General features: G+C 35.9%; 1 pseudogene; it reads left to right on the forward strand.

Moving 5' to 3' along the window:
* Nucleotides 1-41,148: 41,148 nt before the first annotated feature.
* Nucleotides 41,149-48,480, forward strand: LOC132371279 (nucleolar complex protein 2 homolog; annotated as a pseudogene).
* The last annotated feature ends 23,609 nt before the right edge of the window (nucleotides 48,481-72,089 follow it).

Genomic DNA, 72,089 nt, shown 5'->3' on the forward strand with positions numbered 1-72,089 from the left:
TAGATCAATGGTACAGGATAGAAAGCCCAGAGGTAAACCCATGCACAAAAATGTCACCTAATTTATGACGAAGGAGGCAAGAACATACAATAGAGAAAAGACAGCCTCTTCAATAAGTGGTTCTGGGAAAACTGGACAGCTATATATCATTTTTAAATTAGAATGTAAACCATTTTCTTCACTCCTAAAGTGGTTTATAGGCATTTTCACTTAAAAAATTGCCTTCCAAAATGTGTCACTTCCTTTCATATGGTTCATCTAGAAATAATACTACACTTTCCTAACAGTATCCAGAGCTGGTAAGGCTTTGAAAGATTTGTCATATAATACTAAATAAATCTGACATATTGTTGGCAGGCATATGCCCTGTATATAACACTACTCTAAGTAACCAAATATGACATAAGGTGATACTTAATTGCATATGCTCCTTTTCTGAGATAAGAAAAATATTGCCAATGAAGGTGACTATGTTGTGTCTGTGCTATATATTTAATAAGAGACTAAACATCAGTGATGACTGAGGAAGAAAATTAGACATTAAAAATGACAGATTTCTAGGGTTAATAACATAGTTATTTGTTTTTGTTCCTTGGAAATAGTAAATCCTAACATATCACTTCACATTTCATTGTTTTTTGGTCAATACAGTTCACAATTTTAAAACCTAAATATTAGTTAATCAATAAAAGCTGCATTAAAAATGAACCTCAAAATGCATAACTCAGCATCTAATGTGTCAGCATGTTGTTAATTCAAAAGTTTACGGATTTGAGGCAAACTTTCATTTGAAATTGGATGACAGGTGTTTGCTAAGTAAAGTAACACCATTTTTGGTGAGGGTGATTTGAATCTATGCTTGATAGGAATCACCGTGTCCAAGGGTAATTACAGTAAACACAAAAACTGTAAAAGTAAGCAGAAGTTCAAAATGTTGTACTTTAATCAAGTTGTAAACTTATCTGCTAGTTTGTTTCTTTACTCATTCACTCGTTCAGTCATTCATTCATCCTGTATTCCTTCTATAAAAGTAGCATACCTCAGTCAGGCCGAATAATGGAAGACATCCTGGCATAAATATTCTAGTTTTTATAGGATCCTCTGCTATTGAGTCTGTTTGTTAAAGACTCATGGGGTATTCTTCCTTCCATACTTTCACTACATTTTCTTTGATTAGTGGGGTCATTAGTATGACAAGTAATTTATAATATCAGTTATGCTCAAATGCATAACTTAATATCTTTATGGTGGAAATGATATACTTTTCTCCTAAGCTAAAAACTTTGTTAAAATTGCATATAATTACATTAATTTAAACAAAGGCAATAAGAAAAAGTCAGTCTTCTCTGGCATAATATGTCAAATTACTAAGAAGCAAACAAATTTCTTATTGAAATATATAAAATTACTCTTCGTGATTCTTAAATGCATGTTCACCACAAACGTTAATATTTCTGTCAGGAAAGTTACCATGTTTTGCCCTTTGAGCAAAGTACCTCTGACAATAAAGGGGAGTTGCTCAGGCTTCCCTGGTGGCGCAGTGGTTAAGAATCCACTTGCCAATGCAGGGGACATGGGTTAGATCCCTGGTCTGGAAAGATCCCACATGCTGCAGAGCAACTAAGCCCATGCGCCACAACTACTGAGCCTGCGAGCCACAACTACTGAAGCCTGCATGCGTAGAGGCCATGCTCCGCAACAAAGAGAATCCACTGCAATGAGAAGCCCGTGCACCGTAACAAAGAGTAGCCCCCGCTTGCCTCAACTAGAGTATGTCCGTGTGCAGCAATGGAGACCCAATGCAGCCAAAAATTAAATAAATAAATAAATAAATAAATAAAATAAATTTATTAAGAAAGGTGAGTTACTCATTAAAGCTCAAAGTTTTTCAATAGACTGATCAAATTTAATTTAGGTAACATAAATTCTAAGATGATTATAAAATGCTACTTAAGTAAATATTTTACACATCGTAACTAGTTGGTTTAAGAAAAGTCTGAGAATTAAAATTATTGTGAGATTAAGTTCTATTTACATATTTAAACTTAAAATATTAGGCAATTTCTATGGAAAAGTCACATATTAGTAAATATATTTAGAGTTTTTATTTGCAAACTCTGCCTCATGTTTGGACAAGTTAGTATGAGATTGAGCTGCCAATCCCCATTGAGACATCAGGGCCTGAAATCGGAGACATTTTGTATGCCAGTGCTGGACTACTGTGTCATGACTGTGGACATGTTTGTATATTGCCAGCCCATGCTATCTATTCTTGGCACCATTGAATACAATAAATCTTCACCTCAGAGACTCTAAAATGCATTATATAGCTTCTCTTTAAAAAATACTACCACAGCTTCCTATAAAATAGGCCTGCTTGCAAAACCTAAATGATGCTGCAACAGTAGACTTCCTGTCAAATAACGTGTGACCAAGAAAAGAGTAATTGACTTCACTAGCAATGCAGTGAGCTTTAGATGAATTGTATTTGTATATAAACATATGAACCTCCTTCTTATAAACACGTTTTATCAAGTAAAGGTTGTGGAAGAAATGCCTTTATTCTGATAACTTGGAAAGGATTTTTTTAATATTCTAATAGAGTTACCTAATATTTAGAAAGTGAATTTTACTTCATTCTGAACTTTTAAAAATGCCTTCATTTTGGCACCCTATGACTGCATAATTATGTAAAGGTGTTATTGGATCTATTATGCATTCTTACTCCTCTAAAGCTTAGAAATGTCATGAGCATTACTCTGATTAATAAATAGAGGAAAATCCCCTATACTCATTCTGAAGAATACTTTTCTCCTCACTCAATCTTTTTTTTTTTAACTGTTTTTGTTTTAATAAATTTATTTATTTTATTCATTTATTTTTGGCTGTGTTGGTTCTTCATTGCTGTGCCCGGGCGCTCTCTAGTTGCAGTGCACGGGCTTCTCATTGTGGTGGCTTCTGTTGCTGCAGAGCACGAGCTCTAGGCATGCAGCCTTCAGTAGTTGTGGCACGAGGGTTCAGTGATTGTATCTTGCAGGCTCTAGAGTACAGGCTCAGTAGTTGTGGCGCATAGGCTTAGTTGCTCCGCGGCATATGGGGTCTTCCCGGACCAGGGCTCGAACCCGTGTCCCCTTCATTGGCAGGCAGATTCTTAACCATTGCGCCACCAGGGAAGTCCCATCCTCACTCAGTCTTGTAATCCATGTGTGTCACAGCTTCACTAAGAAAGGGCAAGCTTTCATCTGTGTTCCTTCTTCAGTTCTTATCCATTTTTTTTTATAAACATGTGCTATCATTACCATCATCCAGACCTTTTAGGGATAACATGTAACTGGCTTAATAACATATGTATAACTTTTTAAAATATTCTTCGGTATCTACAACCAGTACAGTGTTCTGTTTAAAAGAGGAGCCAGATATAAAATGCATCCTTCAAAAACACAAGCTTCCATCACTAATCATCTGTAATTTTAAATGTAGGTGACATATCATTTACACTTAAGCCTCATTATGATGCTGTTCTTCAGGTGTGAGTGAGGGTTGCTCATCATAGATAAAATTATCTAGTATTGGGGAAATTAGTAATGATGTTTTAAAAATTCTATTTTCTGACAAGTAGACACATGGCAAGTTTTCAGCATATCTTTCTGGTATGACAAGGTGGAATAAAGTTTCTTGAGACATTTTCCCATTATATGGCATCTTGTACCATATATGTAAGTGTTGGAAATGGCTGGAAGTGAATTGAAGAAGTGTTTTCCCCCTTAAGGGCTGAACTATAACCGTCTTGTGACCCACAGACATTTTTAGGTACTCAGAAAAGGCATATATTGAGGCATTGAAACTAATGCATTAGATTACATTAAATCAGCGAGTTCATGGAACTCAGAGTAGGTTATATTTCTTTCCCCCCAAAATGCCAGTTGAACAGTTGATAATACCCTTTAATAGATGTTTGAAGGCCAAATGTTGGATGGTGGTTAGCACTTGCTATGCTCAAGATTTTCTTTTCAAGTCAGAATGATTGACATGGTTTTTGGTTGCGAATGTTGATTTAAGCTTTGAGATTGCCTAGTTATTAAAATAAAGGCTGAGTCTAATACCTTTTAACAGAGGGAAAGACAGTTGCAATGTAACAAGTATTCTTGGCAGCTCAGACACTCATTTTCTTCTGCATTATATTGCCAATAACAACAGTTTAGTCAAATTAAAAAATATTTTAATCACTTTTCTTGGTTCAACTAATTTAGACTTCATTTTTTTATAAAGGTGATTATAAGTGTTAATCTCCCTGATGAATTTGGAGATATTTTGCTACTGAGAATTATCAGTCACAAGTGATAATTTAACTTTAGTGGATTTGATGATACTGAATCCACTGGTGCTTCACTAATAATATTTTAATAAAAGATGGAAGAGTGACCTAAATTAATTACAGAAGAACAGTTCAAAATAGAAAGATATTAGAGTTCTAGGAAGGAAACATATGATATTACAATACAGTAATTGTTAAAGAATTATTAACTGGGAAAATTTTGATGAAACCTCAGCACAAAGATCTTCTACAAAGTTTTTCAGACCCAGTGAAATATATATGTATAATGCAGATGTACATGTGTAGATGAACAAAATGTAGATGTATGAAATGCAGATGTATAGATCTTGCAGATGTATACGAAATTGGTATGTTATTGTCATGGTCAATCACTTTTTACACTTAGGTAGAAGTAGGTAGAAAAAGCAAACATAGGAGTCACTGGGATCAAATTTTGTCCTGCCTTCACCTTTCATATTATTTTCAATTCAAGCAAGTGACTTGCCTATGTTACCCAATGGCCGGTTTCCACATCTACAAATAGGGGATAATAATGCCTACTTTATTATATGAACATTTTAATTCAATATATTTCAGAAGTGTTTTTAAAACTAGGTTATTAAGTTGTCATTATTTTAATTATTACTATTATTATTAAAGTTGTCAATTCTATACTTTATTCAATAATGGAACACAGCTGTTCAGGTATTATTGTTACTCCAAAATGAATTGCTAAAAACCATTCTACTCACGAATTTTAAAGTGACATCTAAACGTTTTATCTTAGCATAGTTGAAATTATGATATTATTTAAGTATTGACAGCAATGGAACATAAATACTATAATAAATTGATATCATCATCATTCATTTAAAAACCCAAAAACAAGTTACTATTTAATAGTAGGAAATTTTATACCATTGATTTTGCTTCCTTGAATTTTTACTCCCGTTCTAATTCTGCAACACTAATTTATCCCAATGTATGATTTTAAACTTGAAGGTTTTCTACTGAACATCTTATCATACTTTTCTATAGATACTTATTTTTAAATTTTAATTTCCTGCAGCCATAAAGCTCTATATATCTTTTAGAGTGGCTTTTTATTGCAGTTATTATTTGTACTTAATTTATTTAAAACAGCAAAATACATTATGAATTCCAATAAACACTATTTTTATAAAGTAAAATTCATTTGAAAAAAAATTTTATGAGATGACTGTGAATTCCTTGCTTGAAACAATTGTGGAAATGTTCCTTTATTTGCCATTCTGGAGATTTTTCCACATCCGGCCAAGCACTGAAGGAAGTTTTGAGATTGCCTTTTTTTAAAAGGATCGTTGTTAAAGGGGGAAGGGAAAGGAGAACCTGCAGGGCAGACAACTTTTCAGGCTGATCAATTTTATAATAGACTACAAATAAAATTTAAGAATATGATATCTGACTTCTTTTAAACTATTAATATTGTTACTTTAATAGCCCTTTTGTTAAAACTTTAGGAGCTGCCAAGGGTACAAATTAGAAAACCATTTTCCTAACACTCCGTTGCTCCCTCAGAACATAAAACCTCTCACACTCTTTATTGATTCTGAATAGTCAATCATCTTTCCAGTCTGTTTTCATCAGTGACTGAAATTGTCTCAACTGTAATTGAAATGGAATAATATAATTCAAGAGAGGTCAGGTGGACCTAAGTAAGTCTAACCTAAGTAGAACCTAGTCAGATCAGCTACAGAGAGAACATTTGTGTGTTTGACTATTCTCTCCAATTCTCTCTAGCTCAGAGAATTTAAAGTCTCTGAAATACAGAGATGGAAAGAGCCACCATTATAATTAACAGAAGATAGTATTTATTGAATAACCTATCACATAGGTGGCTTGGCAAGAGGCTCTAAAAACCCTCAGGTTTTAAATCAATATAGAGTGGTAAGGAACTAGCTTTAAGTCCAAAGAGCAGCCTGAGGTGAAGAAATCTCTGACAACATTGTTGTGAGGGCCTCAGCAATAATTTTATAACATGATAAAGAAAAAACTGAATTTAGAATCACATACCCATTAAAGTATATGTTTAGTTCTGTTTGTTTGTTTGTTTGATTGTATAGCTCAAGCAGAAACATTTTGAGCTCATGTATAGTCACCTTTGCAGAGGAAGCCAGGATGAAGGGAAGAGTTCCTCTGTAACTTAAAAAGTATTTTCAAACCTTTGTCTTCTGTAAGACCTTTGAATCATCCTAATTAAAGGGCTTGTATGCTCCTTCGTGGCTCTTGATTTATATTCATAGATTCTGGGGTAAAACTCAAGGAAATAAGCAATCACCTGGGCCAACGCTCTCATTTGAAAAAGATAAAACAGTAAACCTGCGATAGTAAATGCCATCTCCAAGATCACACAGTTAATGGCTAAACTAAGTTAAGAACTTGACCTCAGTTCAGTGCTTTTTCCCTTTGTCTTAATGCTAGTGTAGTAGTTCTCAAAATGTGGTCTCCAGATGAGCAGCATAAAAATCAACTGGGAACTCGTTAGAAATGCAAATTTTATAGCTCCACCACAGACTGGGTGGATCCAAAACTCTGGGTCTTGTAACCAGCAATCTTTATTTTAAAAAGTCTTCAAGTGATTCTGATGTAATATAACATTTGAGAACCACTGTTTAGAAAATAGAGATCAAAACTTTAAAACAATTCCTAACAGGGATGTCTTAGATGTCCTTGGTTTTGGTACACCGAGGCAATGTTTATGTCCTGTCTCTGGAAGGACATTGGTCACCTTCTTGTGAAAAATTAGAAGTTGTACCATGTAGTGTTAAAACTTTGACTTATAAATATAAGTTTCTATGTCCACCTCTCATGCATTTCAATTTCGATATTATCTTTTTTTCTTTAGCATCTTTATTGGAGTATAATTGCTTTACAATGGTGTGTTAGTTTCTGCTTTATAACAAAGTGAATCAGCTATACATATACATATATCCCCATATCTCCTCCCTCTTGCGTCTCCCTCCCACCCTCCCTATCCCACCCCTCTAGGTGGTCACAAAGCACCCAGCTGACCTCCCTGTGCTATGCGACTGCATCCCACTAGCTATCTATTTTACATTTGGTAGTGTATATATGTCAATGCCAGTCTCTCACTTCGTCCCAGCTTAACCTTCCCCCTCCCCATGTCCTCAAGTCCATTCTCTACATTTGCATGTTTATTCCTGTCCTGTCCCTAGGTTCTTCAGAACCATTTTTTTTTAGATTCCATATATATGTGTTAGCATATGGTATTTGTTTTTCTCTTTCTGACATACTTCACTCGTATGACAGACTCTAGGTCCATCCACCTTACTACAAATAACTCAAGTTCATTTCTTTTTATGTCTAAGTAATATTCCATTGTATATATGTGCCACATATTCTTTATCCATTCATCTGCATTAGGTTGCTTCCATGTCCTGGCTATTGTAAATAGAGCTGCAATGAACATTGTGGTACATGACTCTTTTTGAATTATGGTTTTCTCAGGGTATATGCCCAGTAGTGGGATTGCTGGGTCGTATGGTAGCTCTGTTTTTAGTTTTTTAAAGAACCTCCATACTGTTCTCTATAGTGGCTGTATCAATTTACATTCCCACCAGCAGTGCAAGAGGGTTCCCTTTTCTCCACACCCTCTCCAGCATTTATTGTTTGTAGATGTTTTGATGATGGCCATTCTGACTGGTGTGAGGTGATACCTCACTGTAGTTTTGATTTGCATTTCTCTAATGATTAGTGATGTTGAGCATCCTTTCATGAGTTTGTTGGCAATCTGTATATCTTCTTTGGAGTAATGTCTATTTAGGTCATCTGCCCATTTTTGGATTGGTTGTTTGTTTTTCTGATATTGAGCTGTATGAGCTGCTTGTAAATTTTGGAGATTAATCCTTTGTCAGTTGCTTCATTTGCAAATATTTTCTCCTATTCTGAGGGTTGTCTTTTCAACTTGTTTATGATTTCCTTTGCTGTGCAAAAGATTTTAAGTTTCATTAGGTCCCATTTGTTTATTTTTGTTTTTATTTCCATTTCTCTGGGAGGTGGGTCAAAAAGGATCTTGCTGTGATTTATGCCATAGAGTGTTCTGCCTATGTTTTCCTCTAAGAGTTTTAGTTTCTGGCCTTACATTTAGGTCTTTAATCCATTTTGAGTTTATTTTTGTGTATGGTGTTAGGGAGTGTTCTAATTTCATTCTTTTACATGTAGCTGTCCAGTTTTCCCGGCACCACTTATTGAAGGGGATGTCTTTTCTTCATTGTATATTCTTGCCTCCTTTATCAAAAATAAGGTGACCATATATGCGTGGGTTTATCTCTGGGCTTTCTATCCTGTTCCAATGATCTATATTTCTGTTTTCATGCCAGTACCATACTGTCTTGAATACTGTAGCTTTGTAGTATAGTCTGAAGTCAGGGAGCCTGATTCTTCCAGCTCCTTTTTTCTTTCTCAAGATTGCTTTGGTATTCGGAGTCTTTTGTGTTTCCATACAAACTGTGAAATTTCTTGTTTTAGTTCTGTGAAAAATGCCATTGGTAGTTTGATAGGGATTGCATTGAATCTGTAGATTGCTTTGGGTAGTATAGTCATTTTCACAATGTTGATTCTTACAATCCAAGAACATGGTATATCTCTCCATCTGTTTGTATCATCTTTAATTTTTTCATCGGTGTCTTATAGTTTTCTGAATACAAGTCTTTTGTCTCCTAAGGTAGGTTTATTCCTAGGTATTTTATTCTTTTTGTTGCAATGGTAAATGGGAGTGTTTCCTTAATTTCTCTTTCAGATTTTTCATCATTAGTGTATAGGAATTGAAGAGATTTCTGTGCCTTAATTTTGTATCCTGCTACTTTACCAAATTCATTGATTAGCTCTAGTAGTTTTCTGGTAGCATCTTTAGGATTCTCTATGTATAGTATCATGTCATCTGCAAACAGTGACAGCTTTACTTCTTCTTTTCCAATTTGGATTATTTTATTTCCTTTTCTTCTCTGATTGCTGTGGCTAGAGCTTCCAAAACTATGTTGAATAATAGTGGTGAGAGTGGACAACCTTGTATTGTTCCTGATCTTAGAGGAAATGGTTTCAGTTTTTCACCATTGAGAATTATGTTGGCTGTGGGTTTGTCATATATGGCCTTTATTATGTTGAGGTTAGTTCCCTCTATGCTTACTTCCTGGAGGGTTTTTATCCTAAATGGGTGTTGAATTTGTCAAAAGCTCTTTCTGCAACTATTGAGATGATCATATGGTTTTTCTCCTTCAATTTGTTAATATGGTGTATTACCTTGATTGATTTGTATGTATTGAAGAATCCTTGCATTCCTGGGATAGACCCCTCTTGATCATGGTGTATGATCCTTTTAATGTGCTGTTGGATTGTGTTTGCTAGTATTTTGTTGAGGATTTTTGCATCTGTGTTCATCAGTGATATTAACCTGTAGTTTTCTTTCTTTGTGACATCTTTTTCTGGTTTTGATATCAGGGTGATGGTGGCCTCATAGAATAAGTTTGGGAGTGTTCCTCCCTCTGGTATATTTTGGAAGATTTTGAGAAAGATAGGTGTTAACTCTTCTCTAAATGTTTGATAGAATTCGCCTGTGAAGCCATCTGGTCCTGGGCTTCTGTTTGTTGGAAGATTATTAATCACAGTTTCAATTTCAGTGCTTGTGATTGGTCTGTTCATATTTTCTATTTCTTCCTGGTTCAGTCTCTGAAGGTTGTGCTTCTTAAGAATTTGTCCATTTTTTCCAGGTTGTCCACTTTATTGGCATATAGTTGCTTGTAGTAATCTTTCAAGATCCTTTGTATTTCTGCAGTGTCAGTTGTTACTTCTCCTTTTTCATTTCTAATTCTATGGATTTGAGTCTTCTCCCTTTTTTTCTTGATGAGTCTGGCTAATCGTTTATCAATTTTGTTTATCTTCTCAAAGAGCCAGGTTTTAGTTTTATTGATCCTTGCTATCATTTCCTTCATTTCTTTATTTCTGGTCTGATATTTATGATTTCTTTCCTTCTGCTAACTTTGGGGTTTTTGTGTTCTTCTTTCTCTAATTGCTTTAGGTGTAAGGTTAGGTTGTTTATTTGAGATGTTTCTTGTTCCTTGAGGTAGGATTGTATTGCTATAAACTTCCCTCTTAGAACTGCTTTTGCTGCTTCCCATAGGTTTTGGATACTCATGTTTACATTATCATTTGTTTCTAGGTATTTTTTGATTTCCTCTTTGATTTCTTTTGTGATCACTTGGTAATTTAGTAGTGTATTGTTTAGCCTCCATGTGTTTGTATTTTGTACAGATCTTTTCCTGTAATTGATATCTAGTCTCATAGCGTTGTGGTTGGAAAAGATACTTGATACGATATCAATTTTCTTAAATTTACCAAGGCTTGATTTGTGACGCATGATATGATCTATCCTGGAGAATGTTCCATGAGCACTTGAGAAGAAAGTGTGTTCTGTTGTTATTGGATGGAATGTCCTATAAATATCAAGTAAGTCCATCTTGTTTAATGTGTCATTTAAAGCTTATGTTTCCTTATTTATTTTCATTTTGGATGATATGTCCTTTGGTTAAAGTCCCTTACTATGATTGTGTTACTGTCGATTTCCCCTTTTATGACTGTTAGCATTTGCCTTATGTATTGAGGTGCTCCTATGTTGGGTGCATATTTACAATTGTTATATCTTCTTCTTGGATTGATCCCTAAATCATTATGTAGTGTCCTTCATTGTCTCTTGTAAGAGTCTTTATTTTAAAGGCTATTTTGTCTGATATGAGTATTGCTACTCCAGCTTTCTTTTGATTTCCATTTGCATGGAATATCTTTTTCCATCCCCTCACTTTCAGTCTGTATGTGTCCCTAGGTCCATAGTGGGTCTCTTGTAGACAGCATACATATGGGTCTTGTTTTTGTATCCATTCAGCCAGTCTATGTCTTTTGGTTGGAGCATTTAATCCATTTACATTTAAGGTAGTTACTGATATGTATGTGCCTATCACCATTTTCTTAATCGCTTTGGGTTTGTTATTATACATCTTTTCCTTCTCTTGTGTTTCCTGCCTAGAGAAGTTCCTTTAGCATTTGTTGTAAAGCTGGTTTGGTGGTGCTGAATTCTCTTAGCTGTTGCTTGTCTGTAAAGGTTTTGATTTCTCCATCAGATTTGAATGAGATCCTTACTGGGTAGATTAATATTGGTTGTAGGTTTTTCCCTTTCATCACTTTAAATATGTCCTGCCACTCCCTTCTGGCCTGCAGAGTTTCTGCTGAAAGATCAGCTGTTAACCTTATGGGGATCCTCTTATATGTTATTTGTTGTTTTTCCCTTGCTGCTTTTAGTATTTTTTCTTTGTATTTAATTTTTGATAGTTTGATTAATATGTTTCTTGGTGTGTTTCTCCTTGGATTTATCCTCTATGGGACTCTGTGTGCTTCCTGGACTTGATTGACTATTTCTTTTCCCATATTAGGGAAGTTTTCAACTATAATCTCTTCAAATATTTTCTCAGTCCCTTTCTTTTTCTCTTCTTCTTCTGGGACCCCTATAATTCAAATATTGGTGCCTTTAATGTTGTTCCAGAGCTCTCTGAGACTGTCCTAAATTCTTTTCATTCTTTTTTCTTTATTCTGCTCTTCGGTAGTTATTTCCACTATTTTATCTTCCAGGTCACTTATCCGTTCTTCTGCCTCAGTTTTTCTATTATTGATTCCTTGTAGAGAATTTTTAATTTCATTTATTGTGATGTTCATCCTTGTTTGTTTGCTGTTTAGTTCTTCTAGGTCCTTGTTAAACGTTTCTGGTATTTTCTCCATTCTATTTCCAAGATTTTGGATCATCCTTACTATCATTATTCTGAATTCTTTTTCAGGTAGACTGCCTATTTCCTCTTCATTTGTTTGGTCTGGTGGGGTTTTACCTTGCTCCTTCATCTACTGTATGTCTCTCTGTCTTCTCATTTTGCTTCACTTACTGTGTTTGTGTTCTCCTTTTCACAGACTACTGATTCGTAGTTCCCGTTGTTTTTGGTGTCTGCCCCAGTGGCTAAGGATGGTTCAGTGGGTTGTGTAGGCTTCCTGGTGGAGGGGACTGGTGCCTGTGTTCTCGTGGATGAGGCTGGATCTTGTCCTTCTGGTGGGCAGGACTTCATTCGGTGGTGTGTTTTGGGGTGTCTGTGACCTTATTATGATTTTAGCCAGCCTTGCAGCTAATGAGTGGGGTTGTGTTCCTGTCTTGCTAGTTGTTTGCTGCAGGGTTTCTAGCACCGTAGCTTGCTGGTCGTTGAGTGGAGCTGGGTCTTAGCTTTGAGATGGAGATCTCTGGGAGATTTTTTGCCATTTGATATTATGTGGACCTGGGAGGTCTCTGGTGGACCAGTGTCCTGAGCTCAGCTCTCCCACCTCAGAGGCACAGGCTGGACACCCAGCCGGAGCACCAAGACCCTGTCGGCCACACGGCTCTGAAGAAAAGGGAGAAAAAAAGAAGGAAAGAAAGAAAAAATAAAATAAAATGAAGTTATTAAAATAAAAAATTTAAAAAATTATTAAAAATAAAAAAATTAAAAAGTAATAAAAAAAGAAAGAAGGAAGGAAGAGAGCAACCAAACCCAAAAACAAATCCACCAATGATAACAAGGACTAAAAACTGTACTTAAATTAAAAAAAAAAAATTGAAAAAAAAAAAAAAAAAAGTGACAGGCAGAACCCTAGGACAAATGGTAAAAGCAAAGCTATAGAGATAAAATCACACAAAGTCCACAGCCTGAATTTTGGGATGATTTGTTGTCTATTCAGGTATTCCAGAGATGCAGGGTACATCAAGTTGATTGTGGAGATTTAATCTGCTGCTCCTGAGGCTGCTGGGGGAAATGTCCCTTTCTCTTCTTTGTTCACACAGCTCCTGGGGTTCAGCTTTGGATTTGGCCCCGCCTCTGCATTTAGGTCACCTGAGGGCATCTGTTCTTTGCTCAGGCAGGACAGGGTTAAAGTGCGGCAGAGGGCAGCGTGACTTTGCACCAGCCTGAGGTGCGCGTGCGTTCTCCCGGGGAAGTTGTCCCTAGATCACGGGACCCTGGCAGTGGCGAGCTGCAAGGCTCCCGGGAAGGGAGGTGTGGATAGTGAATTGTGCTTGCACACAGGCTTCTTGGTGGCTGCAGCAGCACCCTTAGCATTTCATGCCTGTCTCTGCGGTCCGCGCTGATAGCCGCAGCTCACACCGGTCTCTGGAGCTCGTTTAGGTGGTGCTCTGAATCTTCTCTCCTTGCGCACCCCGAAACAATGGTCTCTTGCCTCTTAGGCAGGTACAGACTTTTTCCCGGACTCTCTCACGGCTAGCTGTGACGCACTAGCCCCCTTCAGGCTGTGTTCACGCAGCCATCCCCAGTCCTCTCCCTGGGATCTGACCTCTGAAGCCCGAGCCTCAGCTCCCAGCCCCGACCCGCCCCGGCGGGTGAGCAGACAAGCCTCTCAGGCTGGTGAGTGCTGGTCAGCACTGATCCTCTGTGCGGGAATCTCTCCGCTTTGCCCTCTGCACCCCTGTTGCTGCGCTCTCCTCCGTGGCTCTGAAGCTGCCCCCCTCCGCCACCCCTCGTCTCCGCCAATGAGGGGACTTCCTAGTGTGTGGAAACTTTGCCTCCTTCACAGTTCCATCCCAGAGGGGGAGATCTCATCCCTATTCTTCTGTCTGTGTTTTTTTCTTTTTTCTTTTGCCCTACCCAGGTACATGGGGAGTTTCTTGCCTTTTGGGAAGTCTCAGGTCTTCTGCCAGCGTTCTGTAGGTGTTCTGTAGGAGCTGTTCCACATGTAGATGTATTTCTGATGTATCTGCGGGGAGGAAGGTGATCTCCGCGTCTTACTCCTCTGCCATCTTGAAGGTCTTCCCCTTCTATATTATCTTGTTTAAAAAGATTATAAACTTTGCATTTTAACAATGATTTTTATAAAGGTCTATATGAAGAAGAAATAATGGCAACAAACAATAGCCAGAAGGCAAGGAAGACTGTACCTCAACTCTTAACACATAAATGTAACAGGTTATTTTTTATATGTGATGGAAGCAGGGATTACCTCTACTACCAGTCCTTCACGAAGGGACAGCCTTATGCTCACAAGTGAGAAATATTTCAAAAAGCTATTTGAAGGGAAAAATCTGATAACGTGTATGTTTCAATACATCAAATTTACATTTTTTAAAGTTAAATGTATTTTGAAAAGAAGACAGTTATAGTAATTGTTCAAAAAAAAGGAGGTGACAATGATATTGAAGTTCTATGAAGGGATCCTGATTTTGGAATTAATTTTTTGTTTTTTAGAATTTGTGACATCAAGTAAGTTTGCTTATGGAGAGACTGATTTCCTCACCAATATCCAAGGGATATGTGTACAATATTGAGAGAATAGAAGGAAATATTTTAAGGTATTGGACAAGTGCTCATATAAAGTGCAATAATCTTTGATGCTCAGCTACTATAACTATAATCATATTTATAATCAAATAGAAATTTTAAATTCTTGTTTTCAAATCTTTACTTAATTTACTGAATTATTCCTGTCACTCAAAACACTTTGTTATACCATCATTTCATAAAATAAACATAAAATTAGTGTACAGTACAAATGGATTCTTCATACATTAAAAAATGATATTTTTAAACTGTTAACATGTGACATTTTAATGTTTTCTTTATAGCCCCAGATTTTTAAGCATGAAATGTGTTGTAATTGAATGAGTAAATTATCTAAAAATGCCTTTAAGAATTATCATTTTTTTCCTAATAATGAACACATCCATATACCTTTCTCATCCCTATTTATTTTTACTATTCAATAAATTTAAGGATACATAAAGAAAAAATGAATACAGGCTCTTTAGCCATCTTTCCCATATGCTTCCGGTATACAGTTTGGAAGGCAAAAGAGTGGTTGGTAGCTAAATTACTGAATATATTTCCTTGCAGTAAAAAGAAAAGTGCCTTTGTAGAAATGCTGTGGAATTTTCCTATTAAACATGGTGGAATAATTTCTTACCATCTGTAGCATTCATTTAAAATATGTAAACAGTGGTATATTTGCCATCTGTTTAAAAGACTTTTTATGATACTTTTGAATCTGTCATTCAAGAATATCACCATTTTTATCATCTAAGGTTGATGCTTAAAACTAGGATCAATGACATTTTTGGTAGCCAGACTTGCATGCTGTGGAAGTGAAGCAGCAAAGGGCTATAAAAAAGGCCAGTAACAGCCATAATAGTTCTGTTAACATCAATAAAACCGTACAGAATAGCTATTTAAAAGCATTTAATATCTTGCTGAAGGTGAAGAGAAGAATATCTGCAGAATGAGTCCTGCATATCCGCTTACTCCAGGTAGCTATTAAACAGGTAAATTACCATCCAAGACCTTCCCACATCCTTGGAAACAAGTTGAAAAATGATACTGCCCATAGAAGTTTTCACCAGGTTTTCTACCCAACCTAAGTTTCCAAGATAATTAGTTTCTCTACATATTTGAGGAAGCAAAATATGGACTAATTGAAAGTTTACTGAATAGATAAAGTCAAAGTATATAGATATAGACATTTATCTTCAAGAAAATGCCAGTGGATCCATTAGGATTTCCTGTGCTGAGGTGACATAAACACTCGGATACTCATAGACTAAGTTTCCAAGGATAAGTTAATAGTTAGTTCTCATGGAATTAAGAGACCTACCAAGTTATGAGGCTTGGAATATTTAGACAAGAGCAAAACAAAATCACTCCCTTATGATAGGACATTATTTAAAAAGAAAAGTTATTTTAAGATGAGTTTTCTTCAAATTATAAAAATCTCAGTAATTCTTGGGTAATGGTTCACCACTTACTATTATTGCCCTGGCACAGGGTAGTGAGGCAAAGACAGATTAAGGTCAGTAGAATTAAGAACAGAACAGAGAGGAGAGAAGGTCATATCCTTACTGAACTTCACTGAATTGTAAATAAAGCTTCAACCTATGTTGACTGATCTTCAAATTAATGTCTAAAAAGTATTTTTTTTTCCCAGTTTTGGACTTTAGACATCTTTATAAAATTCTCTGTTAAAGATGAACTTTAGAGATTCTTGTTATATATGCTGGACTTTTCCTGAAGTTAAGGATTGGGGTTTCCTAAAGCATTTACTATTTCATGATGGTTGGGTATCAAAATAATACAGAATGACTTTAAAATGCAATTCACTACTGTTAGAAATCAGATTCAAGAATGGTCTGTATACAAACACAGAGAAAAAATATAAATTAAAAAAAATACTTATTAAGACTGTCTATAAAATAAAATGTTTATGTGATATTGTGGCTGTGTATTGTCAACTGAAAGAAAAATGCACAGCGTAAGAGCTGTGAGTTGAGTTTTATTCAGGGTCTTACTGAGGACTATAGCTTGGGAAACAGCCTTTCAGTAAAGTAGCTCTGAGAGAACTGCTTCCAAGAAGTTGGGGGAGAAGCCAGTATATATACAATTTTGCCGAGGGAATACATGCAGTCAAGCATACATCTCTGTAAAAGGTTATTGCTAGTTACAAGGAACAGCGATCTCAGTTAATGATTTTAGTGCTTTTATATGTATAGGAAGATTCAAGAATCTGGGTTCATTAAAGTTCTTTCTGAGATTTATCTATCTTAGAGGCCTGTTTTTCCAAAGCACAGAGTGCCTCATGCTGTTTTTCTTCCTGAATTCCTTTCAGGTTGTCCTGTTGGTCAGCAACTGCAGTGGCTATGATTCAATCCTTGTAGAACCAGATGGTGAGCAACATTCTTTGTTTTACAGTATTATTTGTGTTACTAAAAATATATATATTTAAATAGCCATTTATATCTCCTCTTATGGACATGGGTTTTGTTGTCATTGTAATTTCCCCAAACCCAGTTAGACAGTATGTTTTCCAACAAGATATCACTAAAGTAAATTTGTCATCCCAGGGGAGAATGTGGTTGGGAAAGATTAGCTCTCATAATATACTGATAAATTTATTTGAATGTAGTAGTTTATTTGGGAGAAGACACAAGGTAGATTTTCAGGCAATATCATTTTATTCCTAAAATATCAAGAAAAACATGATATAATAATGTAGTATGAAGGACTACAGTAAAATATCTTGACATAAGATAAATGCACAAAAATCAATCATTTTCCTGTATAATAGACAGTAGAAATTATAAGAAAAATGTGAATTCATTCACAATGACAACGAAATATAATTTAAAAAAAATAAAGCAACTAGGAATCAGAGTAACAAGAAAAGATGAAAACTTTACCCAGAAACAAAAAGCCTGAATAAAAGGAAAGACATATCATAGATTTGGATGAGTGATAAACTATAATAGATTAAGTACACTTTAAAGTCTCTTTGGGAAAAAACAGGAAAGGTGATTCTAAAACTATTTGGAAGAACACTCATCATAGCTCAGGCATTATTGAATATGATGAATGCAATATTGTGACTTATAAGAAATACATTCAGATGACCAAAATATATTTCTCATATGTATTTCATCTTCATCCACAGTTCCTGGCTTACACCTCTCAAAACCCTTGGAATTTCCTAAGTGTTGACAGTCACAAATGTGTCTCTTGTTATGTTAATGAAGTGACTTTTGGACCCCACCTAAAGATGGGGCTGGTTGCCAGGAGAACCAACCATGAAATTAGAGTGGAACATTCAGTCCCACCCCCTGACCTCCAGGGAGGGGAAGGTGATGGAGGTTGAATCAAATGCCAATGGCCAGTAATTAACTGATCATGACTATATAATGAAGCTTCTATAAAAACCCAAAAGGATGGGGTTTGGAGAACTTCTGGTTTGGCGAACACATAGAGTTTGGCGAGAGTGTTGCTGCTGGAGAGGGCATGGAAGCTCCTCACTCTCTCTCCCACACCTTGCCCTATGCGTCTTTTATCTGGCTGTTCCTGAGTTATATCTTTTTATAATAAACTGGTAATTTAGTAAGTGAAATGTTGCTCTGAGTTCTGTGAGCCACTATAGTTTGTGAGCCAAATTAATTGAACCCAAGGAAGAAGTGGGTTGTGGGAACCTCTGCTTTATAGCCAGACAGTCAGAAGCACAGGTAGCATCCTAGGCTTCTGACTGGCATCTGAAGTGGGGAGTGGGGGCAGTCTTGTAAGACTGAACCCTTAACCAGTGGAATCTGATGCTATCTCCAGATAGAGAGTGTGAGAATTGAGTTGAATTGAGTTAAATTCTTGGACACACTATTGGTGTCTGAGAATTGCTTGTTAGTGTGGTAAAATCCTCCTCCCTGCTCCCCCCACGTGCACATTGGACTTGGCTCCAGAACTCTTTTAATGAGGTATGAAAGGAATTTATTCATTCTATTGGCTATTTAAACATACAGTGATTAAAACACTGCAGTATTCGCATAAGACTTGAAAAGTGGACAGAATAAAAGAAATTGCCTCTAACTGGATATTAATATATATAATAACTTAATATTTAAATAAAGAAAACATGTTTGACTAATAATGTTGGGGAAATTGTGCTATATTTAGAAAAGAAGTAATTTAAATCTTCACCAGAAACCACACAAAATAAATCTTTGATAGATATATTAAAGAGCTAAATATGAAAGTTGAAACTGTAAAACTCTAGAAGAAAGCTTTAAACAGTTAAATTACCATTGAGATAGAATTGTCTAAATATGCCAAAGAAGTTATTCAATAATATTAAAACTGTTTTAAATTATGGTACATTAAAAATATATCATAAAAGCTAAAAGAAAAACTAGTAAGCATATTTGCAATAAATATGACTTTGCTTAATACAAACAGCTTTTTAAAAATCATTAAGAAAGCACTGTAAGAAGTAGTGTCACACTGACCAGCTGGCTGAAGGCAAAGGGAATACAGAATGGGTGGTAGAAAAAAGGAATTTATAAATATCATCTGTGGCTTTGTGACCAGTTCCAGAAATAAAGTAGCAGATGTGAATTGTTTCTTCAAAAAAAAAAAAAAAAGTAGTGTCAGTTAACATGAAAAATAATAATTCACAACAAAAATGGGAAACAAACAAGAAAAAGCATGTAATTTTATTGGTAATTAAAGAAATGGAAAAAGGAATGAAATTGTGTCATTTGCAGAGACATGGATGGAACTAGAGATTGTTATACAGAGTGAAGTAAGTCAGAAAGAGAAAAACAAATATTGTATATTAATGCATATATGTGGAATCTAGAAAAATGGTATAGATGATCTTATTTGCAAAGCAGAAATAGAGACACAGACTTAGAGAACAAATGTGTGGATACCAAGGGGGAAAGGGAAGGGGGGTGGGATGAATTGGGAGATTGGGATTGACATATATACACTACTATATATAAAATAGATAGCTAATGAGAACTGACTGTATAGCACAGGGAACTCTACTCAGTGCTCTGTGGTGACCTAAATGGGAAACAAATCCAAAAAAAGAGGGCATATATGTATATGTATGGCTGATTCACTTTGCTGTACAGCAGAAACTGACACCGCAGTGTAAAGCAACTATACTCCAATTTAAAAAAAAAAGGAGATTATAACAATGAGAGAGGGCTTTTTTTTTTCTTGTCATATTATAAAGGTTTAAGAATTTTACCCGCTGAAATCTAGTAATTTCAATTTTAGCAATCTTCCCTAATAAGCTGAGGATCCAAAAATTATTACAGTATTAAAGAGAAAAATTCAAAATTTTTAAGACATCCAAGACTAGAAGAATGAATTTTAAACTGAGGCACAAACACAGAAAAGAATGCAGCCATTGAAAATTGTAATATTGTCTTTTCTTCATCTTTCCTTCAATTCCTGAACAATTTGGACTCAAAATCATTAGGTAAGGAAGAGAAAGGTAAGCATTTCAATATCTATATATTGAAAACCACAAGTTTATTCCAATATCTTCAATTCTAATCCAATACCACATAGTTTGTTTTACTTTTTCCCTTTCCAAATTTTTCAATCCCTTTTCCTTCAGTGAAAAACCAGCTGTCACTATCCTCCACAGATATAATTTCTGTGTTTAAAACATGTCCTAAAGGGAGAATTTCAGATGCCCTGAGTGGGATATTGGTGGCCAAGTAGGGTAGGGAGGGCATCTTTGGTGTCAGAGCCTGGGCAGCATAAGGATGGTAGGGTTTTAGAGCTGGAGCAGGGTAAGGAGAGCATATATGTGTTGGGTCAGGGTGGTCATGTGTGAGGTGTCAGAGTCCAAGTGGCATGAGAAGGGACCCTGGCTCTGGGTGCTAGAGCCTGAGCAGGGTGAGCAAGGCATCCATTTAAGGGAAGTAGATACAACAGAAAGTATAGCTGTGAGGGATAGTGAAAGGTGGTTTCTCACTGAAGGAGAAGGCATTACCAAATTTGGAAAGGGAGAAAAGCAGAGTAAAAGCAGAATAAAACTACTGGTATTGGATTAGATTGAAAGTATTGATATGAACTTGTGGTTTTCAATATATAGTTATAGACAAGTGTAGAAGTAAGTGGGTGTGTATGTGTGTGTGTGTGTGTTTGGAGGAAAGAAAGAAAGAGGGATGGTTACACTGCATTTGTGTGGAAGAACATTCTTTTTGGTAGAAAGTACATAAAGGAATTTGGAGGTGATAGGGTATAAGGTCAACACTGTACTTTTAAAAAATACAGTAAAATATTTTAAAACATTTAAAAATTTCAGTTTTTATAACCTAAAGATTGTTTCAAAATTTTTAAAATATGATTTTAAAAATACTTAATAGCATAAGTAAAGTGTTATATACATATAAACACCCTCATATATGTATGTGTGGGAACATTAGAAGTAAAAATGATGGAAATAGTTTTCCACGTACATGGTCAGAGCTTCAGTTCTCTATAAACTTAGAGCAATGATGAATGTTAACCAGCAATGCCACGTGCATTATTAATAAAACTATTTAGTTTATGAGTATGCTCCACATTTCCCTTCAGCTGTGTTTTATTATGAACTATTACTCTACGAACCAAACATTAATGAGAGCTACAGTTTGAGATTTTCACAGTTTGGGTTGATGGATTTACCCAAGACTAAGGATATGATTTTGTTTGTTTGTTTGTTTGATACACCAAGAAATTAACTACAGGCATAATAGAAAACAGGTTAAGAGCACACATTGCGGGTTCAGTTAGAACTAGTTTTAAGTACTAAATCCCCCACTTAGCAGCCATGTGACAATTTTGAAGAGGAAAGTTAATCTCTCAGAGGGGGTTAATAAAACCTTTATCATAGGCTTGTGAAAGAATTAAATTTGCTAATATATGGTATCTATCATATGATAAGTACCCAATAAAATACAGTTATAAATTATTGTGATTTCTATATGAGTCAGGGAAGGCTAGTTGCTGTAACAAACATCTCAGAGGTTTAACAAGAAAACAAATATTTATCTCTTACTTTACAGTCTAACGAAAGTCAGAAGGGAGGCTTTGCTCTGTTCAGTCATTCAGGAACCTAGACTCTACTCATTGCACACCTTTGTCATTTTCTGAGGTCTTGGATTCTTTGTAGTTAGCTGTCACACAAAAGCAAAAATGCATAACATGTGGAAGGTATATCCCCTCTTAATAACTCTGGTAAGTGTTAACACATAATTTCAGCCCATGGTCCATTGACGAGAACTAATCACAAAGTTCCACGTAGTTACAAGGACCCTGAGAAATGAGGTCTAGTGGTAAATCCCAGATGAAGAGAAAGAATGGATATTATCCAGCATTTGTGGTCTTTGTTACAATCTGCCTTTCTGGTCTCCAAATATGTAACTCCTTTCTTTGCAGAGAGAGGTCATCCAGCCATCCTTAAAGCAGACAACTCCAAATCCCACTAGATTGCTACACCAGTTGGAAGTACAGGATTGTTGAGAGACAGTTCTCCATGAGTTTCTCATGTTGCTGCACATCGTGTTTCAGCCTTTGTTCCAAACTGTCATGGATGTTTGTAGAGCACACAGGTTGGGAAGATAGAAACAGTGTCTCCCTCCAGGGCAGAGGTCAGAATTGTTTGCTGTCCAGAAGAAAATACAGGTAAATTATTATTTTTTTTTACAAAATCTTGGCTCATATTTATTTCTGGGTAACCTTTTGGGCTATTGATAGTTTTCTGTCTCTTGTACTGGATAAAGCAAATAGGAGTTCATTTTTTTTTTTAATTTATTTTTTTAAACATCTTTATTGGAGTATAATTGCTTTACAATGGTGTGTTAGTTTCTGCTTTATAACAAAGTGAATCAGTTATACATATACATATGTTCCCATATCTCTTCCCTCTTGCATCTCCCTCCCTCCCACCCTCCCTATCCCACCCCTCTAGGTGGTCACAAAGCACCGAGCTGATCTCCCTGTGCTATGCGGCTGCTTCCCACTAGCTATCTATTTTACATTTGGTAGTGTATATATGTCCATGACACTCTCTCACCTTGTCACATCTCACCCCTCCCCCTCCCCATATCCTCAAGTCCATTCTCTAGTAGGTCTGTGTTTTTATTCCCATCTTGCCACGAGGTTCTTCATGACCTTTTTTTTTTTTTTCCTTAGATTCCATATATATGTGTTAGCATACCGTATTTGTTTTTCTCTTTCTGACTTACTTCACTCTGTATGACAGACTCTAACTCCATCCACCTCATTACAAATACCTCCATTTCATTTCTTTTTATGGCTGAGTATAATTCCATTGTATATATGTGCCACATCTTCTTTATCCATTCATCCGATGATGGACACTTAGGTTGCTTCCATGTCCTGGCTATTGTAAATAGAGCTGCAATGAACATTTTGGTACATGACTCTTTTTGAATTATGGTTTTCTCAGGGTATATGCCCAGTAGTGGGATTGCTGGGTCATATGGTAATTCTATTTTTAGTTTTTTAAGGAACCTCCATACTGTTCTCCATAGTGGCTGTATCAATTTACATTCCCACCAACAGTGCAAGAGTGTTCCCTTTTCTCCACACCATCTCCAGCATTTATTGTTTGTAGATTTTTTGATGATGGCCATTCTGACCGGTGTGAGATGATATCTCATTGTAGTTTTGATTTGCATTTCTCTAATGATTAAGGATGTTGAGCATTCTTTCATGTGTCTGTTGGCCATCTGTATATCTTCTTTGGAGAAATGTCTATTTAGGTCTTCTGCCCATTTTTGGATTGGGTTGTTTGTTTTTTTGTTATTGAGCTGCATGAGCTGCTTGTAAATCGTGGAGATTAATCCTTTGTCAGTTGCTTCATTTGCAAATATTTTCTCCCATTCTGAGGGTTGTCTTTTGATCTTGTTTATGGTTTCCTTTGCTGTGCAAAAGCTTTTAAGTTTCATTAGGTTCCATTTGTTTGTGTTTTTATTTCCATTTCTCTAGAAGCTGGGTCAAAAAGGATCTTGCTGTGATTTATGTCATAGAGTGTTCTGCCTGTGTTTTCCTCTAAGAGTTTGATAGTGTCTGGCCTTACACTTCGGTCTTTAATCCATTTTGAGTTTATTTTTGTGTATGATGTCAGGGAGTGTTCTAATTTCATACTTTTACATGTACCTGTCCAATTTTCCCAGCACCACTTATTGAAGAAGCTGTCTTTTCTCCACTGTATATGCTTGCCTCCTTTATCGAAGATAAGGTGACCATATGTGCGTGGGTTTATCTCTGGGCTTTCTATCCTGTTCCATTGATCTATATTTCTGTTTTTGTGCCAGTACCAAACTGTCTTGATTACTGTAGCTTTGTAATATAGTCTGAAGTCAGGGAGCCTGATTCCTCCAGCTCCATTTTTCGTTCTCAAGATTGCTTTGGCTATTCGGGGTCTTTTGTGTTTCCATACAAATTGTGAAATTTTTTGTTCTAGTTCTGTGAAAAATGCCTGTGGTAGTTTGATAGGGATTGCATTGAATCTGTAGATTGCTTTGGGTAGAAGAGTCATTTTCACAATGTTGATTCTTCCAATCCAAGAACATGGTATATCTCTCCATCTATTTGTATCATCTTTAATTTCTTTCATCAGTGTCCTATAATTTTCTGCATACAGGTCTTTTGTCTCCTTAGGTAGGTTTATTCCTAGATATTTTATTCTTTTTGTTGCAATGGTAAACGGGAGTGTTTTCTTAATTTCACTTTCAGATTTTTCATCATTAGTATATAGGAATGCAAGAGATATCTGTGCATTAATTTTGTATCCTGCTACTTTACCAAATTCATTGATTAGCTCTAGTAGTTTTCTAGTAGCATCTTTAGGATTCTCTATGTATAGTATCATGTCATCTGCAAACAGTGACAGCTTTACTTCTTCTTTTCCGATTTGGATTCCTTTTATTTCTTTTTCTTCTCTGATTGCTGTGGCTAACACTTCCAAAACTATGTTGAATAATAGTGGTGAGAGTGGGCAACCTTGTCTTGTTCCTGATCTTAGTGGAAATGGTTTCAGTTTTTCACCATTGAGGACAATGTTGGCTGTGGGTTTGTCATATATGGCCTTTATTATGTTGAGGAAAGTTCCCTCTATGCCTACTTTCTGCAGGGCTTTTATCATAAATGGGTGTTGAATTTTGTCGAAAGCTTTCTCTGCATCTATTGAGATGATCATATGGTTTTTCTCCTTCAATTTGTTAATATGGTGTATCACATTGATTGATTTGCGTATATTGAAGAATCCTTGCATTCCTGGGATAAACCCCACTTGATCATGGTGTATGATCCTTTTAATGTGCTGTTGGATTCTGTTTGCGAGTATTTTGTTGAGGATTTTTGCATCTATGTTCATCAGTGATATTGGCCTGTAGTTTTCTTTCTTTGTGACATCTTTGTCTGGTTTTGGTATCAGGGTGATGGTGGCCTCGTAGAATGAGTTTGGGAGTGTTCCTCCCTCTGCAATATTTTGGAAGAGTTTGAGAAGGATAGGTGTTAGCTCTTCTCTAAATGTTTGATAGAATTCACCTGTGAAGCCATCTGGTCCTGGGCTTTTGTTTGTTGGAAGGTTTTTAATCACAGTTTCAATTTCAGTGCTTGTGATTGGTCTGTTCATATTTTCTATTTCTTCCTGGTTCAGTCTCGGCAGTTTGTGCATTTCTAAGAATCTGTCCATTTCTTCCAGGTTGTCCATTTTATTGGCGTAGAGTTGCTTGTAGTAATCTCTCATGATCTTTTGTATTTCTGCAGTGTCAGTGGTTATTTCTCCTTTTTCATTTCTAATTCTATTGATCTGAGTCTTCTCCCTTTTTCTCTTGATGAGTCTGGCTAATGGTTTATCAATTTTGTTTATCTTCTCAAAGAACCAGCTTTTAGTTTCATTGATTTTTGCTATTGTTTCCTTCATTTCTTTTTCATTTATTTCTGACCTGATCTTTATAATTTCTTTCCTTCTGCTGGCTTTGGGGTTTTTTTGTTCTTCTTTCTCTAGTTGCTTTAGGTGCAAGGTTAGGTTGTTTATTCGAGATGTTTCCTGTTTCTTGAGGTAGGCTTGTATTGCTATAAACTTCCCTCTTAGCACTGCTTTTGCTGCGTCCCATAGGTTTTGGGTCATCGTATCTCCATTGTCATTTATTTCTAGGTATTTTTTGATTTCCCCTTTGATTTCTTCAGTAATCACTTCATTATTAAGTAATGTATTGTGTAGCCTCCATGTGTTTGTATTTTTTACAGATCTTTTCCTGTAATTGATATCTAGTCTCATAGCGTTGTGGTCGGAAAAGATACTTGATACGATTTCAATTTTCTTAAATTTACCAAGGCTTGATTTCTGACCCAAGATATGATCTATCCTGGAGAATGTTCCATGAGCACTTGAGAAAAATGTGTATTCTGTTGTTTTTGGGTGGAATGTCCTATAAATATCAATTAAGTCCATCTTGTTTAATGTATCATTTAAAGCTTGTGTTTCCTTATTTATTTTCATTTTGGATGATCTGTCCATTGGTGAAAGTGGGGTGTTAAAGTCCCCTACTATGATTGTGTTGCTGTCGATTTCCCCTTTTATGGCTGTTAGTACTTGCCTTATGTATTGAGGTGCTCCTATGTTGGGTGCATAAATATTTACAATTGTTATACCTTCCTCTTGGATCGATCCCTTGATCATTATATAGTGTCCTTCTTTGTCTCTTGTAATAGTCTTTATTTTAAAGTCTATTTTGTCTGATATGAGAATTGCTACTCCAGCTTTCTTTTGATTTCCATTTGCATGGAATATCTTTTTCCATCCCCTCACTTTCAGTCTGTATGTGTCTCTAGGTCTGAAGTGGGTCTCTTGTAGACAGCATATATATGGGTCTTGTTTTTGTATCCATTCAGCCAGTCTGTGTCTTTTGGTGGGAGCATTTAATCCATTTACATTCAAGGTAATTATCGATATGTATGTTCCTATTCCCATTTTCTTAAATATTTTGTGTTTGTTATTGTAGGTGTTTTCCTTCTCTTGTGTTTCTTGCCTAGAGAAGTTCCTTTAGCATTTGTTGTAAAGCTGGTTTGGTGGTGCTGAACTCTCTCAGCTTTTCCTTGTCTGTAAAGGTTTTAATTTCTCCATCAAATCTGAATGAGATCCTTGCTGGGTAGAGTAACCTTGGTTGTAGGTTTTTCTCCTTCATCACTTTAAGTATATCCTGCCACTCCCTTCTGGCTTGCAGAGTTTCTGCTGAAAGATCAGCTGTTAACCTTATGGGGATTCCCTTGTGTGTTATTTGTTGTTTTTCCCTTGCTGCTTTTAATATGTTTTCTTTATATTTAATTTTTGATAGTTTGATTAATATGTGTCTTGGCGTGTTTCTTCTTGCATTTATCCTGTATAGGACTCTCTGTGCTTCCAGGACTTGATTAACTATTTCCTTTCCCATATTAGGGAAGTTTTCAACTATAATCTCTTCAAATATTTTCTCAGTCCCTTTCTTTTTCTCTTCTTCTTCTGGGACCCCTATAATTCAAATGTTGGTGCGTTTAATGTTGTCCCAGAGGTCTCTGAGACTGTCCTCAGTTCTTTTCATTCTTTTTTCTTTATTCTGCTCTGCAGTAGTTATTTCCACTATTTTATCTTCCAGGTCATTTATTCGTTCTTCTGCCTCAGTTATTCTGTTATTGATCCCGTCTAGAGTATTTTTAATTTCATTTATTGTGTTTTTCATCGTTGCTTGGTTCCTCTTTAGTTCTTCTACGTCCTTGTTAAATGTTTCTTGCATTTTTTCTATTCTATTTCCAAGATTTTGGATCATCTTTACTATCATTATTATGAATTCTTTTTCAGGTAGACTGCCTATTTCCTCTTCATTTGTTAGGTCTGGAGTGTTTTGACCCTGCTCCTTCACCTGCTGTGTGTTTTTTTGTCTTCTCATTTTGCTTCACTTACTGTGTTTGTGTTCTCCTTTTCACAGACTACTGATTCGTAGTTCCCATTGTTTTTGGTATCTGTCTCCAGTGGCTAAGGTTGGTTCAGTGGGTTGTGTAGGCTTCCTGGTGGAGGGGACTAGTGCCTGTGTTCTGGTGGATGAGGTTGGATCTTGTCTTTCTGGTGGGCACGTCCACGTCTGGTGGTGTGTTTTGGGGTGTCTGTGGCCTTATTATGATTTTAGGCAGCCTCTCTGCTAATGGATGGGGCTGTGTTCCTGTCTTGCTAGTTGTTTGGCATAGGGTGTCCAGCACTGTAGCTTGCTGGTCATTGAATGAAGCTGAGTCTTGATGTTGAGATGGAGATCTCTGAGAGATTTTTGCCGTTTGGTATTACGTGGAGCTGGAAGGTCTCTTGTGGACCAGTGTTCTGAAGTTGGCTCTCCCACCTCAGAGGCACAGCCCTGATGCCTGGCTGGAGCACCAAGAGCCTTTCATCCACACGGCTCAGAATAAAAGTGAGAAAAAAATAGATAGAAGGAAAGAAAGAGGATAAAATAAAATAAAATAAAACTATTATAATAAAAAATAAGAAAAAAAAATTAAGAATAAATTTATTAAGAGAAAAATTGTTTTTAATTTTTAAAAATAGATTTATTAATTTTTTATAATAAAAAATAAGAAAAAAGAAAAAATTTATTAAGAAAAATATTTTTAATTTTAAAAAATAAAAAATATGAAATAACTTATTAAAAATTTTTTTTAATTTCTAAAAATAGGAAATAAGGAAAAAATTATTAAGAAAACATTTATTAGAAAAAAAATTTTTTTTAAATAAAAAAAGGAAAAAAACAAAAAACAAAAACAGACGGACCTGACCCTAGGACTAATGGTGAAAGTAAAGCTATACAGACAAAATCTCACCCAGAAGCATACACATATACACTCACAAAAAAAGGAAAAGGGGAAAAATTAATATATCCTGCTCCCAAAGTCCACCTCCTGAATTTGGGATGATTCGTTGTCTATTCAGGTATTCAACAGATGCAGGCACATCAAGTTGCTTGTGGAGCTTTAATCCGCTGCTTCTGAGGCTCCTGGGAGAGATTTCCCTTTCTCTTCTTTGTTCATACAGCTCCCAGGGTTCGGCTTTGGATTTGGACCTGCCTCTGCGTGTAGGTCACCTGAGGGCGTCCGTTCCCCGCCGAGACAGAACGGGGTTAAAGGAGCAGCTGCTTCGGGGGCTCTGGCTCACTCAGGCCGGGGGGAGAGAGAGGTATGGAGGAGGCGGGGCGAGCCTGCGGCGGCAGAGGCCAGCGTGACGTTGCAGCAGCCTGAGGCGCGCCGTGCGTTCTCCCGGGGAAGTTGTCCCTGGATCACGGGACGCTGGCAGTGGTGGGCTGCACAGGCTCCCGGGAGGGGCTGTGTGGATAGTGACCTGTGCTTGCACACAGGCTTCTTGGTGGCAGCAGCAGCAGCCTTAGCATCTCACGCCCGTCTCTGGGGTCCGCGCTGATAGCCGCGGCTTGCGCCCGTCTCTGGAGTTCGTTTAGGCGGCGCTCTGAACCCCCTCTCCTTGCGTGCCGCGAAACAAAGAGGCAAGAAAAAGTCTCTCGCCTCTTCGGCAGCTGCAGGCTTTTTCCCGGACTCCCTCCCGGCTAGCACTGAAGCCCGAGCCTCAGCTCCCAGCCCCCTCCCGCCCCGGCGGCTGAGCAGACAAGCCTCTCCGGCTGGTGAGTGCTGGTCGGCACTGATCCTCCGTGCGGGAATCTCTCCGCTTTGCCCTCCGCACCCCTGTGGCTGCGCTCTCCTCCGTGGCTCTGAAGCTTCCCCCCTCTGCCACCCGCAGTCTCTGCCCGCGAAGGGGCTTCCTAGTGTGTGCAAACCTTTCCTCCTTCACAGCTCCCTCCCAGAGGTGCACGTCCCGTCCCTATTCTTTTGTCTCTGTTGTTTCTTTTTTCTTTTGCCCTACCCAAGTACATGGGAATTTTCTTGCCTTTTGGGAGGTCTGACGTCTTCTGCCAGCATTCAGTGGGTGTTCTGTAGGAGTAGTTCCACGTGTAGATGTATTTCTACTGTATCTGTGGGAAAGAAGGTGATCTCCGCGTCTTACTCTTCCGCCATCTTGCCTCCTCCGCCTCATTTTATAAATATTATTTTGCACCATACCTACATATTTACTCACTTTTATGTAGGCATATTATCTAATTTTTTAAATATAAAAAATAAAAGAACTGGGAAAGATATACATGTATATTTTTCCACAAATGCCTATCAATATACTGCACTATAATCTATTAGTTAAATGGAGAAAATCCACATGCCCCTTCAATAAATGCAGAAAAATCTGTTGATAAAATTCAACCTTCATCCATGATAAAATAAAGCCTTTTGTTGGACTAGGATTAAAAAGGATAATTCCTAAACCTATTAAGGTTATTGATCAAATACCTCCAGCAAACATTATACTTCAATAGTGAAATTTTTTAAGCCTTTCCTTTAAAATCAAGAACTGAGTGAGAGAAAGACATTGCCAATCACTGCTCAAATAAATATCATACTAAAGGATCTAGTTAAGGAAATACAGTTAATGGATAGAAGATGAGTTTAAGTAAATTATACTAGCAAAACAGAAGTATAATTTTAAAAGGAATTTATTTCACAATAATAGGTTAAAATAAAAATGTGTGCCTAGAGTTAAATTTAACAATAATGTTTGTGAATTCGTGGAGAAAATAATAGAATTTTAGTGAAAGACATTAAAGCGATACAAATAAATTGAGAGATAAACTATTAAGTTGAACTATATGATACTGCTGTTTTGGAAGGTCAAAAATGGTCAAATATCAGCAATTTCGTATGGTTCAACTTAATATATCCATGAAGAAGACACAATGTTATGAATCTGACATTTCTCCCAATATTAATCTATATACACATTTCTTTTCCAATCAAAACCCAACATAAGGTAATTCTAAAGTCTGTAAAGTTTCAAGAAAATATTTTTCTTAGACTATAAAAGGACATTATTTGATCCTACCAAAATTATTATAAAATTATAATAATAACTAAACGGTAGCATTGGTATATGGGTAGTCAAACAGCCAATGGTAGGATACTAAGATCCCAGAAGCAGACTCCCCGGTATTGCCAGTCTTGATATCAGTCTAAATTATCTCTGAAGATCAGCTGGAGGAAGAATGGACTGTTCAGTGAAGGATGGTTGCACAACTGGGTATCGATTTGGCAAAAGATCGGTTTGGATCCCACTTTAGACTGTACACAAAAATCAAATCCAGACAACAAAAATCTGAAAATGTGAAAAACAGAACATTAAAGCTTTTAGAAGTAAATATAGGAGACGATGTCACGAAATTAAGGTAAGAACTTATTAAACAAGATATAAAAAGTACAACTCATGATAAAAAAAATTTACACACTTAAAGCCTTCATTCATCAAAGAGACCATTTTAAAATTAAAATTAAAAGCCACAAATTTTTAACATATAAAACTGGTAAAGGCATTGTATCAGAATAAATCATTTACTCTTACAACTCAGGGGGGAAAGTTAACCAAATTAAAACTTGGGCAAAAATCAAGGCCATGCATTTTAAATGAGAGAGGCACACATAACATATAACAGTACAAAAACGTGATGAAATTTATGGGAAAATTTGTGGGAAATACAAATCAAAACAATACTAAATTACAATTTCACATGAATCAGATTGACAGAACTTTAAACATTTTGCCTATTTTAGGGGTTATTTTTGGATGTGGTGCATTGAGAACTATCACACAGAGCTGGCAGGAATGTAAATTGGGAAATATTGTAAATAAATCTAAATTCAACCAGTGAAGTTGATGATGTGAGTCTTATGGCCCAGCAAGTTCATTCCTAGGCATATACCCTAGAGAAATTCTGCCCCAGATGCCCAAGGAGTCATATAAAAGAATATTCATAGCAGCATTATTTGTAGTGTCCAAAAAACTAGGAACAATCCAAATGTTCATCACCAATCATACTTTTCACGTAAAGTTCAAAAACACGCAAAACTAAATAATATATATTTTAAGGATACATACATGTGAAACAGTTCTTTAAAAAAAGCAGTTGTATGATAAATGCATAAGTGGGGATCATGGTTATCACTGAGAAGAGGAGTAATGGACCAGGGTCAGGGAGGAGTACACAGAGTGTTTCCCTAGTATTGATAATTCAATTACTTGGATTATATTATTATCTATACCTTATAAAGGTATTAAAACATTCCCATGTATTAATGAAATGTTTCACAATATATTCTAAGAGAGAGAATGAATTATTTCCCAGAAACCCAAAGTGGGTTAGGAGACAATAGTTTCAAGTCACTTTAAATTAATTGCACTTTCTTGGATCTCATAAATCCAGCTGTCTTTAAGCATGATTTAAAATCCAGGCCAGCCCCATCCCTGACATGGCACACAGAAACACTCATATGTCTTTTGTTCTACAACTGTTTCACTTATAAGACACTTAAAGTATAATCTTAACGTAATTTTGTCCCCCTTTGTCTTTTTAAAATTAACTCAATGAGTTATACAATATCTGAGATTTGCTTCAGTAAATTCAAAGCTGACAGTATAGATGAAACAAGCTGAGAGCATAAGTTGATACTGTTCTCATTGGTGATAGGCACATGTGAGTTCTTTGTACTATGATCTCTACTTTTCTATATGTTTGAAATTTTCTGTAATAAAAAGTTTAAAAAATTAATTCAGGGGTCAAAATTTTTCCTTGAGTGTACATGAAAACTAAGTCTGTTGACTTTTCTGACCACTCATAGGTAATAAAAATCATATGGCTGCTTTAAATCAGGAAATAATGTCTCAATTCAAAAATTCTAATTGCAAGACCTATATGATAAAACTCTTATATTATAAACTTAAATCTTCCCCTCCCTAGTTATGATATTCTGCAGGCAAGAGGCCAGAAAATAGAGTAGGGTGGTATTGTGCTTCATTTTTCTTTTCCTATTCATTTGTCCATTTGCAAAAAGAGGATTTTTCTCTCCCTCAGGTTTAGTTTAGAGAGGAGAGTAAAAGGGAACAGAAAAATTCTTACTTGACTGCTGCTGTTTTTCGATGGCTTTATAGTCTCTGGGTATTGCTGGTATTGAAAGCCTACTCTTGTAGGGCACTTTTGTACGGATTTTTCAGAGGTCCCACTGGGAATATCCACTGCATTGCCCACGAAGCATTTTCCTCTCACTTTCACTCCTCTCCTCATCTTGTTTTTTGCTGGTCCACTGTAGTCTACAGAGGCCCCTTCAGATTAAAATACTAACAGGCCAACCCTCACCCCTTTGTAGCCCACCACTCATTCTGGGAAGCATTCATGTATTTTTTTCTCCAATGAACTCTGGAAATGCATACACCTCTTGTTCAACTCATCTATCAGCTGCTGGCTAGATCATATATATCACCCTTGTATTTTTCAGATAGAAGCCAGACAGAAACCCACCATTCAACATTGTAGGTCACGTTATTAAACTTTCTCAGAAGTTTTGTTGAATAGTCTCCTCACCAGGCTTGAACAATTTCCACTCTTACTCTACAGGTCTCAATTGCTGTCTCCAAAGAAATCCTCTTTATAAATCTACCTTTCTTCATCTGAATAACATGAGTGATGGCTTTTGATTTGCAAAACCCAGTTTTGATTTTTTGTTTTGAAAATGTCCCTCCCAGGGAGACCCCACACTGATATCTAATCTCTTTCAATTTACTGTTCTGTAATGAAGAGACATGCTGAAGCAATCTCGGTGCTGATTTGGATGGTCTTTGAAAGATGACAGTGAACAGAAATATAGTCAACAGAATTAAGATTAGTAAATAGCATGATTTTTTTAAAAAAAGAGCCTTCTGGAAACTAGAGCTAAATTGTAAGAGTCGCTTGTTTGGATTGCTGTCATGGATTAGCAAACATATTTTGATTAATATTTAGGCAATAAAAAAATGAGGATGAGGAGCCAAAGTGGGCTATTATTAATAAAAACAGATGTGTTCATACATATGGATCTAAATATAGATCATTGCCAATAAAAGCAGTTATGTTTATCATGAGATTAGTAAAGCATTTCACAATTTCTTTGGTACCCTCAATTTTCAGATTAGGCTTAACATATGTGCTGAAAGACAGTAGTATGAGATATTTCGTATAATATTGTTACAAAAAAATGTTAATTATGTCAGTATAGAAGGAAGTCACCCATGGAATACTTTAATACTCATCATTTTAATTGATGATTTAGGTAAAATTTATCTAATGTGCAGATAATACATTAATATATTTTAATTTTTATGTAAAATGTAACTTGCTTCATAACTAAATTACCAATCAAACTTCATTTTTCACCATTTGTTGTTTTGTCCTTGACCTTTGAAACTTAACTGTTTAAAATAGCAAATTACCTTAAATGGCAACTGTTGACTAATTAGTTCCACACACATTATTTGATTAGTCTATACTATTAATAGATAGCCTGTATTTCTCAAACATTCTCGAAATCAAATTCTTAGCTCAATTATACAATAACAAATCCAAATGTGTGGTGATATAGCAAACAAGGCTAATAAAAATGAGACCTTGCAAATGAGCCAAGGTATTTTAATGAAATGTGTTCCTCCTGGAATTTGGAGCACATGGTACATTGGAATGCCATGTGATAGAGGTTCTGTGGAGGAAAACCCAACAGTAATAGATGATACCTCTCCTTTTTTGTCAGTAAGGTTTTTTCCAAAGGTGTACTCTAATAAGTTGTAGACCATATGGCATGTAGACTACCAAAGCTAGTTAAGTTACCTTTATTGCTCTGCTGTGAGCAAGACTAAGCACTTCCTCCAAGTCTTTTCCAAATATAAGTTCAGACAAAACTTAGGCATTTTTGAAAACTGAGGTAACAGAACTCTATATTGAGTAGATTGTTAGGCGGAGAAAAAAGTCCCACCCTGATTTCCTCTTATCTAATCAACACTGTTCCACAAACCCATCTATATCTTTGAATTTTATAGCATTTAAGAGAATAGATTAAAATAGAAAAAAAGAAGCAAGAAGACAAAAGTAATAGAAAAATAATTTTAAAAGGCAGAAGTAGCAGCAGTACAGCCAAGAAAAGCATGAAAAGAAAAATGCTCAATTTATTGGTAAAAATCTTTAGAAGTACCAAGGTCAAAACAAGTAAAACAGAAGTGTGTTTCTACTCTCCCTTCCTCTTCACACGGCTCCCAACTCACAGGCCTGAGACACTGCTTCTAGATGAACAACATCACGAGACACTCACATGTCAGATTACCCAGGGACTTACGCTGTTCTTTCAAAGAGTGATAATTGTGCAATTGTGCTTTTTAAGGCAGCGGACTGTATATTCAATTTTGTTCTAATCTAAAATGCACTGTCCAAAAACACCTCACATTGCAGACTTTTTGAACATGGAAACTTATTATACAGTGAGATCACAGTCCAATTAACATTGAAAAGCAATATCATTTTTTTTTAAAATAACAATGGGAATGCCAGGTTTTTTGCCTATATTTTTGTTTTTTAATAACAATGTGATATTGAGATATAGGCTTGTTTCTTTTTTTTTTTTTTTTTTTTGTAAAGAATTTCACTTATTTATTTATTTATTTATCTATTTTTGGCTGTGTTGGGTCTTCGTTTCTGTGCGAGGGCTTTCTCTAGTTGCGGCAAGCGGGGGCCACTCTTCATCGCGGTGCGCGGGCCTCTCACTATCGCGGCCTCTCTTGTTGCGGAGCACAGGCTCCAGACGCGCAGGCTCAGTAGTAGTGACACACGGGCTTAGTTGCTCCGCGGCATGTGGGATCCTCCCAGACCAGGGCTCGAACCCGTGTCCCCTGCATTGGCAGGCAGACTCTCAACCACTGCGCCACCAGGGAAGCCCCAGCAATATCATTTTAATCAACATTTTCCATCTGTCTATCAAAGGGATGTGGCTCTGTGTGTGTGTGTGTGTGTGTGTGTGTGTGTGTATACGTATGTGTATGTCTGTGTGGTTGGCATCATCTCACTGCATTGCTTAAATAGCATAAAAAGGCTAAATCATATACATTTCAAAAGTACACTTAGCTCAAGAATGAAAGTAATTAAATACTTATTATTATGTCAGAAAGTTAGAATATCTCTGGAAATCCTAGTCATGTGACCATAATTCATAGGTATAACTCTGGGAAAAAGGAACAAATTAAATAATTAGATAAAAGCCAATACACCCTAAAGCACAGAAACATCATGACGTGCTATAATCAGGGTCAGGTTGGGAGAGGGGTTAGCAGGAGGAGTCATGAGGCAAAACAAGTGCTAAATATATTCATAGGCTGATCAAAATAAAATATTTTTGTATTAATTAAATTCCGCTTGATAATATATTATAGAAACTTTACCCCTATCTGGGTAAACCAAATAATAGAAAGAACATCTGCTGGATAGAAAAAAGAGGTTATTTTGAATTTCTGTTTTTGTGGATTCTAAAAGTTCAAAAGATCTACCCCAAATTGTACAAAACAATAGATAAGAATGAAGTATCAAGTAAGATGCTATGAGAAAGATTAATATATGAGGGATTCAAGTATTTATATGATCAGATTGTTCTGAAATCTGAACCTATGTTGGGACTGGAGCACAGCGTCTAGTTGTCAAGGTTAAATTAGATGAAATAACTTTAGTAATATAGTCCAGGTGATCCAAATGGCTTGGCAGGTAGTCGCAGTGTTAATAAATGGACTTTAAATTTCCCAGTCCTTAAATTCCCTGGAATAAAAGAAAAGGGAGACAGTAAGAGCTTGAGTGAGACCATTAAAATTCATTTCTGCACTTAATCTGGTGATAAACTCAAGGGAAAATAACCTCTGAATCTATGTTCTTTAAATCAAGCTATAATTTAATGTAACCTGCTCAATAACTTTGAGGTTCCTGGCTTTCAAACTTTTTTGACCACAAACCAAAATAATATATATTTTCAGAATCCAGTCCATATGCATGAGCACACTACTACTGAAAAAAGGTTTCATGAAGTGATGCTTAGTGTGATAAAGAGTGTGACTCAACTTTTGATATGTGGCCACTGACAGCCTTCATACCCCAACATTCTCCCTTTTTTTCTTACCCCATATCCCTCCTTTTGAGCTAAGAGAGGTGTGGGATTTCAAATCACCCAAGGCCCAGTCTGCCTATAGGAATTTTTGCCACATCTCCCCTCCTTCACCACTATAAAAACCCTATGCCACTCCCCTTTCATGACTCTCTCAAGTCATTTTTTAGCCTGCTTGGAGCTTCTCTACTCTCCCCAGAAAGCCTATTATGTGTGTAATGTATTTTTTCATACTTTCCTGTTGCATGTGTGGCATCATCAGTCACCACATCTGAACCAAATCTGGGGGCTGTTCCGCATCTTTAGAGTGACCACAGCACTTACCTAACGACGTGTAATGAATTTTCATATTTTCTATTCCATTCCATGGTATTTCATTTAAAATAATACTGATCATAACCTTCTACAGTGATTTTATAACCCTTTAATTGTAGATTTCATTTGAAAATTCTAGTTCAATTTCAATTCTATAATTGAAAATTATAAGAAAAGCATAAAAATTCTGACTCTAAATTATTTTTAGGTCTTCTGATTTTTAACATATTATATACTTGGATAACAATAACAATAAGACCTGGCATTCCAAACATATTCCAAGGATGGCATATCTAAGCATAGCAAGACTCCAGCTTTTCCCACCTCACTGTTACTCCAGCCATACTATACCTGTCATGAAGGTGACAGAGCCATGCTTCTCAGAAGTTCATAATCACCTGATGACCTTATTAAAATGCAAATTTTCAAACAGTAGTCTTGGGTAGGAGCAAAAGTTCTGCATGTCTAATAATTGTCCAGCTAGTGTCCATATTGCTTGTCCATGGAGCATACTTTGAGCAGAAGGTCAGAGAAGATCACTGTGGAAATCTCCCTCCAACTGTGTGTTGTCCCTGTGCCTGTGCCTCCTCTGTGCTCTAGTGCTGAGTAGCTTTGTCCCAAACTCTTCATTTCTGATATGTAGACACTTGCGTTGTCATTTCCCTTATTTCTCTGTCCGTGAATCCTTTATAATATCTGAATCATTTAACAGTAAGTTGTACACCTGATGCCCTTTTACCACTAAACACTTCAGCATATAGTTCCTAAGAATCACAAGTCTTGTATATAATCGAATTCAGGAAATTGACATTAAAACAGCACTGTTATCTAATTTACATTCCTTATTCAAATTCTAATTGTCCCACTAATGTTCTTTATGGCAAAAGAAACAAATTTCTGGTCCAGGATCCAAGCCAGGATCCCATGTTGCATTTAGTTGTCATTCCTCATTAGTCTTCTTTAATCTGGAAGAGTTCTTTACTCTTTCCTTTTCTGTCATGTCCTTGACATTTTTGAAGAGTGCAAGCTCTTTATTTATAGGAGTTTGTCTGAAGTATCTTCATAATTCAATTCAAGTTATACATTTTTGGCAGGAACACCAGAAAAGAGATGTTGTACTTTTGGTTAATCATTCATCAGGAGGCAAATGGTACCTATTTATCCCATTACCGGTAAAGTTAGCTGTGATCACCTGGTTACAGTGGTACCTGCCAGGTTTCTACATGGCAGAGATGCTGTTATTGCACTTGTAATTAATACGTATTTTAGGGAAGGTACTGAGGATATTCTGTTTCTTATAATCCTCTCAATTTAGTAACTATTGATATCTCTTGTCTAAACAATTTTTATTGTGTTGCTTGCCAAATGGTAATTTTCTAACTTCATGTTTCATTCTGCCTAGGTTGATATTTTTACTTTTAATAGCATTTCAAGATGACAGTGCAAGGAAGTTGAAAACTGTCTTGAATTTTTCACTTTCATCAATTATCATACATCTAATCATGTAGTAACCACTTGAGGAATGTAGAGAACCTAAAGAAGGTAAGTACTACCATTACTATGAAATCAATGTTATATGGAAAATTTTAAATGGCTTTTGTGAAGTCATAGGGCAAAAGTACTTAAAAACAACAATAGCAATAACAAACAAACTAAAATAAAACAGTCTATGCATGGAGTGATTTCATACCATCAGCCACCTGAGAAAACCTGACACTTTGTTGAAGAATCAGCTAGAGACTTGGGATCTATGCAATGGGTCATAATCAAGGGATTCAAGAGCCTGAATCCTTTTATCCAAATATATCCTGCACACAGAATAGTCATCCTTGTCTAAGGTGGGGAGGTCATTAGATGTGCCCAGAGCAATACTTTCCCTCTTAGACACTAAACTAAGTGAGAATTGATTTTACCAAATGTGTGCAATTATTTGTGAAATGCTCAAACCTTCATATCACTGCCCCTGAAGTTTTTCAAAGTTTACAAATCATATCCAGCTCCTTGTTGGATAAGAAATTGGTTTAACTTAGAAGTAAGAAAATCTCCGTAACAGATACCCCCAAAACAGCCATTGCCAATGGGGATATCACTTAAAAGTTACCAGAATGGATGTTCTCTCCTCATGATTACTATCATATGTTTTATTGATTTAAAAGGCATCCTCAGAAATAAAGAAGAAAAAAAATCCTCAGTCTTTCCTCCAGCAGCTCACATAAAATGCCCACAGAGCTGTAACATCTGCTTGGCAGTATTAGCATAATACATTCGAAAATCAAGTTATCAGAGGCGTTTCAGTCCACAGTTACGTTGTTTTTCTTGTTAATGTCCTATAGCTAATGTAATATTTCATCTCTTAAAAAGCGAAGCTCAGGTTATCTGATTAAGTTTGGCACCAAGAAGAATAATGACCTGAATTTTCTGAAGACGTGAGGAATATATTTGTGCCTAGACAGAAACCGCCAAACGATTATGTACTTATTAAGCAAAGCTGTACTGGATAAGAAACTCTATTTTTACTGTATATAAAAATATTTTAGAGATCAGGAATATCAACTTATGGATAATGATCCCAGATCCCTACTAGCCAGAGGACCAGAAATGAGTACTATTTTGATGTATGTTGGAGTGAACACAATGATATATTTCAGGAGAAATTGATGTGAAGATATATATGATATTTCAATGTTAAAACTCAAGCACATCCACATAAACATCCTAAGAAACAGATTGCCCCCTTGTGTGAAAGGTAAGCAAGTCCACACATTTCAGTACCCACTGAGGGCATTGCTGCAGGGTAGTAATTCATTCATGGTGATGATACAGACTTAGGAACAAAAGGTAAAACAACACTTTCTATTTTCTGTACAAGAAGATAAAGGGATTTATGGTTTATCTAGAAGGATTTCCTTCAAAATATGTTTTGAAAATTAAAAGAGAATTTGCTGCTCAAAGGGTAAGCTAGAAACTGGAAACGGTCATTTTGTCCAAAAAAGAGAATGATTAATTATAACGTTTTTTTAAAAAGAGTGAAAAGAATTATAGCAAGATATCAAAAAAAAAAAGGTTGTTTATGTATCTTTCTTCTTTGTCTTTCAATCTTTTTATTTTTTTCTATATTTTTCTCAATTTCTGTTATCACCTGACTAGAAATATTATCCATAACTCTCACCTTTGACAATTTGGAAAGTTGATTTATTAGAAATGGGATATAACATAGTAGAAAAAACAAAGTCATTCCACCTTAACTTCCAGAAAACCCTTCAGTGAAAACAGCTGGCATACTTCTTCTATGGAATTGCAGCATATTCCTTTGCTGAAATAATAAAATATTATAAAATAACTGTGAGTAGGTACAATATTTTAAAATCCACATAGCTAAAGATGTTAAACATAAATTAATTAATTAATTAAATAAAATCCACATAGCATTTATGTATTAAACATTAATTATAAATATACCTGATCATATGCAATTAACTATGAAAACTATTTTTTAAAATATATGTGATTATGTTTCATCTACTATGAAAACTGTATGGAAATTGAGGTAAAACTGAGGTCTGTAATTCTGATTTTTTTTTTTTATAAATTTATTTATTCATTTATTTAATTTTTGGCTGCATTGGGTCTTCGCTGCTGCACGCAGGCTTTCTCTAGTTGCAGTGAGCGGGGGCTACTCTTTGCTGCGGGGCGCAGGCTTCTCATTGTGGTGGCCTCTCCTGTTGCAGAGCACGGGCTCTAGGCGCACAGGCTTCAGTAGTTGCATTAGGCAGGCTCAGTAGTTGTGGCACACGGGCTTAGCTGCTCCGCGGCATGTGGGATCTTCCCGGACCAGGGCTCGAACCCGTGTCCCCTGCATTGGCAGGCGGATTCTCAACCACTGCGCCACCAGGGAAGCCCCTGTAATTCTGATTTTTTAACATCTCCTTACACCAACTACTGCCAACAGATAAACAAAACAAATTGACCAAAAGCCTCATTGTTTAATCACTAATAAATAAGCAAATAAGCAATAGATAAGTAAACAAGTAAACAAATAGATAATGAATGACACTAGAGACAGAAAAGGCACAGAGCTACAGAGAGGTAGGTTGGCCAGGCAGGAGCCCCCCAACCAGCCAGTATCAAGGCCATGCCTTTGGCACAAGGAGCAGCTCTCCTGGCTGGAGGACAAGATTCTGAGTTCCACAGGGTCCTGCAGGAGAACGCCCAGAGCCTGCTGAACGTTAGCCACTTGGACAGCTCTAAGGGTGAAGAGGAGCCGTTCCACTCCTCGCCAGACCTGCAGGAAGAAGCAGTGAGGAGGAGGAAGCTGAGGAGGGTAAGGACGAGGTCCCCAGAGTGAAGAGGGCTGCTGCCCCAGTGACCCTCACCAGGGTCAAGACATGGAAGTAGGCAGCAGGCAAAGCAGCCCCTTACTCCAGAGCTGTGCCACCAAGTTGTGCAAGTGTTCCAAGCTGTCCTGCCCACCACCCAAGGAGACCAGCAAGGTACCGAGGCCAGCAAATTCCAGGTCGTCGACAGTGCTGTGTTCAGTGCTCTGCCCACCTTCTCCATCAGAGCTCTCTTCGGCTGCCTCCACAAGCTGTTGTTTGGAAAAGCCCTGAAGGACAGCAGTCGAGTGCTGCAGCCATCCAGCAGTCCACTGGGTGAGGGAGGGTAGTTCCATGTGGACCTCAAGGCTTACCAGAGCTCAGTCATGCAGTTGGTGGCCGTGGTGCCTCATGCTGCCCACAAGGACGGTGGTCCTGTGGAGCAGGAGTGAAGAGAGGCTGCGAGTGCTGGCCTTCCTGGTGCTCATAAGAGTCTGCGGCGCAAGAAGGATGCCTTCCTCATCCAGCCCTCAACAAACGTACGTCACGTACTTGAGGAACTGCAAGTTCACCTCTTGGAGTGCTCTGCCCCTCCTCAGCTTCATGCAGCGGACCCTAGCCAAGCTGCTTGCCCTGGGCCCCAGTGTCTGCTACCAGCGTGCCTTCCTCTACACCCGCCAGCTTGCCATCCACCTGGGCAACACTGTGACCACGTGCAAGAAGAAGACACACCAGTCAGGGTCTGAGTGGCCCTTGGTGCACTGCCTCTACCTGTGCTGCCGCGCCCTCAGCACTGCCTGCCCCACGAGGCTCTCCAGCCCTTGATTTAGCCCCTCTCTACGAGTTTCTTAGAACTCCTGGGTTTATGTAATATTTACTTTCTACATCAATGCCAGTTATTTCTTTTTTTTTTTTAATTTTTTTATGTTATGTGTATTTTTTTTACAATTTTTATTTATTTATTTTTATTTATGGCTGTGTTGGGTCTTCGCTTCTGTGCGAGGGCTTTCTCTAGTTGTGGCAAGTGGGGGCCACTCTTCATCGTGGTGCGCGGGCCTCTCACTATTGCGACCTCTCTTGGTGCGGAGCACAGGCTCCAGACGCGCAGGCTCAGTAATTGTGGCTCACAGGCCCAGCTGCTCTGCGGCATGTGGGATCTTCCCAGACCGGGGCTCGAACCCGTGACCCCTGCATTGGCAGGCAGATTCTCAACCACTGCGCCACCAGGGAAGCCCCAGTTATTTCTTTTGAGTGTGCTTTTTAAAAAAAAAATAAGCATTTATAAATTTGTTTTGTTTTAAAATCACAACCTCAGCATTATAGCATATGAAATAATGTATTTGGAACAAAAAAGCCACGTGGCATTTCGCTTGCTGGGCAGGCAGCTAGCTAGGTTTACTCACTAGCTAAATGTGCCTCTCACAAATTATTGGGGAAAATGTTAAATCTGCAAATGTGCAATTAGTACTTAGATCAGTGAGGTAATCATTTTTATTTCTTTTCACTGGATAATGAATTGGCTCTAGGCTATTATATTTCTGAGTGCACTGCCTTCTTTTTGAGTCTTGGCCTACGTTTATGAAAACATTTGGGCAACGTACATCTATAATTTTCCCCAACCTTTCACAGCTAGTAAGTATTCTGAATCAAACTTTCAATTCTCTTATTCAATTTATCACACATGTCAGACTTCCTTGAGAAAGCATTTCAACTTTCCTTAAACAGATTATCTTTATTTCAAACAAGGTTTTACTTATTTAAATGATTATTGTTGATAAAATTTTATATGGAATACAAAAAACTTACTCTTATATAACTATTTTGCATTAAGAACTTTTTAATCCTACTCTACCCAGACTAGTAAAGATGCTGCCTTTCTTTTTTTTTTCCTTCAAAAAACATCTCAAAAGCAAATAGCTACAAAAGTTGCCCTTGACAATTTGAATGGGATCTTTAAAATGTAAATATTGAATCTTTACACAAATTATCTCTTGAAAAAGGAATAGTTGTAGGTCCCATTTTACAAATTACGGAATTAGGAGAAGAGGGGGTAGGTAATTTGCCAAGCCTCTTTCTATCCACTTGCCATCTAACCAGCCTTTCAGGATACTGTTGGCCACAGGTTTTATTTTTCAAGTTGAACTTGCTGCAAGTCCTGCTTTATTTACAAACTGCACTACAAAAACAACATGTGACTAGGAAAAGTTACCAGATGCAAACCACCACTTAGACAGTATCTCAGAATAAAGGAAAAAATAAGATAAGAAGCACACTTAACTTTCACATTATTTAAATAATGGTGCTATGTATTCATTCCGCATTAATTGGCCTACCTATTAGGAGATGTTTGAAAACTATTAACATTAAAAGCCCAGGCCATTTTAAATCTTCAATAAAATGTATTATTACATCTAATTTAGATATTTAAATGCTCATGCATTAGTGATCTTTTGCACCTTAAAAATCAATCCCACCTTTAAAAAACCTGATTTCATGGTATGAATCTAAATGTCAAATTCCTATACTTAATTTCATTTATCCTTTCAAAGACAAAGGAGATTTGGGGAGTGGGGGAAGAACACTGGCTAGAAGTCAGGACACTTGACTTTTTGTTTTGAACCTGCTTCTAACTACAGTGTAAGAAAAAGGTCATAGAATCTCCAATGGTCTTTGTCTTCTTCTCACGTGTAAACAAGTAAATGAGTGCTAGAGAATTTCTAAGATCTCTTTTGTCTAATCCATTATATAAAATTATTGTGCCTGCATAAATATACATCTTTCTTTATAAACCCTATCCTAAAACATGTACTTAAAAAAATAGAAGCCAATTTCCTTTTTACTTTACAAAAGGATAAACTACAGAGTTTCTTCTTACATCTACCTCTGGTAGGGCCCTTACTTTATTTATAATCTTTGTGATTTAGACAGAGCTTTTTAATATGATAGCTATCCATCAAACTGCACCTGTTATTGCACCTGTTATAATGATAATTCTGCCTGTTTTTTTTTTTTTGACAAAGAAGCTACATGGTATGATTGCTAAAATGACATAGAGAGAAATAGAATAAGAATCTCATGCCTTCCTACTATTATTCATGACCTGCTTCATGAATGAAAAGAAGTCACTTATGACATTTTCCTGAAGACTACACTTACTGCACCATTTCCTCCACTTGGAATATGCTCCATTTCTCCAAAATGAAATATAGTAACAATCCTGTGAAGGCAAGGAACAGTGGCTAAGGATAATGAATCCAAAAGCAAGATATGTGAGAGTATAGCTGGGAATTGTTCTCTTTCGATTCTGAAGATGGGCATTTCTTCACTGGTCTGCAATTATAATGACAGAATCTATTTGGCTTTCGATGAGCAGAGAGGGAGTTATTAGGTGAACATCAGAAAAAGGTTAAAGGTGTAGAAAGTGCTGTTACTCAGGATGGCAAAGCACCAATGTTGACCTGATTATTTTCATGTAGGGAGACTCATTTTGTGATCACCAGTTGCAGGCTATGTTAGCCAGAAAACTGGTTAGAAACACTATAGGACATTTAATACTGATGGATGCCCATCCCCACTCCCCAGACCAAATAAATCAGGAGCACTGGGCTTGGAGCACAGTAGAGTATACTTGAAAATGTCCTCAGGTGATTCTAATGTGCAACTAGGGTTAAGAAGTAATGCCCTAGAGAAGTGGTTTCCAGACTTGGTTGCGTATTAGATGTTCATGGGGAAACAGAAACAATGCCAGTTCCATCCAGTGATCCTCATTTGTTGGGTATGGCCAAGGTACCTGAAATTTTCACAGGAATACCAGGTACCTGCAGGTGGTTCATGGACCTCAATGGAAAACATTGCCCTGAACATTAGTCCCTAATGCATGCACACTGTGAGGTAAATTTCTGATAACAGAGAACGAAAGAAGGTGTTCATTGGCCAGTCTATTCAGTCAGTTCCTAAATAGGCAAAATCACAGGTTTGAATAAAGCCAGGTATAGTGAATTTATCTGTAAAAGAACAAAGAACAGTCCATTTTAAAATGCAGATTCCTGGAGAAATCAGCCTTTGGGGCATTGGAATCTTTATTTTTATAATCTTCTTGTGCCCTGAAAATATGCCCTGGTCTTGCAGGGATCTCCAGTGCTTCCTCTGAGACTCTTAAATGACTTTTTGAGTAGTTGTAAGGAAGCAACCAAGGTGGCTAGTCTTCCTGTATAGAATAGAAAACAAAGCAAAACAAACAAACAACAACAACAAAACAGGCAATAGGTCTTATTTGAGATCTCTGTTTTTATAAAGACCTAAATCCTGAAAGTGACTTACTTGTCTAGATATACTCATTACTATTTATAGACCCACAATAAATGGGTCTGTGCTTGGGAAAATTTGTGACTAGGAGGCTCTAAGGATCAGAGAAGGGAGAATAAAATTCTAAAATGCTACCAGGCCTAATTGGTCTAGTCCTCCTGCATGTATTTGGTTACTATTCATTTCCAGGGGTTGCGTCAAGAATAGGCATCCCTAGGCTATATCACAAGGTCAAGGTCAATACCTCTAAACTTTAATATATGTGTGAATCACTTGGGCATCTTTTTAATTTTTATTTATTTATTTATCTATCTATCTATCTATCTATCTATTTATTTATTTATGACTGTGTTGGGTCTTCGTTTCTGCGCAAGGGCTTTCTCTAGTTGCAGCAAGCGGGGGCCACTCTTCATCGCGGTGCGCGGGCCTCTCACCATCGCGGCCTCTCTTGTTGCGGAGCACAGGCTCCAGACGCGCGGGCTCAGTAGTTGTGGCTCACGGGCCTAGTTGCTCCGCGGCATGTGGGATCTTCCCAGACCAGGGCTCGAACCCGTGTCCCCTGCATTGGCAGGCAGATTCTCAACCACTGTGCCACCAGGGAAGCCCCTCCTACACATTTTAATTATTACTATATTTCTAAAATCAGTGGAATTCCCATCATTAGACAGATGTTTCCCTCTGCAGTCCCTGTGACCTGTGTTGGAGTGTCTACTTCTCCACTAGAGGAAAAAACACACAGAAAGAGGGAATTGAAGGCAGAGGACTAGAATGAACTCATTAACTCTGTACCAAATTATTATGGGAAAATGAGGCCTCATGAAACCTTTCCACTAGATTTAGGTCTTTTCAATGTATCATCAAGCCAGTGATTTGAAGCACAGTTAATGATAATATGTTTCATTGGTGGTTATTTTGACCCATTCTTGCACTGTCACTTCAGTGGCTCTGAGTGGATGAGATTTCGTATACTGTCTAATAGAAAACCTTAATGCCAGATTTCTCAGAGATTGTTCACATTATTTGAAGTTTATTGGCAAGGACTTCATCCTTTCCGGACAGTGAGGAATTAGCCATGTTCCATGCCTTGGTGCAGTAACCTCCAAGTACTTTCTTCCATATGTAGTCGTAATATTATCCTTAGTTATTTTTGTCTTTTCTTTATATTTGAAAACTGGAAACCATGAAAAATTATCTGAGACAACAAAGCAAAGAAAGGATACATTACATAATGTTAGTAGCAGTTTGGGCTGTATAAAAAAGATTGGAATAATGTGCATCCTCAAAAAGTTGAGAAGGGAAAATATGTATGTGTGATATCTGGAAAACATTTTATGCTGTATCTGGTATTATCATCCTTTTTTCCCTTCTTCCTTTATGATTTTTGCTTTCATTTTGCTCATTTTACTTTTGTTTTATACTAAGAGTAGTTTCTCTATCATGTGAAAATGAACTTTTAGTTAAAATTTTAAAAAATATATATCATCACAGTTACATTACATTGAATAATTCAAACAAATTGCTTAAGTAAATTTAAGCTGCTTTATTCCCTGAATCATTTAGTCAAGCATAATGAAGTTAACCCAGCAGAAGTGTACTTTACTTATGGTTTAAACACAATTGAGACACATTAACATTATCAAGCCCGTGGAAAAAATAATGAATTTTGCTCTTTTATGATGCATTTCACTTCCAACTTCCAAGGACAATTACTGTGCACTTTTGTTTATGATGTAGAGTATTGTCTGTGACACTGGGCCATTTAGAACACTACATTAAATTGAGTATTGTAAATTATTTCCTTTTATTTAGAAGAAAGAAAGACACATTGAAAATAAAATGTAGAGCTTTCTAAATAAAATGGGACTTTATGAGTTTGTTTCCTGTGTTCCAAATTTCTACACTTTTCTGCTATTTCATTTTAAAAGAACTCTTCATTTAAAAGAGTAGATTCCATTTTGAAAATGGGTCTCTGGACCCATAAAAAGCAAAAAACATTTTCATTACCCAAACACTGGCCGAAAATGAAATAGCTGTAAAGTATAATTATATGCATGTACTATAAAACATATTTCTAGTTTGATACTAGTTTCAGGTAAATAAAATTCCCAAGACACATTTGCTTCTGTATTTTGTAGACTTCTTTATATGCTCCCAGCCAATTTTTTCTTTGAAGGATGTTTGTTAGTTTGAATTTAATGCATATAGATAAACTTAATTTCCAATGTCAATAAATTGTATATCAATATGTATTAACACTAAGAGAATTCGGAAACATGACGTGGTATAAGAAATAAGTAAATGCCACATTACTGGATGTCTACAAAAGACTACCTTTCTCCTAACACAATGATGTGTGCATTACAAATAAAAATAATAGTTTGTGCTGAGATAGTTGTCTAATGAATTTCTGAAAATCTCAAATGACTTCAATATATAGATCATGCCTCAAATAGAAGGGTGTTTGCTACCAAATTCCTGGTTGAAAATGCATGAAGAATACTAATAAGTTATTATATAGCAAAGGAAGATAGAGGCCTTCCTAGTTTCTTTGAACAATATAGGCAGCCAGCTTTATCATGCTAGTCCCCAGAGCTATTTGGGGGAAATTTTTCTTTTTCTATAAAATTCCATATGATTCTTATTCTGTGAATACCAACCAGGTCTAGATATGCAATTGCTAAAATGATTGCAGTGTCGGGCTTCTTTTTTTCTTTCAGGTGACACCAATCTCAGTTTTCTTGGACAAGGAGATATGGACTAGATATAGCCTCTCTCAACTTGCTAAAATACTATAAAACAAATATCATAAAAAATCCAGTACGAAAGAATAGATATTGTCTTGAATATTGGAGGACTTTGCATTAAGGCATATGGATCTGGAATAAGAAAATAATCTTCAAAATACAACCATAATTTTTTTCTTGTTGTACCCATTTCCCACATTAAAAAAACCCCAGATTTTCAGGAAAAAAAATCAAAGTGAACACTGCTCCTCCTCCTTTGTCTTTCTTCCTCCTCTGACTCACAGAACAAAGATATCTAACAACAAACCAAACAGGGGAACTCTTTCAATAATGTGTGGAAACTGATTCTGGGGGCAGCTAGAGCACATGTTCCAAAGAGATTTTTATCATCCAAGGTTGGAACCATATGAAATTGCCAATATCTGAATGCTTTTTGCCAAAATGACAGAATAACTCACTTTAATCTATTATGGCCTTTCAGAGGCACCAATTCCCAAAAACCACAGGATATGAAAGAAGAGAAAGTGCTTAGAACTATTTCATCCAAGTGAGGTGATGCCCTTGAGTTTTGTTGGGAGTAGGCATTTATTGTTGTTTTCTTTGAAGAAATTTTATCTTTCTGGGAGAAAGAATTTCATAAGGTCAGAAATAGAAAAGAATAAATAACTAAAAATCCTGTTCATTTTTAAGAAAAAATTACAAATTCGGCAAACCATTTATCTAACCTAATCAATCAAAAAATGAGAAGTCAAAAATACACATGGTTGGTATAATTTTTAAAATATAAGAAATTAATTAAGACACTACTTTGCAGAACTGCCTGAAATGAAATTGAAAATTGTATATATAATGGATAATTTCAAAGGAAGGTATGCTGTTAGTCAAAATCTACCCCACTAGAGATAGAAAGTTCAAATAGACCATCTCCCACTGAAGAAAATTTTATTAATGAACCACCTACAAAAAAATCCTCAGGCCCAAGTAGATTCAAAAGGAACTTCTGATTATTGCAATGCTACACAAGTTGTTCCAGAGAATAGAAAATGAAGGGAAATTTAGAAACTCTTTCTTTTTAATGAGTAAAATAAAATGAGATTATGATAGCACACACACAAAAAGAAATTAATAGGCCAATATCATTTATAAATATTGATTTTAAAAATTATGTATACTATCACAGCAAGAAAACAATACACTATGATAATGTGAAATTTATTTCAGGAATTAAAGATTTGTTTTTAATAGGAAATCCATTCATACAATACATCAGAAATCAAGAATTAAGTATGCAGAAACAAACAAACAGCAACAATAATATACATATTATATATTATATATGTATACATATATATGAATATTATATATATGTATAATATATATACATATATAACAACTATATATATATATATATATATAAAATAATAGCAAAACTATCACTTACAGTATCACCAAAGAAGATGAAATATTTTGGAACAACTTTAATAAGTCATCAAACCTGTGAAAGGAAAATTTTTAGGCACTCATGAAAGGCACAAAAGTAGACTTGAACAAATGGAAAAATATCCCTTCATTCTTGGATAAGATGAATCTATATCATAAAGAGGTCAGTTCTCCCCAGTTTAAATTATACATTTTATACAATCTCAATAGAAATAGCACTTTTTGAAGAAGGCAGACAAATTGATGCTAAAGTTCATATAGAAAGAAAAACAGACAAGGATATCTGGGGAAAAAAAGGAAAAAAAAAACAGCTATGCGGAGGGACAGGGGAGGACTAGTCCTGCCAGATATTAAGGCATTTGAAACCTCTGTAAATAATACGGTATTGTACTGATACATGAATAGAGAGGCCAGTGAAACGGAAGCCATAGAGTGACATACATACATACATACATACATATATATATATATGCAAATTTAGTAAATGATAAAGAAGCCATTTCAAATCACAAGGGAAAAGATGAGTGTTTTATTTTATTTTTTTTTTATAAATTTATTTATTTATTTATTTATTTATTTATTTTTGGCTGTATTGGATCTTCGTTTCTGTGCAAGGGCTTTCTCTAGTTGTGGCAAGCGGGGGCCACTCTTCATCGCTGTGCGCGGGCCTCTCACTGTCACGGCCTCTCTTGTTGCGGAGCACAGGCTTCAGACGCGCAGGCTCAGTAGTTGTGGCTCACGGGCTTAGTTGCTCCGTGGCATGTGGGATCTTCCCAGACCAGGGCTCGAACCCGTGTCCCCTGCATTGGCAGGCAGATTCTCAACCACTGCGCCACCAGGGAAGCCCAAGATGAGTGTTTTAATAAGTGGTGCTGAGGCAACAGAATAGCCACTTGGAAAAGAGAGCAAATTAAATTCCCTATCACAACATATCCAAAAATATGCTCCAAATAGGTTATAGATCTAAATGTAACAAATGAAACCATACAGGTCCTGAAGAAAATATAGGTGAATTCTTCTATAACTTGGCACTGGGAAAGGTTTCTAACTATGACCTAAAATCCAGATGGACAAACAAACAAATATTTGACTAAATTGAGATAATAAAAAATATCTTTGCATTGGAAAGAAAAATAATTACAGACTAAGAGACAAACTTGCAAAAGTATTATATAACTTCACAAAAAAGTATTTACAACATATCATAGGAATAGGATACTATGCACAATACACATTTTTTTAATTTAAGGGAAAAGTACAAAAATCCTATAGAAAAAAATGAGCAAATGAAATTAACATAATTTTAAGAAAAAGATATTAACACCATCCTTAAACATATGAAAATATATTCACCTTCACTCATAATAAGAGAAATACAAATTAAAACCAAACTGAGACTTCAGTGCTTTCCCACCAAGATTAACAGAAAACAGAAACAAAATTAAAAAACAAACTTGAAAATATCTTCTGCTGGTGAGGCTGTCACACATTGCTGGTGGAAGTGTAACATGGTACAACTTATATGGAGGAGAATTTGAAAATATCTTTTGATCCATCAATTTCTTTCACAGGGATTTGCTCTAAAGATTCAGCCCTATCATAAGAAAATACAATTGCACAAGATAATTCACTGAAGCATTATTTACATTGGAAGAATATTGGAAATGACCTAAAAGCCCATACTTGGGATATTGGTTGAATATCCTAAGGTACAATGGAGTCCTAGGCAGTTATTTTAAAGAATGAGGAAGATCTCTATGATCTGACGCAGAGAGATTTCCAGGTTATACTGTTAATTTTTTTAAGTGCCATACTGATTTCATATCATGCTAACTTTTGAGTAAGAAATAAAAGGGGGAAATAAGAAAATGTCCATCTATCTAGTCATCTATTGTGAAAAAGAAATACAAGAGATAAACTGGAAAATGAAGTGAGTTAATGTCAAAAGTGGTGTGAATGCGGACTTGTTGGTGGGTGGAGTAGCTCTTTTTGTAGCGTACATTTTGTAGTTTTGTTGTTGGGAACCACAGTACATTCTACATACTTAAAAACCATAAGCAAAACAAGAAAATGAGGAAATAACCAAAAAAATCCAGAATAGAATGCAAACAGAAACATATGAACCTAAACAAATTCCAGATTGATAGTTTAACTTTAGTAAAAGGAGAGAAAAGAGTACTAGCTCAAGTAACTTTTGAACTCACTGTTTTGAGTCCATATACTCAATCTAAAGATAGGGGACAATGTAAACATACATTGAACTCTAATTAGAGTTTTTTTCCTCAATGGTATAGGTTAGCAATTCTGAAAATACATTTTGTGTATGGCTGGTGGAAATAAATGATAAATATATTGAGATTGGTGGGATCCGGGTTCCTCACTACTGGATAAGAGAGTTACTAATATGGTTAGAGGATGTGCTGGATGAACTTTGGGTTGTTAAATTGGAATTGGAGAGATCAGCATTAGCTCACCGTTTATGGTTTTAAGAGAGATACGTGATAGATAATGAATAGATGTATATATCTTTTAGGTCTGTCTTCTAATCAGTCTAGAAACAAAAATACCACAGTAGCATTGAGCACAGAAATTCTCAGATCTGTTTCTAAATGGAACCGGGGCCCTTTGAAAAAATCGGTGATTCCAGAATCGATACAGGACAGTACAAACCATTAGAGGTAACCAGAGAAGAACAACAGTCACTTAAATACACTGAGTTGTCAAATAATGAATAAACAAACAAACAAACAATAAAGCAGTCACCATAGGAGAATATTTGAATTCGTGACTTAGGAAAGTATACAACACTTATCCTAAAATAAATATTTTTTCTGTTTTAAAATAAAGGTCATCTACAAGAGAAAAAAGAACAACAAAAACGTTTGGCTTGTGATTTCTCCTTAACAACAATACAAAGAGATAATGTAACAACACCTACAGTATTTTGAATATAAGGTATGGTGCTCCAAAAGTAAGTCATCTTTCAGTTATTACGGAAAGAGAAAGAAATTCATATCAAATTCACCTGTTCTATTAAGTCATTCACCTGTTCTATTATGGACATCATAATAACCATATTTATGGCCAAAAGGAAGTGTCATTTGGCTATATCACTTTGGTTGTATCGACCCACCATTATTTGGCTTAATTGAGTAGTTTACACACTGCATAATAACTCATAACATGTTAAAAGTTAAGGGAAAGTAAAACCCTGTGAAAACAATGGCAGTGTTTTATTAAAAATAAGTACTAAGTTATTTATTGAAAAAAAAAACTGTTTCATCTAGATTTTTTCCTTACTTCCAATTAATACACCTCCATGTTCTAAAAGATTATATTATTCTCTTTCTGGAGGGCAAGGATAGCAATTCTGAACAGGTCACTTAATAAAGATGCTTCTGTCAATTCAATAAAATTTTTAAAAAAATAGAAAAAAAGGAAAGATGGCAGTCAGTAAAAATATATGTGGCAGGTGCAGGTATAATTTCCTTAAAATATGATATAAAATTTCTTATTACATAACATTTTAAATAATTTAAAACTTTAAAAATCAATAATATCCCTCTATTATTGCAGTAAAACATAATGTAGAAATAAATGGTGTGAAAAATAAGGAAATAAATGATGTAAAGAACAGGTGATCATCTACCCAGAGAAAAAAGATAATCATTTAGCCAATTGTGAGAAAGTTGCTGAATTCAAGAACATCAGATCTCTAAAGCTTCCTACTCACCAAACATAATCAATAGAAAATATAATTTAAAATCTCACAGTAGCAACAAAAATATATAGTACATAGTTATGAAGTAAGGAGTAAACATTCAGCACTGTAATGGGAAAAAAATACAAAACTATAAATATGTATAAGACCCAAATAAATGTAGAAAATATAGCATGTTCATGAATGGGGATACTTAATGTTATAAGTAATTATCCCCAAATTAATCTCTGCGTTCAGTGTATCCCTGTCAAACCCTAAGTTTTAATTTACGGATGGTAACAAAGGGAAGATAAAATTCATATAGAAAAGTGTATGCAAAAATAGCAAACCTTTTTGAAAGAGAAAAATCATAGAACAAATGTAATATGAAACTTTAATAATTGAAATGCCATGGTATTTGTGTGTATTAGATAAATAGATCATATATGCATGTATAGAAATGTATTACATTAGAAGTGTTCTGCTTAGAAAGAAGAGACTGTTCAATAAATTATGTTGAGATATGTTGCTATATATTTGCCAGGTAGATTCAGGTTCTAAATACAAAGAGCAACACTATAAAGTATTAGAGGAAAATATAAAATAATATCTATAAGACACAGGGTAGGAGAATTTTTTAAAAAGTAAGATTTTAAAAGCAAAGCTCTAAGAATTTAGCTACATCAGAATTTCAGACAAATCCTCTGTATGAAAAACCACCATAACCAAAGTAAAAAGATTAGCTATAGACTTAGAAGAAAACAAACTTGAATCCAAAATTTATTTATTTATAGCCAAGTTAAAGATAAGCAAACAAATAAAAAATTGCTGAGGAATAAAAACAATAAGTTGCCTATAAAAATTGCAAATATACATATGAAAAAGTTGCTCAATACAGCTAGGTGACATGAGCATGCAAATTAAAATATCTATGAAATGATATCTCTAACCCATTATGTTGGCAAAAATCAAAAAGCTTAAGAATATAAACTATAGGTAAGTATGAAGAGAAGGATACAGCCATACAGCGCTGGTGGCTGTGGAACTTTATGCAGTCACTTTGAAGGGCAGTCTGGCAATATTTAAACATTCTAAATATACATATTGCATGACAACAATTCCTTTTAATTTTTCCTACACCAGAGAAACACTCATATGTACACCGAATGAAGCATGTACAGGACACTAATTTTAAACAACCCAAATTACTATCAGAAGAGAAAAGCCTAACTGTATTTTGTACAATGGAATAATATGCAGCAGTTAAAAGCAAGAGGTAGATCTACATGTATCTACATAAATAAAACTTCAAGATATTGCTACAAACAAAAAGCAGGTTGAAGGACAATTCATAAAGAATAATAATGCTTATGAAAAACAAAAACATACACAATCAATCTTATGGTTTTGTTTTGTTTTGGCTGTACCACACGGCATGTGGAATCTTTGTTCCTTGACCAGAGATCGAACCTGTGCCCCCTGCATTGGAAGCACAGAGTCTTAACCACTGGACCGCCAGGGAAGTCCCCCAAACAATCTTATATTTTATGTGTATGTGTATATGTGTATGTGTGTGTATGTGCATGTATTAAAAGGTAAGTAATAAAAATAATAGGATTGAAGTTGGTGATCTGAGGGCATATATGCTTTATCTGTAGTATTTTATTTTTATAGTAGTAATTATTCATGTATTACTCACCTATGAAGGACAGAAAGAGGTAGTATACAAAATAGAAATATGCATGTTTTTAATCATAGTAATATATGCTAAGTCATTTATACTTGAGAAAGGCAAATTACATCAATCACATCTGTTTTATCTATTACTCTCATAAAGATTACAAACATTAATTATATACTGGGAAAAGTTCTGTTAAGAGGAAAAAGAAAAAGTTCTGTTTCCAACCTTCTTGGTTTGAGTATATATTGCTGCATCTTCTTTGGACAATGGCCCTCAGGGTAACTTACTTTGCACCTAAGCACATTTATAGTCTTAAGAGTTTTTGCTTTTTTTTTCTTTTTACTGCATGCATGTGTCAATGTTAACAGAAAATATAAAAATAACAATTAACTATTAAATAATTAAAACTAAAAATTAAATAGAGCAAGAATAACCATGTATTGCATAGGTAGAGATAATACCGTTAATCTTGAACATATAAATAAATCTTAAAAACCCAAAGGATCCATTAGTATTGTGAATGATTAAGGATATCTCTAGAGTAATATGGTAACAAAGATACTTTGCTTGAGCCAAGCTGTAATCAAGCTCCTGAACCTTCCCCTAGGCCCATCTGTGCATTTCCTTGTAAAATCCAATCCCTGCTAAGTCAGTTTAACCAGAACCCTCACCCTGGATACCTGATCCCAGTAATATCTGATCAAATTCTTCATTTTCCACCATCTCCCAGGTGATGTCTGATCATCCTGGACTGGTAGGTAGGTTTACCCAGAATCCCTCCTTACCGCTCAGGTTTCCTGTTAGTAGTTTTTCATCCACTGACCCACATCCTGCTCCTTGGCTCTAAATTCCCACTTGCCCATGCTGTGTTCATATGTGAGACCAGTTCTATACTCTTTTCCCCTATTGCAATAGTCCTGAATAAAATCTGTTTTTACTACTCTACTGCCCAGCTCTCCTTTTTCTTTTACAACAGGATGAACACATACACACACACACACCACATAATCGAGTAGGAAAATATAAAAGGGAATCACCTCATTGAAAATGGCAACAGAAAGGTATTTAGGGATCATTTTAATTTATAAAAGATGTGTGAAACAAATTGGAAGAAAACTTTAAAAGCTGACTAAAAGGAAGACATATTAAGTCATCACATACCAGGACTGGTTTCCCAAAGTTGGCTTGTGCCCAGTATCCATTCTGGTTCGTTGTTGGTTCCATTCTGAGTAGTCAGTATCTATGCTACACTCTGTTAAACATATTTTAATATCATCCTGACTTAGAAATATATGAGAAAATATATGTAAATGGAGAGAGAGAATGTGAAATATTTTCCTATATGTGATTTCTGAGTTTATTCAATACCCAATGATGGAGGATGAGAGATTGACCTTTGCTGGTAAAAATATAAATCCTTTCCTCAAAGTGAAACTTCCTATACATTTGTATTTCATTTTAGAGCTAAATACTTTTTAAACACTTAGGGTCAAAATTTAATATTTTAGGAGTTGAACATAGCATTTGTCTTATGGGGAAACAGTTGTTGTTTTTTAAAAGAAAATCTTGATAAATCATTCAGAAGAGGGTGGCTTTGTTGTTTGGCAGCCAAAGTGAAAAAGGCAGTAACCAAACAGTGTTGCTTAGCAAGGAGCCAACATTTGGGGAAGCTGGAGAAAACAAAGGACAGATAAGAAGAGAAAGCACAGGAGAGGAGGAGGCAAGATGGCATGAGGTTGGGGTACTGTGTAAGAAATCTGTAGTGGCTGGGGGCTACAGAGGCTGAGCATTGCTGGCCCAGGAAGGGCCCAAGACGTGGTGCGACTGACTCAAATGTAGTATGCAAACAGCAAAGGTCCAGAGTTGCCAGGAATTATGATGGAAAATTCATCTGAAATACCATTTCAGACTTCCAAACTTTCAGAGGTCTACTAGAGGGACCTCAAAGAAGACCTGCAGACCTTGGAGATAATGAGATATTAAGTTTCAGATCCAACTACTTGTGTGACCTCATTCTCAGCCACAAGGTCTGGGGTACTTTGGTTTCCATAAACCTTTGTATGTTGATGCTATTATTAATGATAATAACAACTTAGTTCATGAATTGCTGACAGTAAAAGATAGCTGAGATAAAAGCTAAACAAAGGTGGCAATTTTAGCATCCTGCAATTCTCTGAACAGTGAACAAAGTCTACATCAACTCAAATTGCACAGAGGAAAGTTAATCACCAGAAAATTAAAGTCAAGCCTACTCATCGGCTCTGTTTTTGCCAGTGCTGCACAAGTGTCAACTTTATGGCAAGGAGGAGATGTAGCAATCAATACAAAAAGTAAACAAATAAGTCTGAATGGAATCAGAGTGAATCCTAAACACCTATCCTCTCTGGTCAACAATAGATCAGTGAGACAGTGAGCTGGGGGGAGGGGTGTGCATGCACGAACACCCATGTGTCCATGCACATGCATGTGTGTAAGTGCAGAACAGGATGGGGAAAATTCAAACATTAAGAGCCATTAAGTGACAAGGTACTGCTAATTGTCAAGACTTATTTTTAAAAGTTGCATATGCTCTGTTAGATGTAGGACATTTTTCTTTCTTCATTCAGTCCTATATTCGGTCCTTTCTTCCTTTATTATGTGTTATTTCTAAAGTAAAAATTACAGTATGAATCTATTAGGTACTATTTCTAAAATAAAAATTACAAAATGAACCTATTAGGTGCTATTTCAAAAAATAATTAACAGTATGAAATTAATTAAGCCAATCAGAGTGCACAGGCAATGTTCCTACCCTCATGGGCCTTATCAGTGTGTTCAGTGCCTCAGAGAAACATAGCTGGGGTGTCTTGGGGATATGGGAGAATGACCTCTGCTCTCACAGAGTCACACATTCATATCTACATACATTGTGGCTTTGTGGTTACATAAACAAAAACACACTTTTTCAAGATGAATTAAAAGGATGAGGACCTCTCTTGATATTAAGAATATATAAGCAAAAATAGCAATGAAGCCCATATACTCTTTCTCACAGAGTAGGAAGGAAGCATGGTATAGCTTTCGTTAGTATAAGCTTAAATGAAATAATATAATAAAAAACACCATTTGCATTAAATAAACATCTTCAAGTAAATGCAAGTGTATACAATTTTCCACTTGTGTGTGTGAGAGAGAGAGATAAGGGGCAAGAAGAGGATAGAACCACCAAAACATTGAGCAGTGCACCTATTCCAAGCACAGTAGGTGTGTTTAGAACAATTCTGTGAAATAAAATGCATGACCTGCATTTTACAGATGAAGGAACACTTAAGAGAGGTTGTAAAGGCACTGGCGGACTTACATTTCTAACATTTTCAGCTTGAAAATGACTTTGAAAATATGCTAAGTATTTTCTTGTCAGCTTATAAAATCTGTTAATTGCAATACTGAAGTTACAGTGTGGCCTGAATTTGAAAGAAAATAACACATTTCTGCCTGACTCCATGTAGTGCTCTATTTCTTAAAACCTTCACAGGTGGAAAAGGCCTGACAAGACAGACAAAAGGAGTGCTAGGAGGAATAATTGTTGGAAGGATTAGTGAAGGTAGTGTCCCCATTTTCAAAAAGCATCTATGTCTAGCAAAACAGTCAGTCATATCCATAATAATTTGGTCGTGATTTCAAGGTTTACCTAACCAAAACCATGAGCCTCAAGGTTTTCAAGTATCCTAATACGATCACTCTAAAAGTTCTGAAAGAATATGCTTTTTAACTGACTTAATAGATCTGATTGCTTAAGTGAAGTAAATGTCAGACTAAGACACCAGGAGGACTTGGATTTTTACTCTTACCCATGTTCACCCAACAGAAAGGATTGGTTTTAAGAAATGGGTCACTGGTTTTGACCGCGGATGGAGATGCAAAAATGTTGTCTCATTAAGTGCTATCCTGGCACCAGCTGAGACTAATGGCAACAAGTCAGCAAGATGACAATGCAGAACACATAAGAGAGATAAAGAGAGCAGAGCAGGAAAAAGAGGCCAAAACAAACGGTTCTCTCTAGGACAGCCTTAGGACTAAATGAGACATAAAAATTGTAAGTGGAGGCTGATTATGGTAAAAACAAAAAGTTTTTAAATGGCATCTTTGAGGAGAAATTAATTGGATAATAAATAAATAGATAGATAATAACTGAGTGTTAAAATATTTGCCTTTATTGTAAATGAAGTATCTGGAATCAGATAAACCAAATCTTTCGGGGAATGTCTTGGAGAACATTTCAAAATAAAGATATAGGAACAATTTCCGATTAACATACGATTGCCTTTGCAAGAAAGTGGGTGATTACAAATTATTTGATGGTGAATGAAAAGTTCCATCTGTAAAGTATTTTAAGAAAGCCCCCTAGCAACCTGTGTTTGTGGTTAATTTGCTTTCTAAATTTTTCTTTATAGATAGTCTAAAGGAAATAGTGTATAACCTCTTTCAAAATTATAAAAAGTATAAACCGTTGAAATAGAAATTAATGAGCTTTCACTATATTACATTTGTGACTCAGGATAAAAAGCTACTTAACTGCTAGAATAAGCAGAGAATTTAATAAATATAGTAAGGCCCTGGGTATTCTGCTGAGTGAGCCATGCTAAAAAAACATTTCCATCTCCATTGTCTGGGCCATCACTCTTGCATTGGCATTTGCCAATGAACTCTAGTGGCTGGATTAGTGAGTTGAGACATCCATGACGGTATTTGAATTCTTAGTAAGACACAGGGTCTGCTTAAATCACTTCACCTGTATGTGCTGATTTTGTGAGCTCCTTGCCCATAAGTATGCTCAGAGGGTTAATTAGACACTTTTCTGTGAGGATTTTATATTTTCTCAGAAAAAGCTACTGCAAAATTTAGTAATATCACTTTATTATCTATTACCTATTATTCCCCCATTACCTATTTTTCTTTTGTCTAACACCTTGTAGAGGAAAAAAAAATTGTAAAGTTTCCAGTTGAATCTCCATTGAGAGAGTTACCGGTGCAAGGAAAATTCTTTATGGCGTCTACTTTGGTGATAGTACCATGTCGCCTCGCTTCTCTTTTTCCACTTGCCTATCAGCCTGATCCCTACGTTTTTGTTAGTTTGTTTGTTTTTGTTTGTTTGTTTTTGTTTTTGTTTCCTTCAGAGAGACTTCAGATACATTGGAAAGTGTCTCTTCTTTGTAGTTATTGGGCATGCTCAGCACTGAAGGTCATTCTGAGTTCCTCCTGGAATCTTAAAATTTTAATAAAATATTCCAGATAACAGATTTTTCTCTTCATTTGCATATCTCTTTTCTTCAAAGATTCCCCCTGGGAAATAGACATGAAAAAATGTTTTCAAAGATATGAAAAATTTTTCCTACTTTTAGTAAGAGATTTTTTTTTTTCCCCAAATCAAGTAAAGATTAAGACCTTCCCCCTTTGTAGAATTAAAATATCAGCCAAAGCAATGACTGGGAGGAAAGGAAAAAAGAAGAGAAGAGGATGTCGCTAAAGTAAAAACTAAGGACTTCATGAATCTAAGTAGAACATAGTGAAATTTGGTTCACTTCCTCATGAGAAACTGAATTAGATTAGAACTCTAGTTTTAACTTCAAATATTAACTGGTAAACTGGATTTCCTATCAAGATGTCACATGCATCAAAAGTCACATATGAAAACATGTAAGTGTATTACATTGATCAAATAGTTTTCTTAACTTTTTTAGTGAGTCAACTTTTCCCTATAGAAGGGTAACTCACACAAGAGTTTGCAGGTAATTTATGTCCTTTGCAAATGGAACGATTTCAATATATGGATTTTAATTTGTATCACATGACTTTAAATAACAAGGTTGTTTATCACAGGTACTTTAGACAATGAGTTTGCTGAATATGAGTGAGATACAAATCTCTAAAAAAATCTTAACAAAGACAATAATTTTCTAAATACCTGTGCAATGAACAGTTTAAAAATTTCTAGCAATTTATACTTAGGTGAGAGAAAAGCAGAGAAATAATCAGGAAGGACATAGAACTGCATTGGAGGAGGGAAAAAGCATGTGCTCTGGAAACAGAGAGATCTGTGGCAATTTGGATTTAACTTCTGTCTCTGCCACATGTGAGATGAAGAAGCATGGCATCTGAACCTCAATTTCCTAATCTTGTATACAGGCATAGCCACTCCAGATCATGGCATTGCTTCCTTTTTTTAAAAAAATACTTTAAATGATTTAATATCATTTCAAGGTGCCTGTATCTCACAACTTTGAGCTGTAGGTAGTAGTATGGAGAAAAAAGGAAGGATCTTCTATTATGATGCATTTTAGAGACACCATTGGGGCTGCTATCCCAATCCTTTCAAGAGGAGAGGAAAGCCTATTTTGGCAATGGGTATAGCAAGAGAAATGTAATTAGATGGATTCAAATCATCTTTTGATGCCAAACTTGTCACTTTCTCTGTGAAGTTTTCTCAGATCTTATTGGTTTGGTTTATTTGGTTCAAAGTAAATAATGTTTGTTAAATTGAGTTGAATTGACACTTGAAATTGTTCCACTGACACTTGAAATTGTTCCAGCCATTGAAATGCAAGTCCAGGTCCAATCTTGTAATTCTCATTATTTTCCCCCTCTGATTTCTCTCCAAACTTTATGGGTGAATATTTGTCACTAAAGTCCCAGAATGTATATGTAGGCATATCTTCATGTCTATCAGTGGGACTTCAGGTGGCCCACGTGCTCTGTTCCGATGGCATTTTCATAACTTAGATAAAGACATATGGGAAAGAGAATGGACATCGCTAGAGAGATGAGCATCATTGAACTGCAGTTCTGTTTCACTTCTGAGGGGGAAAACTATGAATTACTGTTATGGTACAGATTTTCCAGATTATAAACCCTCATCTGCTTTCCTTAGAGTTTTATTTACTGTGAAGTTAATAAAGCTTAAGCTTCAGGCCTCCTCAGTTAGCATGGCTTCTTCTAAGGCCCTGCACCTAATTTTGTTTTTTTGTGATTTTTAGTTTCTTGAAAAAGAAAAACCCATAATTATATAAGATTCAAGTCCTGTAAAACCTGGATGTGCTCCAAATACCAAATAAATGGTGCTTCTTCTGAAAAAGATTTCAGAAGCTGCTATTGCTGAAAATGACAGTGACCATTATTCATAATCATAATTTTATTATTATTTCTCATTAACTATTTACTGAGGCCCTTTCTTTTTGCTAATCACTGTGTAGATATTTTATAAACATGATGCCTAAGCCTCAGAATAATTGTGCAGTATAGGAAAATAAGGGAAATGTACAGTCGTAAACAGGAGCTGGCAGTGATTCAATCCATGGTCTGCCTTACTCTAAAATGTTTTCTAAGTATCCACACCACATCATTCCTTGGTGTGGTAAAAGTGGCTACTTTAAAACAATCCTTTTACATGTCACTAGGCACTAACTAAAAATCCACAGAATAGCACAGTGAATTGGCATACGGCTTTTAAATTGTTTCTTTAGTTATAGGTCATGTTATGTCAAATCACTTCTGACTTTAAAACACCAAATAGGGCTTCCCTGGTGGCGCAATGGTTAAGAATCCCCCTGCTAATGCAAGGGACACGGGTTCGAGCCCTGGTCTGGGAAGATCCCACATGCCGCGGAGCAACTAGGCCCGTGAGCCACAAATACTGAGCCTGCGCGTCTGGAGCCTGTGCTCCGCAACAAGAGAGGCCGCGATAGTGAGAGGCCCGCGCACCGCGATGAAGAGTGGCCCCCGATTGCCGCAACTAGAGGAAGCCCTCACACAGAAACGAAAACCCAACACAGACAAATAAATAAATAACAATTAAAGGTGCTAATAATTAAAAAAAAAAAGAAAAAAAAAAAAAAAAAACACCAAATAATTCATTTACAAGTTGGGTAATAGTCTGTCAAGTCCGCATGCTGGAAACATTCATTAGTGGAAGATGAATTAACCAGTCAACAAGGTAGTTAAATGCTAGTAGCTGTAAGATCTGAAAGGGTAAGTGTTAATTCAAATAATGTTAAATGGTATTCATGGGATAAGTGAACTATACCTAACACTTTAAAAATGGCACAGGTATGGAATGGTTCAAAAATGCTCCCTCGAGCATATTTATAGAGACACTACAGTTTTATTTCTCACTTGAGGTGGCTTCCCATTCAAGACATTACACTTAATGTGTATGTGAACATTTTGTGAATCTGGCCAATGGAAAGGATTTTCCATAAATTTTTGAGTGATATAAAACCCTGAGTGTACACTAATCTCATTCTTTCAGACTCAAGAGAGCTCAGTAGGCTGTTAGCTCACTCCGAGTGGCCCCATATATCTGGGATAAATTCACATTTTCTAAGCTGAGGACACTGATACATAAAGCTAGAATGCAAATTAATTGTTGCAGTGGACATCTAAATGGCAAAATGTCTCCTGCAAACTCATGTTCTTTGGATAGCCCATTTTTTTCCAGTAGGAAAGCTACATAAAGTCCAAATTATGAATAAAAAGAGAGTGAATAAGCATGGTATCAGAAAATGGGTAGCATTAGATGATTCTAAAAATCTACACTTAAACTTCCCGGCACCTGGTGCTTAATAAACATTTCTGTTGAATGAAAGCCACTAAGATAATATTTGTTCTGCCATTTGTTTTTGATTGTTTTGTTTTGCCATGCGGATTTCCCCACCAATCAGGTTATGACCAGAGAACATGACTCCTTTCCCTGGATAGTAATTGCGAAGCCATTGTCCACACATGCCTCTCTGATTCTTTTCTTGTGCTTTCAAGATTCACTGACTCCCTTTCTAGACTGCTGCATCCTTTCTATATACTTCTCCCAACTCAGCCCCTCCTTCGGCCCAACACTGGTCCTGCTGCACATTCTATTTCTCAGTGAATGGTAGGTCTATTCATGTTCAGTTGCAAACCTGAGAGTCAGCTTTGCTCTTTCTCTGTCATCTCCTACATTAATTTATCCCGAAGTTGTCTATTTTTGCCTCATAAATATTCACTCCTCTTCATCTCTACGGTCATCCAAATCAAGCTACTGTCTTACCTAAATTACCACACCGGCCTGCTAATTAAACCCTTATATACTCTATCCTTTTCTACTCAGTTCCCTCACTGCCACTGGAGTGTTTTACTTTTCCCCAAAGATAAATTAAACCATGTCACCTCCCATGTTTCTACTTGCCCAAACACTTGGATGGCTTCATTTGCTTTTGGATACATACAAATATTCAGCATAGCCTATAACATTTTGCATGGGCTGGTCCCTACTTGATACTCCCATTTCAGGTTACACTTCACTCCTCCTTTCTCTCGGGCCTCTAGCCTCACTGAACTTCTTTTCATTCAATGGCCACGCTCCCTTGTCATAGGGTACTTACATTCTGTAGGAATCACCCTGCCACTCACACACTCACCTGTAATTAGTTACCTATTAGAAAGACATTCCTGGAGTGTAAAACGGGCAAAAGGCTTTTAAACAGATGTACATCTCAAAGGGGCAGAGAAAGAAATTACAATTATAGATTTTCAAAGTGAATACTCTGAGAAAAGGGAGGCCAGAGACCTAGAGGCAGGAAGAATTCTATCTAAAGTTTGGTCAAGCTGAGGGAAACGTTAAGACCAGCTTGCTCAATGCACTACTCCCCTGATCAGATTGCCCCAAAGGCTTCTCATCATACTTTCTTTATTTGTTTATTTATTCATTCATTTATTTATTTATTTCCTGGGTTATTTATTTATTTTTTTGTAAAATTTATATTACATATATATTTTTGAAGTATAGTTGATTTACAATGTGTTAGTTTCATGTGTACAGCACAGTAATTCATATATATATATATATATATATACATACATATTTATATATAAATTCTTTTTCAGATCAGATTCTTTTCCCTTATAGGTTGTTACAAAATACTGAGTATAGTTCCCTGTGCTATACAGTAGGTCCTGGTTGGTTATCTGTTTTACATACAGTAGTGAAGAGAAGATGTTCTGTGCCTTGTACTATGTTTAGCAGCATCCTTGATCTCTACCCACTAGATGCATGTAGTACTCCCTCAGTTATGAAAACCAAAACTGTGTCCAGACATCACCAAATGTCCCTTGGGGGGCAAAATTACCCTGTTTGAGAACAACTGGAATAGACTGAAATAACGTCTTTGTACGTAGTTATGTTTCCTCCAACTGTTTTGATTTCCATGTTGAACTTTTTGCATCCCCACAAAGCTTAACAGTCCTACAAATGATCTAATTTTGTAAGTAATATACAGACCCATGGCACACATACATGTGAAATGAAACAATTACATACTGAAGTTTATTAACCAGCCGGCACAGTCAAGAAAGCTAGAGCCCCAGATATTCCATTCATACATCACTGTGCTCATGAAATCAGGTGACTGGGTCAATTGAATGTATTCACCAGCAGAGTATGAGTTGATTCTGTTGTTGGGCCCACAGAGTCAGAAATAGTCTCACACTTGAGAACTTACCTGAAAATATGTGTGTATGTTTGTAGAAGTGAGTTTATAGTTGTCAAAACTCTTCAAATTTTTCTTTCATAGATATTTGCAATCACTTTTTTCTAGTCACTTATTTTTACTTTTGAGGTATTCAGGCTCAGCTCTTATCAGGTGTAGGCTTATCTTATTCCCTAAGGATGCTTTCTTTTAAATTAGACAGCTTAGTGTAAAGAGCTTCCTAAAAATGATTTAACTTTGCCTACCATCTTTGTTTACCAGGATGGCTTAGAAAAATCTCAATACCAAAAAGCTTTTCTCTGCTACTATTTCATCTTCTTGCCCAGAAATATTAGTTTAAAATTCAGTTACTCTTTATCAGATAAACAAAACTTAATATACCTACAAAAGAGTTTCTGTATTGCTTTAATAAACTTATGTAAATTTCCAACTGATGACAACACTTCAGTCAAATTACAAATATAAAACATCAAATATTTGTAGTTAAAATTTTGCTAAAATGACTTTTAAAAGATTCCTTTTGCTAAGTGTAGTTTACAGTAATGTTTCACTCTGAATAGTAGCCTAAACTTTGTTGGAAATTAATGTTGATGTCAGTAAATTGGTTGTACTGCTGACTGTGAAACAGAATTGTTAATTATTATAAAAAAGGGGATGCAAATGCAAATAATATGGAAATGCTTGGTCTCAGCTAGCAGAACTAAAAATAATCTAACAACAAATAATACCACATCAGCAGCTCTTAGGTGTGGAGATTTTTGGCTTCCACTCCAAACACAGTTTGAAATTTTTCATATGTAATTCATGAGATTTCCATGATTCATTTCCAGGACCAATACGGTCCTTTGCACTTAGGACAATGATAAGCTATTATTTTTTATTTTTCCACTGTTTTGAGATAAAAAACGTATTTCCTGCTGGTTGTATATAAATGGTTTGTTATACTTTTTTGAAATAGAACAGTTAGAGATACATGAAAAGCATTTGGCAGAGTTGTGTGAGAGAGCCATACGTTATTTTTCAGGGCAAATGAAAATTTGTGTCTGCTGCACTGGACCCTTAAATCTCCATGTACCCAAGTAGGAACTGTTTACTAGTCCTCTCCTATGTAATGGAAAATGCAGTATCCTTGAAACAAGATCATTTATAGAGAGCATGTTGTCTGTGCATGTTCTGAAATGATTGACCTTAAATCCTGTTCATTAAGCTGGTCGTAAAGAGATAGCTATATTTTTTATTATTGGGGATATGGAGAATGAATAAAATGAACAGCACATTTAATTATCAAGATTAGGTTGCTCAACAATTCATGGAAGAAAAAATTTCATATGCCAAAAAAAAATTAAAAACCATTCAACCTCTACGTAATCAAAGAAAGGCAAATTAAAACTTCTCACCTATCAAAGTTGAAAACAATCATACTAAATGATGTGGAGAATGCAGAGAGACAGGCATTTTTGCTCCCTGTCAGCCTAGTAATCTATACAAACTTCCTGACCTAGGGACACTATTTCAAATAAATAAATGTAGGCAACAATTTCTATAAAAAGATGATTGAGGTAACATTATTAGTCACAGAATACTGAAATACATTTTGGTTTATTTTTTGATAGCATATTATTCAGCCATTAAAGTCATGCATTCAAAGTATATTTAGTAACACATGAAAATGTTAATTTTTTTTTTTTTTTAATTTATTTTTGGCTGTGTTGGGTCTTCGTTTATGTGCAAGGGCTTTCTTTAATTGCGGCGAGCGGGGGCCACTCTTCATCCCCGTGCGCGGGCCTCTCACTATCGCGGCCTCTCTTGTTGCGGAGCACAGGCTCCAGATGCGCAGGCTCAGTAGTTGTGGCTCACGGGCCCAGTTGCTCCGCGGCATGTGGGATCTTCCCAGACCAGAGCTCGAATCCGTGTTCTCTGCATTGGCAGGCAGATTCTCAACCACTGCGCCACCAGGGAAGCCCGAAAATGTTAATGTATTAAGTTTAAGTGAAAAACCTAAATAAAGCCTATGATTCCAAATTTTAAAAAGGAAATTCACTAATATTCTATGAACAATAACAAAAGGAATTTAAAAAAATAACATCTGAATGCTAGCAATGTTTATATTTGGTTAATATAAATAAGATAAGAGGTGGTTTTGGGTTCTTGTACTTTTTTTTTTTTAATTTCCTAGAATTAGAAAATGGACTTATTACTTTTAAAAGTTAGTAAATATTTGATAAGAAAATTAATTGTATGTTTGAGTGAAAGTCTATTTTGTACCAAGGAAAGTTACACAATTTCCAGGAGAGGTTTACACCTGGACTTTATAGGAGCTGATTTCAAAGTCTTTTGAGGATTGAAGGCTGGACTTCAATAGGAGTAATCTGCATTCTTTCCAAAGATAAACAAAGAAAGTCAATAACTGCCTATCGGAATGTGTTCCAGTTTTCTTTTGTAACTTTAATGTCTCTTAGGCATAAGGATGGGATCTTATGGTCTGTTACATTTCCATGTCTAAAGTTGATATACTGTTTTTATTTGAGCACATGTAAGTGCTGAGGAGCACAGCTCAAGCAGTTGAAAGTAGATGTGTTCTTATAACATTGTCACTCAATTATTCTGAATAATTTCTGGGTTGCATCTTCATGAAAAAATTATGTTTAGTGATCAATCAGCTGATAATTTGATTAGCTCTTTTCTCCATATTGTTAAACAAGGAATTGGAAACCAACTGAGATAATCCAAAGAACTGGATTGTCAAATCAGATTTACCTGAATCACAGGTCTTACCTAGTATCAAGTTTTCCTACTAATTTCGAGAATATTTCCCATGCACAAAGCAGGGGAGATGTCCTGAACCCCTGGAGTAGCTCCCCAGACTCCATCTGGATCTGACATTTTCTGGAACAGATTAGTGTCTAAAGTTTATAAGGAGGGTTTATAGTCACTCTGTTTACATACAAATAACCATTGGGTTCATGCAACATTTCCATTTTACACTCGGGTAGTACATATAGTTAATATGATATTTTTCCAGAGAGCCTCTGCCCCATAAATCCATGGATTGCTGGTTTATCATAAGCAATCCTAGACAACCAGGAATATTCTGCAAAAATTCCATAGTTTAGAGTTCTTCTGCTAATAACACATGTTTAATTTGTATGCCACAAGGTCTGTTATTAGTATATTCACAAAGAAAACAGACTGGGTTACCTGCTTTTTGCATTCCCAAGACCCAGCCACCCCTACCTACCCTGTAAAGGAAGTGAATGGACTGCAGATTTTGCTGCAAAAGTGAAAAAAATGTCTGCCATTACATAATGGGAAAGGCCAGTTTTCCTTCTCAAAAGAATCAGTCAAATTATACTCTCAGTCAGAAAATAATTTTACTGCCTTTTTCAATCAAAGCAAATGTTAATAGCATTCACTTTTCTACCGTCTCATTTCTAAATGCACATTATAAAGATGCAAGATTAAAGTCCTATATTTAATCATATTTACTGTTTTAAGGAAATATCCAAAACTCATGTTAATCTGAATTCAATATGTTTTTGCAGCCAAATGTTTCCCAAACTATAATTTAAAACGTGACGATGTTAATAAAGCTACTTTAGAGCCTAGTCGTCACAGCATCCTCACGTTTAAAGATAAAATATCCGAAGTTTTGTAAATCCCCTTACCAATCATATTCTTAGGAGGTCTTTGAAAGCAAATAATGATTAGATTTGATGTTCTTTTTGCTGGAATAGTGTATAAAAATGACTAACTGGCTGTGATAGGAAATACTCATGAACTGATCAAACTAAAAGATCTATATTTTATGTATCTCCGAATTTGCCACCATCTGCTATACAACTTCTAAATTTTTATGTGCTCCATGAAGTAGAATAGTGCCTTTAGGGAATGTGTAGTAAGATAAAAAAAAAAGACATAAAACTGTAACCTGGCTTTTTGGTATCTTATTTATAAAAGGCTCAGCCGACATACATATTTCAAGTTATCTTTCTGTTGTGCACTATGGAATTTTATACAACTCTGGGAAATGCATCACAGTAATTTTAAAGACAGATAAGAATATGTCTTTTTTTGGTGAGATGAGAGAAAAGAGATTATGAAAGAGAAGATAGGAAAAGGGAATGGTCAAGATGTCTCCAGCATAGGTGTTCCTCAGGTAAAGCAGTTTTAGAAAAGAATACATATGGAAGTTGATGTTAACCATCTATCCACAACTGTGTACTCTGTGGTGTGACTTACCATACTCCAATGATACAGTTTAAAGACCACTGTGTTAAAGCACTAGATTATATAACAAAGTATTTTAAAATGTATCTGATTAGATAATCCATGACTGTCAGCCTCTAAACAAACATCACTCTATTAGTTCTCCAGTAGGGACCAGAGCCTTGAGGGAGTTCTGATCTAACTCTGACGATCTACGGTGAAGGTGAGAAAGACCAAAGAGTGTGGAAAAGTACCTGAAATGACAGTATATGGCCTAAGTTACAAATTTACTCTCTAGTCAGTCTTTTTTTTAGAAGACTAAAGCTAACTGATACTCCAAAGTTTTTTGAGTAAAAATCAAGAAGTTAAATCTCACAGCTCTTAATCTCAGTGTCTGATATCATACAACATAAAAGTGCCAGTGTTGGAACCTTTGATTACTGTCCAATGTTCAATTAAACAATACCCAACAGGAATGTATAACACTTTTTTCATATATTCTATGAGCCATTTCTAGACATTATGGTATTTTTTCTTTGTCAGTAAGACTATTTAGGAATTACTCTTTCAATTAAAATTTTTGTCCTGGTCCCTCTCTCTCCCAGAAAGAGCTTAAATCATTGGATGCATAAAAATAATTAACATTTGCCATTTTCTACTTTGCAGTATAAAGATATGCCAAGACTAAAATATGTGTTCTGATACCTTTAATTTGAGAAAAGATTACATATTAAATTAAGTGATCTAGATTGTTGCCCACTATAAACAATTCATACTGTATGTTATAAAAAATAAATTAAAAATTGTCTAAAAGAGGCAAATTCCCACTTTTCTATGCTACCACTCGTTATTTTGTTTCAGATAAAATTTTGAAAGAAAAAAATTGCTTTCCACAATTTGGAAGGATTCTGCTATTTTCTCTACCAATAAAAAGGAAGGATGTTTTTGTTCAGAATGATTCATTGAAAGGTACTGGCTTCTGCTCTCTTCAGATTAATCTTACAATAGTTATTTCCTTGAGCAGCCATCAAATACATAATATTAGCATAAAATCATAACTTTGCTTTTCACTTTTGCCAATATTAAGATTATGCTGGATTCATGGGCAGGTTTAAAGGCATCCATCCTCTTGAATATATTTTAGGTGCTAAAAAATTACTCATCAGCTTTTTATTAACTTTTATGTCATATATATTCAGACACACAGACACGTAGTCAAAACAGGCACTGCTTAATCTTACAGTAGCATGGGGAATTTAAATAGAATTTGTGTAATATTTGCAACTATTTAGAAATTGGCTCTAAGAGTAAAACATAATCTTGTAAAGAAAGGAAAATTCTGGTCAGAGGATAAGAATTTAAATAAACATGACTTTGGGGGATAAAAAGTTGATATGTGATTGAATTTGAGGATAAACTAATTTATAGTGAGAAGGACCTATATATATTTATTTTATGCACATAATGAAAACAGATAGAAACATTTAGGAGCAGTCTTCTGAAATCTGAGAGTGTCTTAACCTTTCCTAAAACTATGAAGTTGTTTTGTTTCCTTTCACATTTATACTTCAATAATAATAAAAGTATGATAGTAACTTCTTCCACTTTTGAATAGCAGCATTATTGATATTAAATGCACTAGGTTATAATAAGAATTTTTGCAAAGAGGTACTAATTTATTAAAAATCAATATTTTAAGTAAGTTGGAAAATAAATCACATAGTCAGGAGATCTACTTGATTTAAACTATGCTGACTTTTTTTCCTTCATCTGAGAAGACAAATGAAAATATATGAAGGAATTAATTCACTCTTAAATTTAATAACATGTGTCTGGTGTCCACCAGGCACTCTTCTAGATCCTGGAGATGCACTGGAGTACAAAATAGATCATGTTCACACCATGAGGTACTTATATTCCACTGGACACAAGAGATAATAAACATACAAGCAAATAAATAGATAGTGAAATTTCAAGTAATGATAAGTGCTATAAAGAAAAATAATGCAAGGGAAAGGAGAATAAAAAGGAGTGAAATGTTAATAGGGTGGTCAAGAAAGGCCTCTCTGAGAAGCGGGTGTTTGAGCAGAGATCTAGAAGATG

This window comes from Balaenoptera ricei, chromosome 9, assembly GCF_028023285.1.
Source record: "Balaenoptera ricei isolate mBalRic1 chromosome 9, mBalRic1.hap2, whole genome shotgun sequence".
NCBI lineage: Eukaryota > Metazoa > Chordata > Mammalia > Artiodactyla > Balaenopteridae > Balaenoptera > Balaenoptera ricei.